Here is a 72,089-nt window from a genome sequence, read left to right as displayed (position 1 = left end):
TTTCAATTCCTTTAGATAAACCAAGAAGGGGATTGCTATATCACATGGTGGTTCTAATTTTTTGAGGAATTTCCATACAGGTTTTCATTATAGTGCTTGTACCTAGCTGCTTAGCAATGTCTGACTCTTTTTTTTTTTTAATTAAAAAGTTTTTTTTTCTTTCTTGTTTATTTTTTAAAAATTTATTTATTATTATTTTTTTTAACTGAAGGATAATTGCACTGCAGAATTTTGTTGTTTCTGTCAAACATTATGACCCTTTGGACTGTAATCTGCCAGGCTCCTCAATCCATGGAATTCTTCAGATGAGAATACTAGAGTGGGTTGCCATGCCCACTCTTCCCAACCCAGGAGTTGGACCTGAGACTCCTATGTCTCTTGCATTGCAGGCAGATTCTTTACCCACTTACTTTTCTTCCAACAGTGTACAAGGGTTTCCTTTTTTTCTTCTTCTTCTTCTTTTTTTTTTTTTAAAGTGATAACCATTCTAAGAGGTGTGTGATGATAACTTATCATGGTTTTGATTTTCATTTCCCTAATAGTGATGCTGGTCATCTTTTCATGTACCTCTTGGACATTTGTATGTCTTCTTTGGAGAAAAAGTCTATTCAGTTGTGCTTTGCCCAATTTTTAATTGAGTTACTTATTTTTCTGCAAAGTTGTATGAGTTCTTTATATATTTTGGATATTAACCCCTTCATCAGATGTATGGTTTGTAAATATTTTTCATGTTATGTAGCTTGCCTTTTCATTTTGTTGATGGTTTCCTTTGCTGTGTAAAAACCTTTTAGTTTTGAGACACAGTCCTGCTTAATTATTTTTGCTTTTGTTGTCTACACTTTTGATGTCATACTAAAAAAAATTATTGTTAAGACCAATGTCAAGGAATTTTCTCTGTGTTTTCTTCTAGAAGTTTTACAGTTCCAGGATTTACAGTTAAGTTTTTATGCCATTCTGAGTTGATTTTTGTACATAAGATTAGGGTACAAATTCATTCTTTTGCATGTGGCTCTTCATGAGGAGTCCAAAGTGAAGAATTCATTCAATTCCAGCTCTGCCCAGAACTGTAAGGAACATTTTCATTCATTCATTCAGTAAATATTTCCTGAAGGTCTGCTATGTACCAGGGACTTTAGTAAGTTCTAGAAATACAGCAGTAAATAAAATAAAGCACATGTACTCACAGAGTTTGAATTTTAGTGAGGAAAGACAGATATTAAACAAATAAAAATATAATACACCCCAAAGTCACATGGGGCATTGTAAAAAAAAGTACAACAAGTGAACATAGTGTGACAGGGGAGGTAGTCTTTCAGAAAAGCACAGTCAGGGAGGAGCTCTCTGAAAGAGGAATATTTGAGCAGAGATCCGAATGAAGTGAAAGAGCAGAGTCTCTCAAGCTCACACAATCAGAACATCTGTTTTAATGGAATAACACAAATAACTACAATAAATATATGCACATTTTTATTGTTTTATGTAGGTATATTTTTGTGATGTTACTTAATATGTATAAATTTAAAACAAGCTTTACTCTTAATTCTTATATTGCTTATAAACTCCAGCTCTCCAAACAACAGAAAATAGATTTTTACAAATTAAATGTCATGTAAACTATACTAACAATTTAAACTGAAAATAAAGTAATTGATGAATAATGTTACATTGATGAGATGAATTACCTTTATTGGTATTATACAATGTGAATCCAGTTCTTTATTTAATCTTTTTTCATATTGGAATTTCAACCATGCTAATGAAGATCAGGTCTATTTACATAAGGAGATAGTAAAAATGCTGTTAATAAAATTAAGAATTTAGTTTTTGGTGCAGAAAAATTAAAACATTATACTAAATCAAAACTCTGCTAGTTAACAATTCATAAATGCCAATTTTAATGAGTTGTTTCTAGACAGCTTCATATATCTGTTTTGTTTCTTTGAAGATATTATTAGCATGGTAAAGAATCTGCCTGCCAATGCAGGAGGAATGCAAGAGATGGGGGTTCAACCCCTGGGTTGGGAAGATCCCTTGGAGTAGGAAATGGCAACCCACTCCAGTGTTCTTGCCTGGAAGATTCCATGAACAGAGCAACTTAGTGGTCTATAGTCTATGGGGCCAAAAAGACTCAGACTGATCACACTTGGATTAGCATTGGGATCTGGAAAAGACCCTGACACTGGGAAAAATTGTAGGCAGGAGGAGAAGGGGTGACAGAGGATGAGGTGATTGGATGGCAGCATTGACTCAATGGGCATGAGTCTGAGCAAACTCAGGGAGATAGTGAAGGACAGGGAAGCCTGGCATGCTGCAATTCCATGAGGTCACAAAGAGTCAGACACAACTTCAGAATTGATCAACAGCATGTTGAAATATGCAGTAGAGTGTAGCCAGATAGGTAAATAAATCTAGCCACTAATATAACAATAATAGCTATTAACATTTTTGAGTGCTCTATACCAGAGAGAGTCATGAGAATATGACAAATATTTATTATTCTTATCTTAATATCCTACAACTTCTGTATGACCTTTGCCAATGGTTATGATGATGTCTTGGAGGAAGACATGATGTCATTTACAACATAAAAAAGCATGCAATGTGACCACCTGGCCATCACCATGAACTTTTAGGAAGGAAGTCTGTGTCAGTGTCCAAATCTGCATGAAAGATATCTTTTTTTTCCATTTAATTTATTAGTTGGAGGCTAATTAATTTATAATATTGTAGTGGTTTTTGCCATACATTGACATGAATCAGCCATGGATTTACATATATTCCCCATCCCGATCCCCCCTCCCACCTCCCTCTCTACCTGATCCCTCTGGGTCTTCCCAGTGCACCAGGCCTGAGCACTTGTCTCATGCATCCAGCCTGGGCTGGTGATCTGTTTCACCCTAGATAATATACATGTTTCAATGCTGATCTCTTGAAACATCCCACTCTCACCTTCTCCCACAGAGTCCAAAAGTCTGTTCTGCACATCTGTGTCTCTTTTTCTATTTTGCATATAGGGTTATTATTATCATCTTTCTAATTCCATATATATATGTTAGTATACTGTGCTGGTCTTTATCTATGAAAGATATCTCATGGAAGAAAAATCTGGGCATGATGATCTGGTCTGAAATCAGTCACATATAAAAAGCCTAAGTGGCTAAGTAGCTATTTAAAACTTTAAAAAATATATGTATTAAAAATATGTATGAATAAAAATTCAAATAGTGGTGAAGACTAAAGAGTGATAACCAAATTTTTCTCTTGTTCTGGAACCTCCAGAGGCAGGTGACCAAATAGCAATTTCTAGGGTGAGCATCCAGAGAATAGACAGTCTGTGCACTACAATCATTCACATCTACTCAACCATGTATCTAAAAATGCATACAGTTCTGTTCCTTAAGTTTTTTCAATTCACAATATATATATTGAACATCGTTGTATATCAGTAAATGGAAAACTTAAACTTTATATTGGAGCATCACTCCATGATGAGATTCTGTGTTCACTGTTGTATCCTAGCACCTAGAACACTGCTTGAACATAGTAAGCACCTACAATTATTTCTTGGATGAATGAATATAGGTTCACTCATTTTAACAGCTTCTTTTCTTTTTATAGCATTCAACTGTATGTTTATATAATAAGAAACAAGTAGATAGACATTTAGCTATTATTGTTTGGCTTCCACAAGTACAATTGTAGGCTAAAATTTTAGATGGCATTTCCAGTCAAAGGGTGTACTTTATATATATTGACAAATTTCATTTCGAAGACCTTGTGTCAATTTTTCATCATAAACAATGTATGTATTCATTAATTTCCCTACCTCAGTATAGTTCAAAATACTATTAAGCTATCACATACTTTGATGTTTTCCTATATAATAATCTAAAGAGTCAGACATGACTTAGCAACAAAACAACAGCAATGATGGATATCACTGGGTTCAATGTAGGAAATGTCAGGGGAAACATTATATTCAGTTAATATTTTCCCATCATTCATGAAGCACCTTTACTAATATTTCTCAGTTGATCACAAACACCAAGAACTTGCAATCAGGCAATAGTGAATCTGCAGAATTGCCTAAGACTTAGCATAAAACCCATGTCATTGTGACTTTATCCTATCTATCAGTTTCCCAAAGCCCTGTTTCAAATCTTTGTTTCTCAGACTGTAGATGAAAGGGTTCAACATGGAAGTTAACATAGTGTAGATGACTGTTGCTATCCGATCCTTGATGGTGTAGCTGTTCAGCGGTTGGAGATAGACATAGCTGATGCTCCCATAAAACAGGCTCACCACGGTGAGGTGGGAGCCACAGGTAGAGAAGGCCTTATACTTCCCAGCAGTTGAAGGGATCTTCAGAACAGTGGTGAGAATCCTCAGATAAGAGATAATGATGCACATAAAGGGGGCCATCACCACAGACAGTCCTTCTGTCTTTATCACTATCTCATTGACATATGTAGATGAGCAGGACAACTTCAGCATTGCCTTGAGTTCACAGAAGAAATGATGGATAATGTTGGAAGCACAGAAGGTGAGTTGATTCAGCAAGTGGACATGGAGGAGTGAGTGAAGAAATGGGATGGTGAGGGAGATTATCAGTAGAAGGACACAACATTTATAGCTCATGATGGTGATGTAATGAAAGGGTTTGCATATGGCCACATAGCGGTCAATGGCCATGGCCCCTAGGACATAACTATCTACATTACCAAAGGAGAGGCAGAAGTATGTTTGGGTCATGCACTCACTATAGAGGATGGTCTTTGCCTCTGATAAGAAGTTTATCAGCATTTTTGGAATAATAACTGTTGTGTAGCAAATATCAACAAAGGACAGGCTTTTCAGAAAGAAGTACATGGGGGTCTGTAAGTGAATATTTGAATAGATGGCCAGGATAATGATAAGGTTTCCCATCAGAGTGACCAGGTAGATAGTAACAAAGAGGACAAATAGAGGCTTCTGGTCCTCAGGCCTAGAGGAGAGCCCCAGTAGGATAAATTCAGAAGGACTTGATATGTTGTCCCATCTCATGGTTTTGATTTTGCTAAAGAGAAGTAAAATACAAATTAATAGACTCTCCTTTCATCTGAAGCATGCATTTTCCTAGTACATTTAAGCTTTATTCTCACTGAGATATGGTAAGTACAATATTTATCTGTGATGTTTCTTTCCTCCAATAATGTGGAGAATTCAGGGTGAGATATATTTTTCTACCTCCTTTTTAGTTTCTGAGCTACTTAGAGATGTTGGGAAAATACGTTATAAGAGGGGTAGTAAGACCAGAGAGAAATGGACGGAGATAGAGAATTCCTTTTTTAACATCTGCGTTCTTCATTAATCATATTTTTTAGAGCAGTTTTAGGTTTATAACAAAATTGAGAGGGAGATACAGAGATTTCCCATATATTCCCTACTCCAACACATCCATTGCCTTGTGTGTTATCAACATCACTCACTAGAGTGAAACATTTTTTAACAAGGATGAATCTACATGGACATACCATTATCATCCAAAGCCCATAGTTTACCTTAGAGTTCACTCTTTTTAAAAAAAGTTATTTTTTAATGGAAGAATAATTGCTTTTCAGAATTTTGTTGGTTTCTGCCAAACATGGTTCACTGTAGTAGGGCTTGGACAGAGTTTGGGGCACAGGAAAAAGTCTTTGTTTAGAAGTTTTAGTGAATAAATTTGTCTGGGTAATTACTTGTCCATTTTTGAATCATCTGTACTTTGCATTTGTGTGATTCCCCCATCACTCATCCTGGACTTTGGACGCTGAATTCTGATATTATCATACAAGCTTTTTGTTCCCGTTACTGTTGTAAATATATCCTTCCTGTCTTAGTAAGTTATTATTTGAGAAGAGAAGATGGAAACAAAGACAGATCCAGCATGACATGGACGGAGAACTTCCTTATTTTATATATTTTACTGTATGCTAGGCCTGCACCTTGTGGATTCTAACATTGTTGTCTGTATATGTGCAAATGTATTTATTTTTAAGTGTGAATTTGTCCCCATAACTATATCAACCATAGACGCAGATGCCCAGGACTTACCTGATCATTAAGAAACACTTCTTGAATCTGAGTGATTCCTTTCCGGGTAACTGCAGGGCTCTTCCCATCTGATGAACTATAGTGACATGCTCTGTGCCTTTGTCCTGTGCCCTGTCCTCAAGTCCCTAGAGTTCAATTTGGAAAACAAGTAAAAGGCAGTCAATTTTCTCAATTACATTTGAGAAAGTAAGGTATTCCTCTAAGGAACCAAGCAAATATCTCATGCCTTCTTCTCCAAGTAGCCCTGTCTATCCCCATGTTTCTGAAAATCCTTGGCATGCCTGTACTTTTCTGGAAAAGGAAACAATCAACAACATGCAAGGCAATTTATGGAATGAGAGAAAGCATTTTCAGCCATATCTAATAAGGAATTAGTATCCAAAAAATATAAGAAACTCACAGAACCTAGTAGTAAAATTCCCAAATAACCCAGTTTTTAAATTGGCAAGAGATTTGAATAGATATTTCTCCAAAGAAGACATCCAAATAGACAACAAGTAGAAGTGCACCACTTCAATAATCATCAATGAAATGCAGGTAACAAGCACAATGAAATATCATCTCACACTTATTAGAATGGCTACTATCAAAATGACCAAATGACAGCAAGTATTGGTGAGGATGTGGAGAGAAAGGAACACTAGAACACTTCTGGTAGGAATGTAAATTGATATAGTCTTTATGAAAAACAGTATGCAAGTCCCTTAAAAATTTTTAAATAGAACTATCATTCCAAGCATCTTTTCTGACCACAATGCAGTATGATTAGATGTCAATTACAGGAGAAAAACTATTAAAAATCCCAACATATGGAGGCTGAACAACACACTCCTGAATAACCAACAAATCATAGAAGAAATAAAAAAAGAAATCAAAATGTGCATAGAAACAAATGAAAATGAAACACAACAACCCCAAACCTATGGGACACGGTAAAAGCAGTAGTAAGGGGAAGGTTCATAGCAATACAGGCTTACCTCAAGAAATAAGAAAAAAGTCAAATAAATAACCTAACTCTACACCTAAAGCAACTTGAAAAGGAAGAAATTATGAACCCCAGGGTTAGTAGAAGGAAAGAAATCTCAAAATTAGGGCAAAAATAAATGCAAAAGAAACAAAAGAGACCATAGCAAAAATCAACAAAACCAGAAACTGGTTCTTTGAGAAGATAAATAAAATTGACAAACCATTAGCCAGACTCATCAAGAAACAAAGGGAGAAAAATCAACAAAATTAGAAACGAAAATGGAGAGATCACAACAGACAACACAGAAATACAAAAGATCATAAGAGACTATTATCAGCAACTATATGCAAATAAAATGGACAACTTGAAAGAAATGGACAAATTCTTAGAAAAGTACAACTTTCCAAAACTGAACCAGGAAGAAATAGAAAATCTTAACAGACCCATCACAAGCACAGAAATTGAAACTAATCAGAAATCTTCCAACAAACAAAAGCCCAGTACCAGACGGCTTCACAGCTGAATTCTACCAAAAATGTAGAGAAGAACTAACCTATTCTACCCAAACTCTTACAGAAAATTGCACAGGAAGGTAAACTTCCAAACTCATTCTATGAGGCCACCATCACCCTAATTCCAAAACCTGACAAAGTTGCCACAAAAAAAGAAAACTACAGGCCAATATCACTGATGAACATAGATGCAAAAATCCTTAGCAAAATTCTAGCAAACAGAATCCAACAACATATTAAAAAGATCATACACCATGACCAAATGGGCTTTATCCCAGGGATGCAAGGATTCTTCAATATCCGCAAATCAATCAATGTAATACACCACATTAACAGATTGAAAGATAAAAACCATATGATTATCTCAATAGATTCAGAGAAAGCCTTTGACAAAATTCAACATCCATTTATGATAAAAACCCTCCAGAAAGCAGGAATAGCAAGAACATACCTCAACATAATAAAAGCTATATATGACAAACCCTCAGCAAATATTATCCTCGATGGTGAAAAATTGAAAGCATTTCCATTAAAGTCAGGAACAAGACAAGGGTGCCCACTCTCACAGCTACTATTCAACATAGTTTGGGAAGTGTTGGCCACAGCTATCAGAGCATAAAAAGAAATAAATGGAATCCAGCTTGGAAAAAAAGAAGTAAAACTCTCACTGTTTGCAGATGACATAATTCTGTACATAGCAAACCCTAAAGACTCTACCAGAAAATTACTAGAGCTAATCAATGAATACAGTAATGTTGCAGGATATAAAATTAACACACAGAAATCCCTTGCATTCCTATATGCTAACAATGAGAAAACAGAAAGAGAAATTAAGGAAACAATACCATTCACCATTGCAACAAAAAGAATAAAATACTTAGGAGTATATCTACCTAAAGAAACGAAAGACCTATATATAGAAAACTATAAAACACTGATGAAAGAAATCAAAGAGGACACAAGTAGATGGAGAAATATACCGTGTTCATGGGTCAAAAGAATGAATATAGTTAAAATGAGTATACTACCCAAAGCAATCTATAGATTCAATGCAATCCCTATCAAGCTACCAACGGTATTTTTCACAGAACTAGAACAAATAATTTCACAATTTGCATGGAAATACAAAAAATCTCGAGTAGCCAAAGCAATCTTGAGAAAGAAGAATGGAACTGGAGGAATCAACCTGCCTGACTTCAGACTCTACTACAAAGCCACAGTCATCAAGACAGTATGGTACTGGCACAAAGACAGAAATATAGATCAATGGAATAGAATAGAAAGCCCAGAGATAAACCCACACATATGGACACCTTATCTTTGACAAAGGAGCAAGAATATACAATGGAGAAAAGACAATCTCTTTAACAAGTGGGGCTGGGAAAACTGGTCAACCACTTGTAAAAGAATGAAACTAGAACACTTTCTAGCATCATACACAAAAATAAACTCAAAATGGATTAAAGATCTAAATGTAAGACCAGAAACTATTAAACTCCTAGAGGAAAATATAGGCAAAACACTCTCCGACGTAAACCACAGCAGGATTCTCTATGACCTACCTCCCAGAATATTGGAAATAAAAGCAAAAATAAAAAAATGGGACCTAATTAAAATTAAAAGCTTTTGCACAACAAAGGAAACTATAAGCAAGGTGAAAAAACAGCCTTCAGAATGGGAGAAAATAATAGCAAATGAAGCAATTGACAAAGAATTAATCTCAAAAATATACAAGCAACTCTTGCAGCTTAATTTCAGAAAAATAAATGACCCAAACAAAAAGTGGGCCAAAGAATTGAACAGACATTTCTCCAAAGAAGACATACAGATGGTTAACAAACACATGAAAAGATGCTCAATATCACTCATCATCAGAGAAATGCAAATCAATACCATAGTGTGGTACCATTTCACGCCAGTCAGAATGGCTGCTGACTGGCAGCCAAAAGTCTACAAGCAATAAATGCTGGAGAGGGTGTGGAGAAAAGGGGAACCCTCTTACACTGTTGGTGGGAATGCAAACTAGTACAGCCAGTATGGAGAACAGTGTGGAGATTCCTAAAAAACTGGAAATAGAACTGCCATATGACCCAGCAATTCTACTGCTGGGCATACACACTGAGGAAACCAGAATTGAAAGAGACACATGTACCCCAATGTTCATCACAGCACTGTCTATCATAGCCAGGACATGGAAGCAACCTAGATGTCAATCAGCAGATGAATGGAAAAGAAAACTGTGGCACATATACACAATGGAATATTACTCAGCCATTAAAAATACATTTGAATCAGTTCTAATGAGGTGGATGAAACTGGAGCCCATTATACAGAGTGAAGTAAGCCAAAAAAACAAAACAAAACAACAAAACAAAACAAAACAACACAGTGCAGTATACCAATGCATATCTATGGAATTTAGAAAGAAGGTAACAATAACCCTGTATGCGAGACAGCAAAAGAGATGCAGATGTATTGAACAATCTTTTGGACTCTGTGGGAGAGGGCAAGGGCTGGATGAAATGGGTGGATGGCACTGAAACATGTAAAACATCATATGTGAAAAGAATCCCCAGTCCAGGTTTGATGCAAGATACAGGGTGCTTGGGGCTGTTGCACTGGGATGACCCAGAGGGATGGAATGGGGAGGGATGTGGGAGGGGGGTCCAGGATGGGGAATACATGTACACTCCCGGCGGATTCATGTCAATGTATGGCAAATCCACTACAATATTGTAAAGTAATTAGCCTCCAACTAATAAAAATAAATAACCACCAACCCAGGTTGGATGCATGAGAGAAGTGCTCAGGACTGGTGCACTGGGAAGACTCAGATGGATGGGATGGGGTGGTAGGTGGGATCGGCATGGGGAACACATGTAAATCCATGGCTGATTCATGTCAATGTATGGCAAAAACCACTACAATATTGTAAAGTAATTAACCTCCAACTAATAAAAATGAAAAAAAAATAAAAAAAACATAAGAAACAAATCAATGCATGGCAAAACCGACACAATATTGTAAAGTTAAATAAATAAATTAATTAAAAAAGAATAGATAAACATGTATGTGTAACTGAATCACTGCTGTACACCTGAAACTGACACAACATTGTCAATCAGCGATACCCAATATAAAATAAAAATTAAAAAAAAAAAGAACTATCATAAGATTGAACAATCTTATTTCTGAGTAGGAAAGAAAGAAAAGAAATAAAAATCTCTGAGATGACTCATCACAAATGAACATTCTCATGTTCATATCAGATTTATTTACGATAGCCAAAATGTGAAAACAAACTAAATGTCCATTGATGGATGAATAGAAAAAGAAAATGCAATATCTATCTAGCTATCTCACACTTATGTATGTAAGTTAAAGTTGAAAGTGAAAATGTTAGTTGCTCAGTCATATTAGACTCTTTGTGACCCGATGGACTGTTGCCCACCAGGCTCCTCTGTGCTTGAGACTTCCCAGTCAAGAATACTGGAGTGGGTTGCCATTTCCTTCTCCAGGGGATATTCCTGACCCTGGAATTAAACCTGAGTCTCCCACATTGCCAGTAGATTCTTTACAGTCTGAGCCCTTGGAAGCCCAAGTTACAGTTAGATGTCCCTTCCTGATCTCCCATTGTACTTTATATATACAAAGAACTGAAAAATTTCTTTAGTGTTTTCAAAAAATTGGCCTAGGAGATAAACGTGAATAGCAGTGGAGGACTTGGAAAGATGGAGAGATTTTATGGAAGATGAGAGGGAGTGGTACCTTCTCTGAGAATGTATTTCCAGGAGGGATATAGTTATAAGATATAATAGGAGATTTGATGGAATTTCAGAACAAAAACATTGTCCGAACCCCAAGAAATTGACCCTGCATGGTTACAGCAGAGAAAAAAGGAACATTCTTGAACTAGCAGGACACTGAGTTCCCATGTGGAAGACAATAATCTATTTAGTGGAGAAGCTGGATTCAGACTGACGTTTTGAGCTAGTATCAGCATATTGTCTCCAAATTGTGGGGGCAGGAATGAACCTCTTCCTTTTTATAGTTTCATTCATCCATATGTAGAATAATGCTAATGAAACTTCCCTCATTTGTAACTGTACTTCTCTTTTATTTACATGACACTTGACATTATGTTTACTCTTTCATCCTCACTATAATGGAGGATCTATTAGGGGTACAATCAATTATTTTTCACTGGTATATCCTTAATGCTCATCAGAATGCCTTACACATAAGTGAAAGTGAAAGTCACTCAGTCATGTCCAACTCTTTGTGACCCCATAGTTTATACAGTTCAGGGAATTGTCCAGGCCAGAATCCTGGAGTGGTAGCTGTTCCCTTTTCCAGGGGATCTTCCCAACCCAGGGATCCAACCCAGGTCTCTTGCATTGTAGGCAGATTCTTTACCAGCTGAGCCACCAGGGGAGCCCATCTCTACACATAATAGGTTATCATTTTTTAAAAAAATACAAGAATAAACAATAAGGTCCTACTGTATAACACAGGAAACTATATTCAATATCCTGTGATAAACCATAATGGAAAAGAATATGAAAAATATATATGTATGACTGAGTCAATTTGCTGTACAGCAGAAATTAACACAACATTGTAAATTGACTATACTTCAATAAAATTGAAAACAAAATGTCAGGATGAGAGAATTATTAGTCCATAGTCAAAGTTAGTAGGTTTTCAGATAAATGAGAACTGCTTTTTCACTAATTTCCAAGAGTATCTTGAGCATGAGTGGATTGAATAATGTCCTTATGACAAAGTCTTTATATTTAACAAGAATAGATTCCTTTAAAAATTAGTAAGAGAAAGATTGGGAAGTTGGAGAAATATGTTCTTACAACTTCACTTAGCACAGTCGTAGGAAAGAGCTAAAGTTGGTGGTTAAGAACATAGGTCTGGTTTCAGACACACTAAGAACTGAATCATTGTTAAAATTTAACAAAGACATTTATTCATATAGCAAAGAGTAAAGAAATAATTAATAGTAAGTTCATTAGTAAATTTACTAGCATATTATTTTAACTCTACAATAATGGAGCTACAGATTAAATTCAAGCCAAGTGTTGTAGACACATTTCAAGTAAGAACACTAATTAAAAGACATATGGTACTGTTTAAATGAAATCAAATAAAAATGATGACACTAATAGTGGAGATTTTAAATTCAGGTCCAGTTCTGAATCTCTGTTAAACTAAGAATGTGGAGAACCTCAATTATCTACTTTTGAAGTATTTCAACAGGAATAAGAATTCTCGGGTACTGTTTCCTGTGATTAAGGCCTTGTTTTAAGCACTTCATGTAATCTCATTGATTACTGATTAATGACTTCATGAGGTATGAACTGTTATTATCCTCATTCACTGATGAGAAAACTGAGGTCCATATGGGTTAGGACATTTGCCCAAGATCTCATAGTTGGTAAGGGATAGAGGTGGGGTTACAACTTCTCAGTCTATTAGCCTAAACACTAAGCTACCTTTCATAGTACTAACCCCAAAGTGCTATTGTGAGTAAAAAATGAACAAAATATGTAATAGTTTAGCATGGTGTCTGTCACATAATCAATACTCAACATATTAACCAGTATTTTGTTATTATTCTGCTGGTTTATTTGCTAAGTCATATCCAACTTTTTGTGACCCCATAGGCTACAGCACAACAGGCTCCTCTGTCCTCCATTATCTCCTCGAGTTTGCTGAAATTCATGTCCATTGAGTTGGTGATACTATGTAACCGTCTCGTTCTCTGCCATTCCCTTTTCCTTTTGCCTTCAGTCTTTACCAGGATCTTTTCCAATGAGTCAGCTCTTCACATCAAGTGGCCAAAGTATTGGAGCTTCAGCTTCAATGTTATTATTATCCTCTCACAGAGCCTTTTCTGTCCTTGAGAGATATGTTCCTTTTTCACCTTGGTCAACTTACAACGTGTCATCAACCAACTCTTCCCCAGCACCCATCCTTCACAGACCTGATGATCAGTCTCCTTTAGCTGGCCTGAGTCCTGAGTTTCTTTTGGGCTGTTTTGACCACGGGAATGCTGGACTCTAAGTGAGTCCCAGTTTGTGGGAATTACAGCCTAGTGTAATGGACACCGAGTGTAACTTTTGCTTGGAGCAGGTTTTTAACTTCTGCATGGTGATCACAAGCTATATTGCATATTCTAAAACTTGAGGAAAGAAGAGATGTGAATTAGCCCCTGATATCCTTCCAGTCCCCAGGGATTTAAGCAATATACATTAATATACTGATCATCACTTTTGCATCACTTTTTGGTAAATAATCTAAAACAGTAGTCATCAAACTTATGCAATATACAAACTCATTTCAAATGAAAAAATTCTCTTGGAATCCCTGGGTTAACATGTTTTGTTGTATCAGTATCATATGAATGAACAGAAAACTATAAGCCTTACTAAATATACTAATATACAGTTTTAACTTTAAAACTTCAATACAGATACAAACTAAATTTAAGTCAAGTATTGTAGATACATTTAAAATAAAAAGACTAATTAAAAGACATATAATGTGTTGTTTAAGTGAAACTAAATCAATAATGGTGGCATTATCAGTGGGATCTTAAGTTCAAGTACAGTTCTGAACTTAAATCTTTCTGGTTTTTAATTTTGCCAATACTGTAAATGCAGATACAGATTTTTATATGACAAATGATTTAATAATTTCAAATCTTTATTTACTAGTTTCAGATAAAACTAGATGTTTAATTAAACTTTCTAGTAATCAATCATATAAAATCAATTTTAATGAAGGTCAATAGACATCCTTTAGTGGAAGGTAGGTATGGGTTGCACTATTACATAAATCTACATTAAATAGTATCCAATCTAGTTATTTCTGAAATCACAGAAAATAGCATCTGAATTTATTTTTATTTATGGAAGATACTGAAAAACACTTTCAATTTCAACATAGAATTTGCTAGTTGATTCTCAAATGAAATAAATAAATATTAGAAATGGTAACAAAAATTAACTCATAACAAATCAAAATTCTTATAATTATTTCCATTTTTCTTTAAATTGAAATGTGTAAACTAGGAAATACCTTTTTAACTAATAAGTTCAGAAGAGTAAAAGTTGTGAATTAATTTCTGTCACTCTAAATTTCTTTCTTAATGCTAAGTCAAAGTTTGAATGACTTAAAAAAAGTTGACACTAAGGACTTATTTTATAAAATGTGTATCAATTCCCAAAGTTGAGTCTTTAAACTTTTAAATTGTTCAACAGCCATATTATTAAAGATGTTGGGCAATTATTTCATGCTTACATTGGGACAAGCCATTTTAATCATATGTAGAATTACTTAACATCAAAATTGGGTGACCTCATTTTTATTTAATTTTGTTGTAATTGCCATTGGAAATAAATATATGAATACACTCTCTGGAATTTCATTAGCAAGGCTTCTAAAAAGGGGCTTCCATAGTCCAGACATTGCTTGCTGCCGGAGATCAAAGCCCGGTCCTGAGTCCCTGACCCTAATGATCTAATCAAGTGAGCATTATGTCTGTTCTGTCTCACTTACATGAAAAGGATTAAAGCACCATAAAAGTGTGTGACTGTGTATTTTATTATTATAAAATCTTCAATAACACACTGATCCCTCTTTCTTATGGATTATGGATGTTCAAGTAACTTATTAATGAGATTGGAGAATGAGTTAACTAATTCTTTGTGAAGGCAGAGGAAGTAATGAGAAAAAAATTCCTTAATCCCATCAATATTTAATCTTGGTAAATACTCTGTTGGAGAATGACAGGCAAGATAGGGCATTTTTGGGGGGGAGGCTGTAGGGAACCAAGGCGAATGAGAGAAAGATTATCACTGGCTGGTCATTTATCCAGCCACTCTTTCTTGAGCACTTGTTTTGTGCCGGATACCATGCTAGACACGATACAGAGGTGAATTAACCACAGCCCTGTCCCTCCAGGAGCACTAAGTCAAATGGAGGAATTGAAGTTTTCAAAGTGCATCCTACCAGCCTGAAAAACCTGAATTCACTTTGGTTGTGTAACACACACAGTGATTGTAGCAGGAGTGGTGGTGCCAACAACAAGAAAAATTATTATTTGAGCCTTTTACTACATGACAGTCTCTATAATCAGAACTTTTTATATAATATTCTAATCTTTAAAGCAATCACTTACTTAAAAATTAGGTGTTATTAGCACTTTCTACATAAATAGACTAGAGTCAGTGAAGTGAAGTGAAAGTTGCTCAGTCATGTCTGACTCTTTGCGACCCCATAGGCTGTAGTCCATGGAATTCTCCAGGCCAGAATACTGGAGTGGGTAGCCTTCCCCTTCTCCAGGGGATCTTCCCAACCCAGGGATCAAGCCCAGGTCTCCCTCATTGCAGGCAGATTCTTTACCAGCTGAGCTATAAGGGAAGCCCATTCTTTGGAGAAATGCCTATTCAAATCTCTTGCCAATTTAAAAATTGGATTATTTGGGGGTTTTACTACTAGGTTTTGTGAATTTCCTTTATTTTTTGGATTCTTTACCAGCTGAACCACAAGGGAAGCCGAAGAATACTGGAGTGGGTAGCCTATCCCTTCTTCAGTGGATCTTCCTTACTTGGGAATCAAACTGAGAGCTCCTGCATTGCAGGCAGATTCTTTACCAACTGAGCTATCAGGAAAGCCTAGACTAGAGTTAAGAAGTGTTAAATAATTGCAAATGCACAAAATTTGTAAGTGGTATATCTCAGAAATATAGTTACTTCTATTTATCTCCAGAGCTATAATTTAGGCCCTTACATCATGCTTATTAAATCACAGGAAGAAAATACAGTGATGACTGAGTGAGTGATTTGGGTAATGAGACACAAGAATCTGCTATTTGTGTTGCCTGAACATTGATGAAGTTGTCTCCCATCCCATCAGGATCAGTGGCATGAATTTGTTGCCAGGGACTTGAAGTGCATTTAGCCTTCCCTTGAGAGTATGTCCATACTTTTTTGCTCTCTGCAATGGCAGGCAATATCCTCACTTCCCCCAGGTGGCTCTAGAGGAGAGGTCTCTAGGGCCCCACAATCTCTAAATCCCACCTCGCCTCCCTAGTCCTGGTTTCCTGTCCCATGCACAGATCTGTTATTCAGCACCATGGCCAGATCCCTGATCTCTGACTGAAGGCTGAAGCCACGAAGTCTAGGGTAAAAGTCCTTTCTTGCCAGGTGACTGTGTGAGCAGGAAAACTAGCCTTCATTCTATGGCGTTTTCTCCTGACCAATTATTATCTATAATAATAACCTGTCTCTCACTCTGGACACATCCTGTTTAACATCATCCTTTCTCCTTTATGTTCTAACAGCCATTCTCTTCTCGCCTCACCATGACAATCTCGCTCACTAGCCCTCCTTTCTGTTCATTCCCACTTAATGTTCTATTTCTCACATCTGCCTACTCCTCTCTTTCATTTGCACCATTTCATGACCCCCCTCCATTCTGTTCTCCTATTCTTTTCACATTCCCACCCTTCTCCTAGTGGTATCCACATGCCTTCCTCCTTTCTCCCCCAAATCTTTATTTCTGCTCCTTATTTCTGTCCCAATCATTAAAAAGTTTCCCCTCCTTAATTATGTTTCTCTCTCTTCTCATTTCAAAAGTTCTTCCTCTTATTTCCTTAATTTTTTCCATTTGCCCATTCACTCTCTACACTCTTTCCATCCTATGTTTTCATCCTCCCTTTCCCACTGCTTTTCATTCTTACTTTGTTTTCCATTCCCATTAATTATTTTCTCTATTGTGTCTTCATTTCTATGTCTCTGACACTCAGCATTCCTTTTGATTATCTCTTCATGTAAACCATACAATTATTTTTAGAAATATGGAATGTCAAGAAACAAAAGTTTAGAAGAAACTCCAATTTGAGAATAAATTCTGCTTTTCAATAATTATTTTCTGACTTTTTGTCATATACATGAAGCTCATATACAACATGCACATATGTACCCACACAGGCACACACATAGTTAGTTATATCACATTCACTTTATTCATACAGAATGCCAGCTGTTCATTGAGTAAAATGGAGGACAGTTTGGGTATCAACTAGAAGAGGCTTCCCAGGTGGTGCTAGTGGTAAAGAGCCTGCCTGCCAGTGCAGGAGACATAAGAGACACAGGTTTGATCCCTGGGTTGGGAAGATCTCTCAGAGGAGGGCATGACAACCCACTCCAGAATTCTTGCCTGGGGAGCCTGACAGGCACAGTCCATAGGGTCACACAGAGTCAGCCATGACTGAAGTGACTCAGCATGCATAAGAGTTTTTATGTTACACCCTGCTATGATTTTGCTAACTCTTAGGAATCTCTTCTTTCACCTCAGCCCACCCCTGACCTCACCTAAGGCTGAGACTGGACCTGCTCCAAGTAAGTACCACAGGCCCCTTTGCTTATATTTGTCACTTTTCACACTGCTTTTCATCCAGTATTGGTCTTACTTCTTTCCATGCTGTGGTTTCTTCATGATAGAGTCTGTGTAGCTTGTCTAGCTTGTCTTAATGTCCCATCACAGAAAAGAAATATTTGTATAATAGACAAATTAATAAGTAAGTGGATGATAAGTAAATGATCTTCTGGATCATGTGATTACCTTCTTCCTTGATCTAGCCAAAATTATTTCCTGGGAATTATGGGAGAATTCAGGTATTCAGATGAATCTTTTAAAACCCAGCCCTTCTGTTCTCTCTCTTCTCAGACATCTCCAAAGACACAAATTACAGTTGCCCATCATTATTTAAAGTAACAACTGTGTTTTGTGAGAAAAATAGTCTTGGCAATTGCTCTTATAAATTATAAAAAGTCTCCAATGTGGATGATTTGTAGTAATTAAACTTATGTTTTGTTCCCTGTTCCATATACCACCTCCTTTTGTGCTTTTTTTTGGGATGGTTCTTGTGTCTCATGTTCTCTTCCAGTCCTCACTATTCTCTCTAGTTCCCTCATCTATATTCTTACTCCTCCCTATATACTCTGCTTCATTATGAACTTTATTTTTTATCAGAACTATAGCATGGCTCATCTAGCTCTTTACTGTAGCAGTGAGGTCAGCTAGGTTTGGAGATATGGATTTATGAATAGTATTAAGTTGGTCAATAAGGCTCTAGGACTAGACATGGTTTTTCAGGTTTTCTCTTGGGGACCCTTTGTGGTGAAACGAATGGGAAAAGAGAAAACAGTAGATAGCAAAGAACCAACCATTGAGAGAAGCAAGATGAAATTCATAGTTTTGCAGCAGTAAGGAGATTAGAAGAGAACAAATGTCAAGAATGTGGGGGATGGACAGTGGTTAATAATGCCATAAGTAGAGAAGGAAAATGAAGAAGAGTTGAGAGAAGCAATAGTCAGGATGTCCAATTCTCTGTGTTAAAATTTCAGCTCTGCCATTGACTAGCTGTGCAGTATTAAAGTTAGTTTGCCTAATTTCTCTGCCTCAATTTCCTCATCTGTAAAGTGAGGAATAAAATAGTGTCTAATGCAGTACAGATTTAATAAAATCACATATGTAGAGTGCATTGTGCTGTGTTTGGCATATAGCAAGGACTCCAGAAATGTTACTTATTATTACCACTATTACTGCTAACACTAACATTGTTAAATATCATTGCATATGGTGAAGATTGTTCACTGATAACCTTGTCAGCAAAACTTTGAATAAATTATTTTGTAAGTAGACTATAATTATACTACATGTATGAAATGGAGCAAATAGTTGATAGAGCATAAGATATGGATTACAATTTTAAAACACTAATTGGCATTTTATTGTATTCTAACAACTTTGCAAACAAAGTTTCTATGTCCATTTTATGGTAAAGGAAGCTGAGACTTGGACAAGACTTGGACAAGTCAAGACACTTGGTCATGTAAGAGTTAGTAACTTGGAGCACAGAAATATAAACTTATGTCAGCCTAGGCCCATACTCTGTATAGCAGAAACAAGTACACAGCACAAATATACATCACAGTGAATGGTTAAATACATTGTGGTGTATCCACACAAAAGGCTGTTACATAGCAATGAAAGATAATCAATAATGTCAGTGAATCTAAGTAATGTAATATTGAGGCATAAAATCAGATAACCACAAATTACTTAAAGGTTTTTACTCTTACAAATTTCAGATCATCTAAAACTTAATAATATTCTTCTTGGAATATCTATAGCAGATATATAACAAATATAAGCATATGTTAACAAAAGAAAGAGGCAGGAGGAGAAGGGAGTGACAGAGGATGAGATGGATGGCACCCCCGACTCAATGGACATGAGTTTAAGCAAGCTCTGGGAGATGGTGAAGGATAGGGAAGCCTGGTGTTTTGCAGTCCACAGGATCACAACGAGTCAGACATGACTGAGTGACTGAAAAACAACAACAACAAAGAGCCATGTTGGTTAGATGAGGAAAGAAGTGGCAAGATTTGAGCAGGCTGCTTTGGAGTTGAGATTCAGGAGGTTGGTTATCTTAGGTGAAGAGTGACAAGAAGAGGTGATGGATAATGTTCATAGAAGTTGGGATAAATTATCATCAATATTCTAGTTTCTGTGTTGAATAGTAAGTTAATGCTCGTTTAATCAAACTCAAAGCCAAAGGAGCAAGCAGGAAGGTGACACTCAGACCAATGAAGAGGCTGTAGCATCAACCAAGTGTTATGATTAACCCAGTTCTGAGTTCCTGATGCCAGAGGAACATAGGCAGTGATGATTCCTCTACCTGTGTTTCTTATAATTTGGCTAAAGATTTCTCCCCGCTATTACAAATCCTGCCTAAAAATTTTCTCTGGCTCTAGATCTCTAGAATCAAACTCTAAACAAAGAGCTTCCATCAGAAAATCACTGTAGAACTTATTAGAGTGAGAAGAGAAATAGGAATGGTACTTGGAAACATGGAATATACCTTAGATTGGGGAAAAACAATTTAGGGAAATTTTGTGGCTCATTGGTTTATTGTAGGTCTGACAGTTACAGTGCACATGTATTGTGACATCTTTTCTTTTTTCCATAAGGTTTTGGAAAATTATTTTGAAGCTAAACCCAAATCTCCCAGTTCTAAAATGAATATTACCTAATTTTGGATTCTCCATGATATACTGTCTTGAATGTCCTGATGCTGAGTGTGTGATTGGACTATGGTGGATGTTACTTTGAGTTAGAATGGTGTGCTTAGTCTTATGATGGAATGAATAAAGAAAATACAGGAAAATACTCTCATATCTCAGTTGCTATCCTTGCTTTTACTGTTTATATTTCTAACTGGAAAAGTTTCACAATATAGAAAATTATAGTGAGACAAAGGCAATGAAGTACATACACTTAGTATCTAACTTAAACAAAGCTTAACATTTTCCCTTTTTGGTTTCAATTCTTATTTTGAAAATATAAACTGTTACAGATACAATTAAAACCCATACTACTTGTTTATGTTATCCTCTACCCTTCCTCCTTCCCCAAATAAGGCACCCACTATCCTAAATAAAGTAGTCATAATATATATTATATCTGTTTTACAAAAATGACACAGTATTTTCACATCTTAAAAATTCATATCTGCTGTACTTTTCTAACAACCAGAACTGGCAGTTTTCAGTTAATACGTGTTGAAGACTCAAGCTTATTGATGCACAGGGTTCTGGTTTCAAGTGCTGTGTAACATAAGTAGATCACAATTAAAATAAATATATGCAGAGTACATCATGAGAAACGCTGGACTGGAGGAAGCACAGGCTGGAATCAAGATTGCCAGGAGAAATATCAATAACCTCAGATATGCAGATGACACCATCCTTATGGCAGAACGTGAAGAAGAACTAAAGAGCCTCTTGATGAAAGTGAAAAAGGAGAGTGAAAAAGTTGTCTTAAAGCTCAACATACAGAAAACTAAGATCATGGCATCCAGTCCCATCACTTTATGGGAAATAGATGGGGAAACAGTGGAAACAGTGGCTGACTTTATTTTTCTGGGGGCTCCAAAATCACTGCAGATGGTGGTTGCAGCCATGAAATTAAAAGACACTTGCTCCTTGGAAGGAAAGTTATGACCAACCTAGACAGCATATTGAAAAGCAGAGACATTACTCGGTCAACAAAGGTCTGTCTAGTCAAGGCTATGGTTTTCCCAGTGGTCATATATAGATGTGAGAGTTGGACATTAAAGAAAGCTGAGCATTGAAGAATTGATGCTTTTGAACTGTGGTGTTGGAGAAGACTCTTGAGAGTCCCTTGGACTGCAAGGAGATCCAGCCAGTCCATCCTAAAAGAAATCAGTCCTGAATATTCATTGGAAGGACTGATGCTGAAGCTGAAACTCCAATACTTTGGCCACCTGATGGGAAGAGCTGACTCATTTGTAAAGACCCTGATGTTGGGAAAGATTGAAGGCAGGAGAAGGGGACAACAGAGAATGAGATGGCTGGATGGCATCTCCAACTCAATGGACATGGGTTTGGGTGAACTCTGGGAGTTGGTGATGGACAGGGAGGCCTGGCATGCTGCAGTTCATGGGGTCGCAAGGAGTAGGACATGACTGAGTGACTGAACTGAACTGAAAATACATATACATATAGTACAGTATTTATCTGAATAATCCATCATTCACTGAGAATGCCTTGTCAATTCTAAAAATTATGAGTTTGTTTTGGGGCCACTTTCTGTATTCCATAGGTCCATTTAGCCACATTTTATTTCACAAAGTGAGTCTCAAAATGCTTCTAAGAACTAATCTCATAGAGATTTAATTATTTGGTCACAATGCTATTATATAAAAATCTATAATGAAAAGATAGTTTAAGTAAAAAGTTTGGAAACTAAGATACATCCAAAAATATTATTAAGGCCTTAATGAACATTTGGGAAGGGTCCAAGTGCAATTTCCGCCAGTGCATGGAGAACAATTTGAGAAGGCTCTGTTTCCAGAATTTGTTGGAATGAGATTATGAGTTTTTCTTGGGATAACTGGATCCAAGGAGGATGCATGAGCTGTGTCATCTTGAAAGGCTTCTAGTTTGGGTTAGGCAATCCTAGAAGATTACGTCTGGAGGGATACAGTCTGATGTCAGTCCTGAGGGAGGGTTCCAGGGATGAGCAAGGGTTTGATTTAGTCTTTTCTGGGAAGGATGCAGCAATCGTCACCCGTGGGTGCTCTCCAATGGGCTCAAATGATGCTCCAAGAGGAAGATTTTATAGGTAGGTGATTACTATAAGGGAAAAGAAGTCAAGGGGTGATTGGATATGGGGAGATTATGGAGAGAGTCCCCATGTTTTTGGTTTCATCCATCAAATGGATGAAAATGATGATGCTGTTAACCAACCAAATCAAATAAAAAGGAAAAATGAGTTAGTTCATGACCTGAAGCAATTTTGCTACAAAAACCAACTACTTATAAAGATCCATTTCTTTATATGCTACATATTAAATGATAGATTATGTTCCTTACAGGTTCATACAGAAGAAATCATGAAGATGGCCAGGTGATGATGCATGACTAGAAGATGAGGAGCTAGAGACAGTGAGTATAGAATTTTTTTGTGAAGTTTGTCACTGGAAGAAGATAAATTAGATTGAAAAGATAATATTGAATGAAGGGTTTTTATAGTACAAGGGACTTTATCAGGGTATATGCATTACATTGAACTGTGGTGTTGGAGAAGACTCTTCAGAGTCCCTTGGACTGCAAGGAGATCCAACCATTCCATCCTAAAGGAGATCAGTCCTGGGTGTTCATTGGAAGGACTGATGCTGAAGCTGAAACTCCAGTACTTTGGCCACCTCATGCAAAGAATTGACTCATTGGAAAAGACCCTGATGCTGGGAAAGATTGAGGGCAGGATGAGAAGGGGATGACAGAGGATGAGATGGCTGGATGGCATCACTGACTCGATGGGCATGAGTTTGACTAAACTGCGTGAGTTGGTGATGGACAGGGAGGCCTGGCGTGCTGTGATTCATGGGGTTGCAGAGTAACACGACTGAGTGACTGAATTGAACTGAACTGAACTGATGGATTACATAGAAGAACCCATTAGAGTGGAGGGAAAGGAAGAAGTAAAGGAAAAAATGCTATAACAAATTCAGTCAAAGACTTGGGAAGGGCTATAGTGCTCAGTTGAATTCAAGTCTTTAAGAAGCTTGAAGAATATACATAAATTAACTAGAATTGTTATGAGCTGTAACCTATGACCCACGCTTTGCCTTTTGATTCAAACTCTTTCAGGAGGGCTCTTTGTCACTCATCATGGGCTGCGCCCCTAATGCTTCACATTCCCCAGTTTTCTTGCTTCTCGTGTTCTCAGGAGCTAAAGTCCCCCCCGTTGTCCTCTTTGTCCTGTTCCTGGCTATTTACCTGACCACGGTGATGGGGAATGTGACTTTAGTGCTGCTCATCTCCCGGGACTCCAGGCTCCAATCACCTATGTACTATCTGCTCCGAGGCCTCTCGGTGATAGACATGGGGCTGTCCACAGCCATTCTGCCCCAGTTGCTGGCCCATCTCGTCACTCATGACCCAGTCATTCCTGCTGCCCGTTGCCTGGCCCAGTTCTTCTTCTTCTATGTGTTTGGCGTTACAGACACACTTGTTATTTCTGTCATGGCTCTGGATCGACACATGGCCATCTGTGACCCTCTGCACTACCATTCAGTGATGAATCGCCAGTGCTGTGCCCGCTTACTGGCCTTGTGTTGGGTGGTGTCTGTGGTGCACACCATGCTGCATGTGGGACTCCTCTTGCCTCTCTCCTGGGCTGCGGATGCCGAAGGCAACGTCCGCCTTCTCCACTTCTTTTGTGACCACCGACCACTCTTGCGAGCCTCTTGCTCTGACATCCGTCCCAATGAGCTGGCCATATTCTTGGAGGGAGGCTTCCTCATGATGGGCCCTTGTGCCCTCATTGTACTCTCCTATGTCCGCATTGGGGCCACCATCCTACGTTTGCCCTCAGCAGCCGGTCGCCGCCGTGCAGTCTCCACCTGCGGGTCCCATCTCACCATGGTTGGCTTTTTCTATGGCACCATCATCTGGGTCTACTTCCAGCCTCCTTCCCAGAACTCTCAGGACCAGGACATGGTGGCTTCTGTGATGTACACATCCATTACGCCTTTGGCCAACCCTTTTGTGTACAGCCTTCGCAACAAGGATGTCAAGAGTGCACTCCATAGGTTGCTTAGAGGAGGGAGGGTGGCCTCCTGATTAGCCTCATGCTTTTGAACTGTGGTGTTGGAGAAGGCTCTGGAGAGTCCCTTGGACTGCAAGAAGATCAAACCAGTCAATCCTAAAGGAAATCAACCCTGAATATTCATTGGAAGGACTGATGCTGAAGCTGAAGCTCCAATACTATGGCCACCTGATGTGAAGAGCGGACTCGTTAGAAAAGACTCTGATGCTGGGAAAGATTGAAGGCAGGAGGAGAAGGGGGTAACAGAGGATAAGATAGTTGGATGGCATCTCTGACTCAATGGACATGCATTTGAGCAAGCTCTGGGAGATGGTAAAGGACAGGGAAGCCTGGCGTGCTGCAGTCCATGGGATCGCAAAGAGTTAGACACAACTGAGTGACTGAGAAACAACAAAGAGCCATGTTGGTTAGATGAGGAAAGAAGTGGGCAGATTTGAGCAGGACTGCTTTTGGAGTTGAAAGGGGGCAATGGCCTGGGAAATTTATGGAACTCCAGTTTTAGTTCTTGTTGATCTGATGCTTTGACAGCTGTGAAAACTCCCACATTCATGCCACATATGTCCAGGGCTTCCTCATCAGCAAGCCTCTAGAATTTTCCCTCTGGCTGTTTATCTTCAGAGGATAGAAATGTGTCACTAAGCCTGGGTTATGTAATTCCAGTTGCAGAAATATGTGAATAATGTTGTGAAATTCTGAGCTAAAGCAAAGACAGTGAAGTTAACTATAGTCACATTGAATTTCGTGAGCTGGTTTGTGGGGAGTGGATTGGTGTATGTGAGAAAGTCAGTGGAAGAGAAGTTTAGGTAAATAGAGATGTCAATTTCTTACCTTTATCATTAAGTGAGCAAATATATGCCCAGAAATGAGTGTGAAACAGGGGCTGTGATTCTATTATTCCACACGTGAGTCCCAGTTTCCATGGGCGTCTCATGGTATGAATGTCTTATTCTGATGCAATTGAATTCTGATTTGTATATTAATATTTTCAGTTAATTTTAATTTACACTTCTTAAAGTAAAATATATGAAGAAAATGCAAGCTAAATACTTTGCTGCATAATACAAGAAACAGTGAACTATTTCAACAATAGATAAAATAAATTGGTTGTAATTAGATTTTTGAGAACTAGACATTGACCTCTATTCTGTGATCTCTTAAATTTACAGTGATAATCAAAACATTTTAAATTGATAAATAATTAACATATGGCATTGTATAAGTTTAAGGTGTACAATGTGTTGATTTGTTACATTTATATACTGTAGTTTGATTACCAGTATAGTTCTATAAATCAACTGAGAAGATAAGTAGGTCTTTTCTAGACTCTCAATTATATTTTATTGGCTTATATGTCTATAATTTTGTATGTACCATAGTCTTTTTTAAATGTATTTTTCACAAAGTGTTTATTTAAAGTTTTAGCTGCACCACATGGCTTGTATGGGATCTTAGTTCCTGGACCAGGGATCAAACCCAGACCATTGGCAGTGAAAGTATGAAGTCCTAACCATTGGACTTCCATATTATTTTCATTGCTGCTTTCAAAATAAATTTTGAAATAGAAATGCATGAGTCCTCTGCCTTCATTCTTTAGTGTTTTTCAAGACTGTTTTGGGTATCCATGGTTCCTTGCAAGTCCGTATGAATATTAGATTTGCTTTTCTCCATTTCTACAGAATAGTCTGTTGAGATTTTGATCACTGATTTTATAAGCCAGTTTGTGAAGACTTGAATAAAATTACATAATTCATTGGACGATGGGTCAAGTTGTGATGAAGGACAAGCACAATAAGCCAGGAGACTTTAAATGCCAACAAAGGCATTTGGAACCAAAAAGAAAAAAGAAAAAAAAATGAAAGAGGATGAATCTCCAGGGGCAGTTCCTCCTTCAAAACTCCAAAAAACTGGCAAATATTGATTTGGCCAAAAAGTTCATTTTGATTTTTCAGTAAGATGTTACAAAAACCCAAATGAGGTTTTTGGAGAACCCAATGCCATCAGAATCAAGCTTTTCAGAACTCTAGTAGGTGAAAAAGATCTTCACGACCCAGATAATCACAATGGTGTGATCACTCACCTAGAGTCAGACATCCTGGAATGTGAAGTTAAGTGGGCCTTAGGAAGCATCAGTACGAACAAAGCCCATGGAGGTGATGGAATTCAAGTTGAACTCTTTCAAATCCTAAAAGATGATGCTGTGAAAGTGCTGCACTCAATATGCCAGCAAATTTGGAAAACCCAGCAGTGGCCACAGGACTGGAAAAGGTCAGTTTTCATTCTAATCCCTAAGAAAGGCAATGCCCAAGAATGCTCAAACTACCGAACAATTGCACTCATCTAACACACTAGAAAAGTAGTGTTCAAAATTCTCCAAGCCAGGCTTCAGCAATACATGAACCACAAACTTCCAGATGTCAAGCTGGATTTAGAAAAGGCAGAGGAACCAGAGATCAAATTGCCAACATCCACTGGGTCATTGAGAAAGAAAGAGAGTTCCAGAAAAACATCTATTTCTGCTTTATTGACTATGCCAAAGCCTTCGACTGTGTGGATCACAATAAATTGTGGAAAATTCTGAAAGAGATGGGAATACCAGACCATCTGACCTGCCTCTTGAGAAATCTATATGCAGGTCAAGAAGCAACAGTTAGAACTGGACATGGAACAACAGACTGGTTCCAAATAGGAAAAGGAGTACATCAAGGCTGTGTATAGTCACCCCACTTATTTAACTTATACAACAAAGGCATTTGTTGTACATCATGACAAATGTACATCATGAGAAATGCTGGGCTGGATGAAGCTCAAGCTGGAACCAAGATTGCCAGGAGAAATATCAATAACCTCAGATATGCAGATGACACCACTCTTCTGGCAGAAAGTGAAGAGGAACTAAAACCCTCTTGATGAAAGTGAAAGAGGAGGGTGAAAATGTTGGCTTAAAGCTCAACATTCAGAAAACAAAGATCATGGCATACGGTCCCATCACTTCATGGCAAACAGATGGGGAAACAGTGGCAGACTTTATTTTTTGGGGCTCCAAAACCACTGCAGATGGTGACTGCAGCCATGAAATTAAAGACCCTTATTCCTTGGAAGGAAAGTTATGACCAACCTAGACAGCATATTAAAAAGCAGAGACATTACTTTGCCAACAAAGGTCCGTCTAGTCAAGGCTATGGTTTTTCCAGTAGCCATGTTTGGATGTGAGAGTTGGACTATAAAGAAAGCTGAATGCTGCTGAATTGATGCTTTCGAACTGTGTTGTTGGAGAAGACTCTTGAGAGTCCCTTGGACTGCAGGGTGATTCAACCAGCCCATCCTAAAGGAGATCAGTCCCGGGTGTTCATTGGAAGGACTGATGTTGAAGCTGAAACTCCAATACTTTGGCCACCTGATGGGAAGAGCTGACTCATTTGTAAAGACCCTGATGCTGGGAAAGATTGAAGGCAGGAGAGGGGACAACAGAGAATGAGATGGTTGGATGGCATCACTGACTCAATAGACATGAATTTGTAAGGGAGTCCTGGTGTGCTGCAGTCCATGGGGTTGCAAAGAGTGGGACACGACTGAGTGACTTTCACTTTCATTTTCACCTATTCAGTCAGTCCAGTTCAGCTCAATTTAGTTGCTCAGCCGTGTCCCACTCTTTGCGACCCCATGGACTATACAGTATATGGAATTATTCAGGCCAGAATACTGGAGTGGGTAGCGGTTCCCTTCTGCAGGGTATCTTCTCAACCCAGGGACTGAACCCAGGTCTCCTGCATTGCAGGCAGATTCTTTACCAGCTGAGTTATCAGGGAAGCCCCTAATAGGTAAAGGTTTACATCAACAAAAACACATCACCAGGAGAAAAATCACTGAAACAAGATAGAAGATCTTTATGGAATTTTATAAATTTCCCAACCCAACCCATGGTTGGTCTTGGGCTCAACAGTCTGCATTCCCAATAATCTCCCCAATATTCACATAATCTGAGACTTTTCATTATGGTGTTCTACATCATTCTGTTTATTTTGTACACACAGATGTTTTTAAATCAAGTGTTCTGAGGTTGAGAGTTCTGAAACAGAGAGCAAAATGACTAAATGAAATCCATCAAAAGAATGCAAACTGGTGAGGGCAGGAACTGAGAAAGTCATTGGTGAGCAGAATGGAACTGTCATAACAATGAAGTTGCCCCACTGCTGTATCATAAAGCCTCGTGTCTTGTAATTAATTCAGCTGAGTTGAAATGTTGGAATTAATAACAATCAATAATTATAGAAAGGCTAGGTTAGGAGAGATGGCTTCTTGAGATGCTGATATGGGAATTGAGTTCCCCTCAAGGTTTTGTGATGCAAGGCTACTGTGTCCCCTAAGTGGTAGACCTTCCCTACAGACACAGTTGTTTTTAGATGCTTTACGGTCTTAGCCTCAGTGAGATTTAGATATAAGGAAGAAGGAGGAACCACCTGTGCTACCATCCTAGTTGATAAAGGAAGATACAAGAACTCAGCCCATTCTAAATAATATTGCATCTGAACAAAATTGGAGTCTCCTGGGGTTGGTAGAATCCCAGAATGAGTGCATGTAAGTGGTGCTGCCTCAATGGGATGAGCTGTTCTATAGAAAAGCTTTTATGAAAAATAACAAAAAAGGGAATCCCTAGTTTTGTGAGAATGTGGAGAAGAAACACAGTTCCACCCAAACTGTCTAACTTGAGTGTACATTAGGTACAGAGAAAAGGTGAGATTAAGGTTACACTGTGCCCTAAGAGTAAACAGAAAGGGAATAGGAAATAAGTAAACACACAACCCTCTTGTAGAAAGCAATGTGATACTGGTACCCAAAACACCCAAGAATAGAGTGAGGTTCAAATGTCACAGTCAAAAAAAAGCAATGGGATGGAGGAATTGACAATGATGACACAGAAAAATATGTTTTTGAGTGAAAATAATAAGGCATAGATGAAGAATATTGTCTTGTAATTGGAGAGGGTATGGACAGACATTTCAGCCCCCAGGTGCAAGAAATGTGGGACAGGGGACCTAATTTATTTTGTGAGAATGTTGAAGATATATTCTTGGGACAGAGAAAAATAGGTTCAGATTTATACATCTCAGATTCAACCTTTGTGATTCATCACCACAGGGGAAAAGACTAGAGAGAGAATTTAGATCAAGAAGGCATTATATAAAACATACATCTGACATTCAGATATTGATAAAACAGGGAAGACTATATGTTCCTTGGTGCTTTCATTAAAGAAGAAAGACAAGAATAGTGCAATTGGAGTTTGACACTCTAGCTTTCTCCTTTCTTCAGGACTCTGTTATGTTCCTAAAGTACAGGTGGAAATTGGGAAATCTGAGATGTTTTTCTCTCTCATTCCAGGAATTCTTCCCTTTGTTTTGTTTCTCTCCCAAATTTCAGTTTAGTTTGGTATTTTGAGTTGCTTAAATCTATATATGTGTATTTCTTCATCTCTCTCCTAAACGAACTACTCCTCTCTGTGTCTTCTAGAATCAGCATCCTAGATCTCTCCTAGTTGTCTTGAACAGGATCCACAGAGCTCAGACTCTGATGAGAATATGTTAAAATATTGGAAAATAGCCAAGATATACAGATAAGTGTTTAAAAAGTCAGCCAACAAGAATACCACCACTGCTTATGATTGTTTTTGCATGTAATTGGTTTTCAAATACAGTTTTGCTTTGCTTGAGAGAAACTGGACTCTATATTATTACATTTTAATCCTCATGATGGATAAATTTATACTCTTTGACACTCTTTCCATCTCAAAGATGATTTTCTCTCACCCTTTCCCCATGAAGGGACTTATTCAATCTTTCTTCCTTCCCATCTTTTTTTTTGTTTGTTTTTCTCTCACCTTCTTTTATACCTCCATGTCTCACACAGATGTCTGTGTGTGATCACTGGCTTGAATGTATAATAGAATCATAAGAGCATATAGTTTGAGCCATATCACTGACATGGGAAAGGATATATGAAGAAATAAAGACAAAAGAACAGACACTGGAAAACATAAGCTTTCTTTATCTTTTAAGCTCCTGTGAGCTCTTCTTTAAAGAAAGCACAAAGAGAGATGCCCGTAAAATGGTTTTGTTCTTTATCTTAATATTAGGAATATTATCTTTTGGTATGTGGAACACTGGACTCAGTAACAAATAAATGCAACCATAACACATGATTTGGCACTGTCATGATAAATATTGACACAGTTATACTAATGTTAATGTTGTCTACTGATTTTTAGCATTTACTTTGAAGACTTAACTATGACTACAATCCATGATTTGTATGTTTTCAATCTTGACAATATGCAAATCAAGATATAGCTTTCTAAAGTTTGGCAGGGGGAGTGGTGCAGACGTGAGGAAGATAAGTGGAGTCTGAAGTTGATGCACTATAGATTGAAGCAAATCATTTAAAAGCAGAAAATTGACTAATTGAAGAGCTAAAATATCATCAAAAAATTGAAGAAAAGAAGGAAGAGTGGTAATAATGTAAATAAAATAAAACTTTATCTTTCAGGATAAAGAGCCAAAAGATAATCTTTAACTGATAAAAACTGGCACATAGGTATATAAGTAAGTATATAGAAGCAGAGAGGTGTGAATCACCAGAAGAGGTCAAACTAAACACAGAGGTATGTAAATGTAGGGTAAGAGACCTCTGCTTTTTAGTATATGTTCTCTTGCACTCTACTATTTTAAAATTATTTTACTCACATTCATGAGAAAATGCTGAAAATATATAAACATATCCTTACCCCCAAAACCTCAAAATGTTACCTCTTTGATGTACTGCATAAATTTATCTATAGGGAAAACCTGAGCTGAAAAGTCACAAGAATCTCATCCACTAGCAGATTACATTATTCCTCGAAAATAAATCACTAATAAAATCAACAATTATATTTATCATTGTTAGTCTCTTCCCAGGTAAATTCATTTGACTTATGAAAAAAAAAAAGAAAAAAGCTGAGTTTCTGGACATGCAAAGCTAGGACCAGATCTTCACTTCAGTGCCCCAGCAAAGACGTAGAGACTCAGACATCTGGCCAGAGCCTGAGGATCTTTCCCTTCTCCTTCCAGCTTTGAGAAATGATGAAGTGTGATGGTTGAGGCTGATAAAACTGCACAGTAAGTTCCCTGCATATGAACCTTCAAGCTGTGAACTTTCAAAGATGCGAATGTGCATTTGGTTCTAGCAAGGAACCGCAACTTGTGCCGTCAACATCAGGTGTGAGTGAAATTGCAGCTTGCCCTCCAGCTCCTGTTGCTGATGATCCTTCAGTTCTTCATCTCCAACCTTGTCTGCCTCCTTAAGCCAGGACCTCTTCTTGCCTGATCAGTTGATGCCAGCCCTTGTATACCAGCTGTTGTACTGTACTACCATACTTTTCAAGGCCCTGTATTGTAAGATTTAATGTTTTCTTTATTTTTTGCATTTTCTTGTTTTTTAATGTATTATTAACATATTGCAGTACAGTGTTATGTAGCCAACTGTGTTAGGTGGGTATCTAGGCTAACTTTGTTGATCTTATGAGTGCATTCTTGGAACAAAACTTGTTTGTATATAAGGGACTTATTGTACAGGGTTAAGTCCAGGTTTTGTTGCTCAGACCACATAAGACTTTCACTAGAGTATTCTTTTTGCTTTAGCTTTCTCACCTGTAGTAAAAGGTTGAAAGCAGTTTCCACCATGAGTGACTATTGTGAGAATCAAATGCCTGATATATAGAATGTACACAGCAAGCAACAAAGGCATTATTTGTTCAGTGATGACTTACTTGTTATACAGTGAAGTTCAAAAAATCCAGGACTGTGTGTGAGTTATCCTGTTGTCACTAGTATTAGTCAAAGTGAGAGATTGTAAGTGGTCAATACATGAACCTGGAATATACTAAAGAATGGGTAGGTGAGTGGATGAGTACAAAAATAATGGCCTGGGAAAGAAATTAAAGGGGAAAAAAATTTCATTTTGGAAAACTAGGGACACCTGTGCAAGAAAAGATGTTTCCTGCAAGCTATCTCTGAGTAAACTTCAGCCTTATTTGATCTTAACACTTGCTCTTCGTGGGTGATGTGGATTGAGTCTTATGGCCACGAGAAACAGGACAGAGGTATCAGAATTTGTTTTATTGGGCCTGTCCAGTTGGCCAGAGATGCAGCCAGTCATTTTCGGGATCATCCTTCCCATGTACCTGGTGGCAGTTATGGGCAATGCTCTGTTAATGATTGCTGCCCTCTCAGACCCCAAGCTTCAGACCCCCATGTACTTCCTGCTCAGCCAGCTTTCCTTCATTGACATCTCTCTGACAACCATCACTGTCCCCCAGATGCTGGTGCACACACTGTCTGTGAACAGAACCATCTCCTTTAACTGCTGCATGCTCCAGCTCTTCCTTTTTATGGCTGTGGGCAGCATGGAAGGCCACTTGTTGGCAGCCATGGCCTATGACCGCTGTGTGGCTATCTGTGACCCCTTAAGATACTCTGCCATCATCAGCCATCGCCTCTGCCTACGCATAACGTTGACCTCGTGGGTGGTCGTCAGCCTCAACAGCCTCCTTTATAGTGTGTTGGTCACCCGCTTAACTTTCTGCGGCAACCAGGTCACCCACTTCTTCTGTGACATCACACCCTTGCTGAAGCTCTCCTGCACCCGGCCAGTGGTCAGTGAGATGTTAATATTTACTGAGGGGGTAGCCGTGGTGGTCAGCCCCTTCTTCTTTATTGTAGGCTCCTATGCCCGCATTGCTGTGGCCATAGCCCACGGGCACTCCGTTGCTGCCCTGCGTAAAGCCCTGTCCACCTGTAGCTCCCACATCCTGGTTGTGCTGCTCCTGTACGGCTCTGTGATCTGCGTGTACCTCCGGCCATCTTCCAGCTACGACTTGGACCAGGAGCGCCAGGTGGCCATCTTCTACACAGTCGTTACCCCCATGCTAAACCCACTGATCTACAGCCTGAGAAACCAGGAGGTGAAGGGTGCCCTGCGAAGGCTTTTCAGGAAGCTCTGTCTCTGAAGCAACTTCCAACCTGGTTCCCAGGCAAACGGGGAATGGCAGCACAGCTCCTGAACCCTTTAGGTAGCATGGATGTTTTAAAAATATTCGTTCTTCCAGTCCATGCACATGAGGTCGTTCCTTTGATTTGTGTCTGCTTTCTTTGATCAATGAATTTATGGTTTTACTGTACAGATTTTTCAGCTACTTGGTTAAGTTTATTCCTAAGTAGCTGGTTCTTTTTATTGTTATTACAAGTGGGATTGTTTTCTTGTTTTTCTTTTCAGTTAGATTGCTGTTGTAAAGATACACATCCCTCTGAGAGATAAAAGAAGTATTATCCATAATTACACTGAAACAATAGAATCAGGGAGTTCTTTTGTGCAAACATAGGATCTCCCAGAAATTATTTTCCTCAAAGAAGTTAGAATGAAATACAGTTCAAAAACCCAAGGGAAAATGCTAGGGCTTGGTCGAAGGTAGTATAGTGTAAGCGGTTAAGGGAATGGATTTTGGAGACAGAGTGGATTTGTGTCCTAGCTCTGTCCTTACTTGCTGTGTGATTGTTCTGTGTCTATGATAACCAGTGAGCTGGTCAGGTGCTTGTGATTCTCACTATGATTGTAAGGCACCCTCAGCAGCTCTTTGGGGAAATTTGGGGGGAGAAAATGTTTATTACTCACAGGTCCTGGAAAGCACAAGCACATCTTGGGCCACCCAATGAGGTTGTCGATAGAGGCACAGTGTGGGCCTGGAGTTCTGCTTTTATTGGGAATGAAGATACGAGATTCATCTTCAAGGTTCACTGTTTGTGGATGGATTTAAAACCCAAGAGTGGGAATTTCAATCACAGGAAGAATAAAATCAAGTGGCCCAAACAAACAGTTAATCTGAATCAACCAAGATCTTTAAACCAAGGAGGTGGGTGTGGCTGGCAATGTGTCAGGTAACCTTTGAAATGCATGCTTCCTCAATCAAAGCTTAAGTCAGGCTTTTGCATCAAAAAAAGAAAAACACAGGGTTTAAATATGTATGATCTTTGGCAATTATTCAATTACTCTCTGCCTCAGCTATCCATTTATAAAGTGAGAAATAATATGTATAATTAAGGTTTAGGGTTCATAAGGATTTGATGAGGGCAATATATGTAAAACACCATAACAATGACTAGTCCACATTAACTTCCACATATGGGTTTTCTATTATTATTACTTATTATTAATAACATACACATGAAGAAATGATGGGAGAAAAGGACAAAGAATGGCTAGATAAGGGTTTGCATATCTGTATGTATCCAAAGACTTGATGAAATGAGAGAAAGGCCAGAAATTAATCTGCCTCATTCTTTTTATCGACTGCATAGCAATTCATAGTATGTATGTTGAATTAGTTTGGATTTCCTTCAAAGTCCTGAATAAGAAACAATCCTAAACCTCAGTGGCTTATAACAATAGGCTTTATTTCCCAGTCAAAAGTCTGGAGGCTGAAAGGGCCAACTGTGCTTTGGACCCCAGGTCAAGTTCAGGTCTGTTCAATTTATTTCTTATTCTGAGATCCAAGCTAAGCTACCCTAACTACACAGGGTGAGCTTTTCTCCTCATGATGAAGACCAGAGCTCAGGAGGGCAAACCAAATCTTCTAAACCCATTCAAAGCTCTTTATCTGAAGCAGCATTTGTTATCCCTATTCATAAACTGTGGGCTAAAACAAGTCCAAAGTCAAAGGGATGGAGATGTGTATTCTGTTTTCAGTGAAGCCATGGCAAGGATATGAAGGGAAGGAAGAACAGATAGATACTATCTAACTACTAAACATGATAGTGTTACTGTTAGTTGCTCAGTCGTGTCTGACTCTTTGCGACCCGATGGGCTTTAGCCCACCAGGTTCCTCTGTCCATGGAATTCTCCAGACAAGAATACTGGAGTGGGTAGCTATTCCCTTCTCCAGGGGTCTTCCCAACCCAGAGATCGAGCCCAGGTCCCTTGCATTACAGGCAGATTCTTTACCATCTGGGTCATGAGGTAAGCCCCAATATTCATTGGAAGAACGGATACTGAAGCTGGAGCTGCATTACTTTGGACACCTGATGTGAAGAGCCAACTCATTGGAAAAGACCCTGATGCTGGGAAAGATTGAGAGCAGGAGGAGAAGCAGGTGACCGATGATGAGATGGTTGGATGGCATCACTGACTCAGTGGAAATGAATTTGAGCAAACTCCGGGAGATAGTGAAGGACAGGGAAGCCTGGTTTGCTACAGTCCATGGGGTCACAAAGAGTCGGACATGACTTATCGACTGAACAACACCGGACATGATGAACCAAAAATTCCATTAGTATGCATGATGATTGTTTCTAATTTTTCACTATCATGGACAATAATACACTGAACCTAAAATATATGTGTGTATTTACACATAAAATATATGTTTATTCATTACATATGCTCATCCTGTGTGGTAAACTCCTAGAAGAGGAAGATATCTAAATACAAAATTTTTGATGGAATTGCCCAATTCTACCCACTTCTTCAAAAATGTTGTTTAATTTACTCTCTTGACCATTTCTTCACCTTAAGAAAATTCTTCCCATGGGAGCAGGGAGGATTCTTGGAAGAAGCTAGAGTGCTAAGAAGTGAGGTTAAAAGAAAAAAAAAAGTGAAGCTAATCCATGGGTAAAGAATGAAGATTAGTAACGAAACTGCCACCTAAAGACAGAGAAGGAGGAAGGTGGGACTGGGAGGCAGGAAATGGAATCCAGAAAAAATTTTTTTGGTATATAAGATACTTACTGGCAAATGTTAGTTGACTAACCACAAGTTGGCTTTATCTTTTCTTATCATTTTATAAGTGCCATGGCTCTCAAAATCACTGCAGATAGTGATTGTAGCCATGAAATGGGGAATACATGTAAATCCATGGCTAATTCATTTCAATGTATAACAAAAACTACTGTAATGATGTAATTAGCCTCCAACTAATAAAAATAAATGGAAAAAAAAATAAAAAAATAAAAGATGCTTGCTCCTTGGAAGAAAAGTTATGGCCAACCTAGACAGCATATTAAACAACAGAAACATTACTTTGCCAACAAAGTCCATATAATCAAAGCTATGGTTTTTCCAGTAGTCATGTATGGATGTGAGGGTTGGACCACAAAGAATTGATGCTTTTGAACTATGGTGTTGGAGAAGACTCTTGAGAGTCCCTCCGACTGCAAGGAGATCCAACCAGTCCATCCTAAAGAAAATCAGTCCTGAATATTCATTGGAAGGACTGATGTTGAACCTGAAGCTCAAAAATTTTGACTGCCTGATGCGAAGGACAGACTCATTGGAAAAGACTCTGATGCTGGGAAAGACTGAAGGCAGGAGAAGGGGATGACAGTGGATGAGATGATTGGATGGCATCTCTGACTTGATGGACATGAGTTTGAGCAACCTCTGGGAGTTGGTGATGGACAGGGAAGCCTGGTGTGCTACAGTCCATGGGGTTGCAAAGAGTTGGGCACAACTGAGTGACTGAACTGAACTGATGGCTTCCATTACCTTAGAAGATTTATTATCCCGGTGCAAAGACTTTGGCAGTATAGCTTCTCAAACCCATTTCAGTGGTGTAAATTTTGACCAAGCGTTATATACATGTATGTTATAAGAAACCCTTCTTCTAGCTCATTACACAAAAATTATTACAATTTCATTTCCTTCTTGACTTTGTGACTATAGCAATCCATATTCTATAAGAGAAAGTTTATGACAGATGGACTAAATTGACTTGTACTTGTGACATCTGCTTCATGTCCTGGGAGGCCACTTTCACTTTCCCTTTTGATCCTATACCCACAAAACTGAAGAATCAACATGACTGTTGACCATACCATGCATCATGTAGGTTCTTAATTCCCCAACCAGGGATTGAACCCTGGCCCCTTGCCTTGGGAGCACGGAGTCTTAACCATTGGACCACCTGAGAAGCCCAATAATCAACATAATGGTAGACATCTTGGATTTTGGACCTGTTGCCCATGTCCAGCACTGATTGGTCAGCAAATACATTGTTGTTGTTCAGTTGCTAAGTCATGTCTGACTCTTTGCAATCCCATGGACTGCAGCACACCAGGCTTCCCTGTCCTTCACTATCTCCCAGAATTTGTTCAAACTCATGTCCATTGAGTCAGTGGTGCCATCCATTCATCTCATCCTCTGTCACCCCCTTCTCCTCCTGCCTACAATCTTTCTCAGCATCAGAGTCTTTTCCAATGAGTTGATCTTCTCATCAGGTAGCCAAAGTGTTGGAACTTCAGCTTCAGCCTCAGTCCTTCCAGTGAATATTCAGGACTGATTTCCTTTAGGATTGACTGATTTGATCTCCTTGTGTTCCAAGGGACTCTCAAGAGTCTTCTCCAACACCACAAGTCAAAAGCATCAGTTTTAAGCACTCAGCCTTCTTTATAGTCCACCTCTCACATCTGTATATGGCTACTGGAAAAAACATAACTTTGACTATATGGACCTGTGTCAGCAAAGTGATGTCTTTGCTTTTTAATATGCTGTCTAGGTTTGTCATAACTTTCCTTCCAAGGAACAAGCATCTTTTAATTTCATGGCTGCAGTCACCGTCTGCCGTGACTTTGGAGCCCAGGAAAATAAAATCTGTCACTGTTTCCACTGTTTCCCCATCTATTTGCCATGAAGTGATGGGATCAGATGCCATGATCTTTGTTTTTTGAATGTTGAGGTTTAAGCCAGGCTCTTCACATTCCATTCATCAAGAGTCTCTTATTTCTTCTTCACTTTCTGCCATTAGAGTGGTATCATAAGCCTTGTGGCAAAGGGCTTTTCATAACTCAGTGAAGCTATTAGTCATGCCATGTAGGGCCACTGAAGATGGACGGGTCATAGTGGAGAATTCTGACAAAATGTGGCCCACTGGAGAAGGGAATGGCAAACCACTCCAATATTCTTGCCTTAAGAACCCCATGATCAGTATGAAACCCCTTCATGGATCACAGCAAATACATAGTAATAGACTAATTCCACATTTCAACTATAGAAAAGATTAGGAGGATCCTGAGACAGAAAGAAGTTAAGTAATCCCAGAATAATGCAGCTCATCAAGGTCAAGGAAGTGCAAGTTGCAGAGCTGTGACAGGTGATCGATTCTGAAGCATCTGTTACTCCAAGCCCCGTAGTGGACATTTGTCATTTTGTCCCTCTTCCTATTCTGGAGGAGTTCCCCCATTTCCTTTGTCTTGGTGGGAGGCAGAACCTCCCTTATTTTTATGGAATATAAAAGTAGCAGTATTGTTCTTCCAGTTCCCTCAGGAATTAGAGCTTGGGTGAGTGACCAAGACTTGGCCAATCAGATTCACCACTTTATTTTAAATCTAGAGGTGTTGATGCAGAGAATAAGAAGTGAGTGCTCTTTCTGGAAGTGATCACATCTGGTTTTCAGGCCCCTAAGGGCTATGCCCAGTGACTATTTCCAGTAGTGCTGGTGGGGATTCAAGTGGCAGTGAACAGACTTTGCTAGCTACAGTGGTGACGTTATCATACCAGTTCTGGGATATGCTTTTGACTATGGTTCTGCCTATATGACCTTTCTTATTCTTGTCCATTTTGCTGAACTTGTTGGCTTAGCCTTCTTGGAAATTCAAGAGTTTCATATATGTTTTCAATAAACTTGTTTCCTTCATGAATAACCAGAATTAGTTTCTGTTGCCTGCATCTAAGAACTCTGAAAGTTACAATCCTGGTGTTAAATATCAGGCTCACAGAACACTTTCAGCTGTAATTAAAATTTTGTCACTGATTTACACTAAATACATAGCTCCATCTACTTCGGGTTTAAGAAATATCTCTGGGCAATATCCAATGAGAAAACTGTGATACATACCTAACTTTTCTGGGAAGTTCTAAAGGAAACAGATATTCGAGGGACAAAAATCTTTCTCCAGAATCATAGATAAAACTTGAAACTGTGTTTTGGGGTTTTATCTAAATGAAGAAGTCCAGATCCTGTTCATCCATTTCCTGAAGGCTCCCTTGACATCCTTGTTCCTTAAGCTATAAGTGAAGGGGTTCAACATGGGGGTCACTACTCTGTACATGACCGTCAGGATACGACCCCTGGCCACCGAATAGCTGGCAAGGGGCTGGAAGTAGACCCATGGGAGGGTCCCATAGAATATAGCCACCACAGTGAGGTGGGAGCCACAGGTAGAAAAGGTTCTCCACTTGCCTTTGGCTGAGGGGCTCCGGAGGACTGCTGAGATGATGCAGGCATAGGAGGCCATGATGATGGCCAGAGCTCCTTTGGTGACAATGACTCCTTCCGTGTGAATCATCAAGGTATTGAGGTGGGTGCTGGAGCAGGAGATCTTCATCAGAGGGTAGAGGTCACGGAAGAAGTGGGGGATCCTGTTATCTGCACAGAAGATCAGTCGGCTCATGAGAAAAGTGTGCAGCAGGGCATGAAGATGGGAGAGGATGTGGCACACGACCACCAAGTGTGAACACAGCTTCCTGTTCAGAATCATACAGGTAGCGGAAAGGGTGGCAGATGGCGATGTGTCTGTCATAGGCCATCACAGCCACGAGGAAGTTCTCCATGGCTGCAAAGCAAATGAAGAAATAAGTCTGGGTTAAGCAACCCATGTAGGAAATGGCCTTGGTAGAGGAGAAAATGTTCTGCAGCATCTTGGGGACTGTGGTGGAGGTGAAGCAGATGTCTGCCAAGGCCAAGGTGCTGAGAAAGATGTACATGGGAGTTTGGAGGTGTGGAGTAGAGATAATCAGGATGATGATGACAGAGTTGCCAGAAATGTTGATGGTGTACATGAGCAGAAAAAGAAGAAAGAGCAGGATCTGCTCTTCCTGGTGGGTAGAAATGCCCAAGAGAACAAAATGGGACACACTGGTCCAGGTGGTATTGTTCATCTATTACCATTAAACAAACAAGATTATCATTATTTTTTATTGAGATGTAATTGACATGTAACTTTATATTAGTTTCAGGTGTACAACATAGTGGTTCAATAAGTGCATGCATTATAAAATGATCACCACAATAAGTCTAGTTATTACCCATCCGCATACATAGTTACAAAATTTGTTTTTTCTTATGATGAGGGCTTTTAAGATTTATTCTCTTAGCAACTCTCAAATATGCAATATGGTGTTATTAACTGTAGTCACCAAGCTGTATATTACATGCCTATTATTTATTTATTTTATTAACTGGAAGTTTGAGCCTTTGAATCCCTTTCACCCATCTTGTCCATCCCCTCACTCCCCCACTTCCAGTCTTTTCTCTATGAGCTTGTTTTTTCTTTAATTCAATGTATAAGTGAGATCATAGAGCATTTGTCTTTCTCTGTCTGACTTGTTTCACTTATCATAATACCCTCAAGCTTCGTTCATGTTGTTGCAAATGGCAGGATTTCTTTCTTTTTTATGGGTGCATAGTATTCCATTGTGTATATGTTTATGCCTTCTTTATCCATTTGCCTAATGATGGACACCAAGTTGTTTCCATGTCTTGGCAACTGCAAATAATGTTGCAATGAACCTGGAGGCTACATATATCTTTTAGAATTAGGGGTTTTTTTCCTTTGGATAAATATCCAGAAGTAGAATTGCTGGATGATATAGGATTTTTAATTTTTAAAGGAGCCTACATACTATTTTCCAAAAAGAATTATTTTTATAGACCTTGATATCTGAGCAGTTTGTTTAGTTACTTTTAGTTTTGTGCTCCAGGGTAAACTACACATGGGATAACTTGGTATTGATAACAGGATCAAGTGCTTAATTATTTTCTAAAATAATGAAATATGGATTTTTCATTATCAGTAGCAACATCACTATCATCATAGATAACATTTATAGAGCACTTACTTTGAATTAAGGACTTTGCTACATTATCATATTTGATTCTTACAATAACCCCATGAGACAAATATTATTATTATTATTATTATCATATTCATTATTATACCAGTTTTACAAACTAGAAAATGGGGGCATAGACTGTTTAAACTCATGAAGGGCAAAATCAGAACTTAAAGTCATATTTGTCTGACTCAGAGTATGCTAGTGATAAAATATAATACAACTTCCCAAAGTAAAACTAAGACATCTAATTCATGGCAATAAAACTTGCTAATGGACTACATAACCTTGTTAAAAGAGATTTCAAAGGGCATTTGGTTAAGTAGTGTCTATTTTGGGTAATGCATACCCTTGGCATACCCACAAACTTCTCAGAGTACACAGACATGGTTTTAGGAGAATCAATTTCTAGATTCTCAACTTATTCTCTTTACTAAAATCATTTTGTATTCAAGATGTCACCTCATGCATTATCCTGTCTCCCATTTACCAAATAAAAGACTTACTTTCATCCATCACAAATCTTATTAGATGTATTGACTCAGGAAATAAAAACTTCAAATAAGTTAAAGAAGCGATAGTCAGCAATATTAAGAAAATGAATGGCTTTTCGGACTCGATAGCAAGTCTATTTTGAGATCAGGGAGCTTCCAGTTCTTTGCTTTCAAAAAAATAAAAAAAGGAGAGATATCAAAGGAGACCTAATCTACTTGTCAGCACACCATTTAAAATAATTTTTGTTAGTATGTGACACTAACTTCTGTCATATTACTTGCACAGCATTTAGTCCTCTGGAATCTCAAAGAACAAGTCAATTATTCTTTGACATAAAAAGTCCTTAAGAAATCTAAACATGAATTAACAGAAGAAGCACTGCATGGTGGGTTTGAAAGCCCAGATACTAGACTAGAACCTGGCTCTTCCATTTAATTGTTCTATGACCTAGAGGAATTTGCTTACCTTCTATGAGTCAACTCTTCTCATTTGTAAAATGGGGGGGGGGGGATGGTAATAGCACATTACTTATAAAGTTGTTCTGAGGATTAAATGATACTTTCTGGTCCTTGGCAAGTGTTCAGTAAATGGTGACAATTATTCTGATCAAGTTTTCAGACTTGTTCTGCGCTGAGTCAATGGATTTTTCTAGGAGGACAGTGTGCTGCCAACCGGGTCCCTCTACTGTGAACCTACTCTACTTTGTCACTGTCTTTTTTTTTTTAACATTTATTTATTTATTTGACTATGCCAGGTCTTGATTGTGGCATGTAGGATATAGTTTCCTGACCAGGGATTGAACCTGGGTCCCCTGCATTGGGAGTGGAGAGTCTAGCCACTGGATCACCAGGGAAGTCTCTGTCACTATCTTTAAAGTGTGGTTTCCAGAACTGAGCAAAATTCTGAGTCTGGACTCTCATCACAGGGTAAACATAATGATTTAATCTGGCCATCATTCATAGCTTTCTGGGTGGAGATCAAAGTTGGCAGTCCACAAGCTAGCTGTGTCCATGGCTAGCCCAAGAATTTTTAAACTTCATAGTTCAGTTGTTGGGAGAAAAAGTGCAAAGAGTTAAGAACTGCCTGGTGGAAGGCACTTTCACATGCTTTATCACACGTGACATATAGTAATCCTGACATACTTCTAGTCACATCAGTCATTTATTATCCTCATCTCACAGATGAGTAAACCAAGGCTTAGAGAGGTAAAACAATTTGCTCAGCATCACTTAGTGTTAAGTGGTTCGACTGGACTTCATACTTGTGTCTGGACACCTTGAGTGCTCATATGTGTAAGGCTATACCACACTGCCCTTTCATTGCCTAAGCTTCTGCCCCATGAAAATGGATTTATTCATCACTCCTGGTCTATCTGCTTTCATATCCCAAATTAAAAGATGTCACCATGGAAGCACTCAAGAGAGTAAACTTTAGATGTTTCAGTGACAAAAATGTGGAAATTTGTAATATGCCATTGAACCATCCTGAATTGATTTCAATAGGATATGATGATGAATGAGAACTGCAAGTTGTAGCCGCATTGACTGAGCACTAACTATAAACCAGGAAGTGTTCTGAGGGCTTTATATGTGTGTTGCTCATTTGGTGATCATAGCAAGTCTATGATCAATGGAAACTCAGAGGGTTTCTGTGAAATGCTCAAAGACATCAGTGGTAGAACTGATATTTGAATTCAGTTCTAGCTGACCTCAATGTCTATGCACTTAACCTTGGGCTGTGCCATCTCTTAAATATCCTCCTCCCATTCCGGTTCCCACTTTCCTCTTTGTTCCTTCCTTTCCCACTGTGCTGTCTTGTGCACTTGGCCAGTGATAAATGTCTACACTTTTTTCCCCTAGTTTAATCCTCACTGAACTTGAGAGTAGATATTATTTTTCCTACTTTCAGATCAGGAAAATAAGGGCTGGGGGATGAATTTGCTTTCCCAGGGACACAGGGCATAGGGCTGGAGTCAGGTTGATTATAGACCTGTTTCACTCAAAAGCAAGGCTCTCTCTACCCCACTTCACTCATTTACACCTATGTTTTTTTTCTCTTCCTGCAGGGTCCCTTTTGTTAGTCTGTCACTGCAATTGAACTCTCCGGATTGAATCAGTGGTCCTGAGTCATGGCTTAGGAAACGTGGGAAGGCCAGAGAAGGGACTGGGCTGTACTTGATAGTCAGCAGGCTGTGGCTGGTACCTGGGGCAATGTCCATATAGCTCCTGTAGTAGATGCTCAGAAGCTAGAGAGAGCCCCAGAGGTGGGGGCGGAGGGGCTTCCTGGAACCTTGGAGTCCTCACTCTTCTCTGGGTGGCAAAAGTCATTCTGTCTGACCCACAGTGCAGCATGTCAGCTCCTGACACGTGGTGTGGGGCATGGGGCTGTGCAGCCAAGACTGGGGAACTGCTAGTGGAAAGTCTTGCTTTTATAGAGAAAGATGTAGATAAAGAAAAAGCAGGGTGGGGTGTGGGAATGGGTCTGGTGTCAGGAATTGAAAGATTTGGGCTTTGGCCCCAGGTCTTCCATGAACACTCTGAGATCTTGGAAAAAAATCACTTCATTCTTGGGGGGGTGGGGCTCAGTTTCTTCATCTGGGAAAAGGGATGATTAACACCTGCTTTTCATGCAGAAGCTTCATAAAATAACAGAGGAGGCTATGGACATAACAAGTCCTTTAACAAGTCTTATGAAACAGTGAGAAGTTTGTTTTACATTTCTACTTGGAACTTGGTTTCTGCCTAGCATAGGTCCCCATAACTTCTGACAGTCTGATCCATGGACTTTGGTGATAATAAAGCATTTCATTCTAAAGAAACCTAAGCATTTGGATAATATTACAGTCTATTCTCTGAGTTTCTCTGTTGGAACATTAGTGCCCAGATGTGGAAAGAAAAATCTGGGTTGGTTGTTTAGCAAGACAAAGTAGACCGCCTCGAACAGGGGCTGATTTTTGGGTCGTTCAAAGCTGATTACCTACAATCCCTCCCTACCTGATTGAGGTCTCTGGAATTCCATTAGATAGTTTCTTTTTTCCACTCAAGAAAATGTTCCTGAAAGGAAACACTTTTGACTGTGTAAATCTTCCATTCATTTTTGTGGCTCTGTTTTAATGAGGGGAGGGGAGAGAGTCCATCAAGACACAGAATACCTGAGGATGGCACAGGGAAGAGGCACCGTGAGGGGAAAGGGAAGGGTGACTCGTGGAGTCAAAGGCGAATGTCGCAATACACGCCACACTGTGTGGAGATCAAATTTGAGAAGGATGGTCCTCCCTCCAGAATTTACAGGGAGCCTGTGTAGGGAGTGTCTGAGGGGCTGTGTGAGCGTGGAGTCCTCAGCAGATGCTCACCTCACTGTGGACCCCCTCTGGGCTGGAACGGGCTGGGCTTGGCACTTCCATCATCCCTCAGGCGGCGTGTGAAATCCTGTTGTGACAGCAGCTCGGATCTGTCCGCTCAGGGAAGACAGTTGCAAGTTGTCAGGAAAGGGCTGACAGGGTTGAGCACCAAGACTCCTGGGGGGTGCTTCTGCTTGGCAGGGGCAAGAAGGCATGTCTGGGAAAGGCGTCGGGAGGTTTTTTTATTACACGCTTCTGCATGAATTCCATGGCTCCCACCACCTCATAGTCCCAAATGTGTCATCACCCAAACTGACTGCCTTCTCAGGGGACTGGGGCCTGTGAGGCAGCGCTTCCAATATTAGTGGGAATATAAGTTTTAGTGGCTGTGGCTTGGCAGTTTGGCTGATCCCAGGAGGGGAGGCCAGAACTTAGGGGATCATCCTGGACATGGAGTTCTCTGATCTGTGCTCCAAAATTTGACCGTGAGGTGGAATCTCAGATAAGCCCAGGTATGGTCAAGGCATAGATGGGTGTCTCCTTGCCCTGAGTCCTTGAAGATGTAGCCTCTTGTTTTACATTTCTTTCAGATAACACACACTTATTTTAAAAAAATATTTAGGGACCTCCCTGGTGGTCCAGTAGGTAAGAATTCACCTTCCAATGCAGGAGACATGGTTTTGATCCTTGGTCAGGGAACTAAGATCCCACAGGCTGTGGAGCAAGTAAGTCATGTGCCACAACTGTTGAACCCTCATGTTACAACTAGAGAGAAGCAACAAAGAGCCTGGACACCACAACTAAGGCCCAACACATCCAAATAAATAAATAAATAGGGAAAAATACTCAGAAAAAACTATTTAGCACTGAAACACGTATCAAATGAAAAGTGAGAATCTGTTTCTCATCTTTCCCATTTCTCTCCAGGGGTAATCACTGTTAGAGTTTTGACCCGTACACATTCAGACACTTTCTTTTTTTTCCATTTATTTTTATTAGTTGGAGGCTAATTACTTTACAATATTGTAGTGGTTTTTGTCATACATTGACATGAATCAGCCATGGATTTACATGTATTCCCCATCCCTATCACCCCTCCCACCTCCCTCTCCACCCGATCCCTCTGGGTCTTCCCAGTGCACCAGGCCCGAGCACTTGTCTCGTGCATCCAACCTGGGCTGGTGATCTGTCACTCTCTATGCATATATATATGTGTGTGTGTGTGTGTGTAGAATTTTGATTTTACAAAAATAGGATCATTTGTTCTGGAGCTTTCTTTGTTTCTCTCAGATATATCATGGACCTCCTATATCACCATGGGATCTACCTCATTATTTTTAAAGTATTTAATAGATTATTAGATGTACCATTAGTAATACACATTTCCCTACTCATGCCACTTACCTATCTCCTTTTTTTGGGAGAAGGGATGGTTATTACAAAAGCAATGCTGCATGGATATTCTTTTACAGACATTTTGTGTACACATTTTTTCAAGAAATGGAAACGCTAGATGGAAGTATTACTGGAGGAATTTAAAAAATATTTTTCAGCCATTTTAGTTTCTTCTTTTTAAAAAAATTTCCAACTATATTGTTGCCCCCTTTTTCCTATGTGGTTGCTGTGCTTTTATTATTGATTTGCAGGAGTTATGCTTTGATTATGAAATATTCTCAGGTTTTCCTTCTTGACCTGACTTACAACCCTAATTATTCTCAATGTCCAGCTCGAATAAACATTTTCTCTTTTACCTACACTCTCTGTTCATTCTGGAAACATAAATCATTAGTTTCCTTAGAACATGAAACAGAACATTTTTTATCATCTCGCATATTTGTCAGCTCTCAAAAATCTGAAACTCACATGGACACAGACATAACTGAATGCATATAGTTAGCAATAATAACAGGTTTTATATGTTGAGTGTTTACTATGTGCCAGGCATTCTGTTTAAAGTGTTCAAATGTTTTTATATCATTCAGTCCTTTCAGTAGCTACATTACTAACACTCATGTTCATTGCACCATTATCCACAATAGTCAAAATATGAAAAAAACTAAATGACTGTCAATAGAGAAAATGTGGTATATATAAGCAGTGGAATATTACTTAGTTATACAAAAGATGAAAATTCTGCCATTTGTGACAATATGGATGGACTTGGAGGGTGTGACGTTAAATTAAATAAGTCAGACAGCAAAAGATAAATACTGTATGATCTCACTTATGTGTGAAATCTAAAAATGCCAAGCTCATAGAAACAAAGAGTAGATATGTGATGTCCAGGGTGTGGGTAAAATGGGGAGAGTTTGGGAAAAAGCTATACATTTCCATTTATAAGACGAGTAAGTTCTGGGTATATAATGAACAGTATGGTGACTGTAGTTAACAATTCTGTGTCATATACTTTAAAGTTGTTACCAGTGTAGATGCTGAATGTTCCTAACACCCACACCCACACACATAGAACATAGCTATGTGAGGTGATGGATGTGTTAACTGACCTTTATCGTAGTCATGATTTCACCACCGATGTTTATCAAATCATTAAGTTCTATACCTTAAACTTCCACAAGCATTATATGTCAATTGTACATCAATAGCACTGGGCAAATTAAAAAAAGTTAAAAATGGGCAAAACCAAACTATAATGTTTAAGCACACATGTGTATGTGGAAAAATTAAACCGAAAGCAAGGAAGGGAAGTAATTGACATAAAAAGTCAAAGAATAATTTTTACCCTTATGGGGAAGAGAGGAGTAGCACTTTGGTAGAGGCACAGATAACTATTTTATGATGTCATTTATACGTGGAATCTAAAAAGTAATACAAATGAATCTTTATACAAAACAGAAACAGACTCACAGACATAGAAAACAAACTTATGGTTATCAATGGGCAAAGTGAGAAGGGGAGGGATAAATTAGGAGTATGGGATTAACATACAAACTACTATGCATAAAATAATTAATAGAAGTTTACTGAATAGCACAGGGAACTATATTCAATATCTTGTAATAACCTATAATGGAAAATAATCAGAACATTATATAAGTAAGACTGAATCACTTTTCTGTACACCTGAAAGCAGAACTCAGAGAAAGAATGTTCCTAAAGTTACACCGTGTGAAGTGGCGGCTTTGGTTCTGACTTGTAACTCCTGACGTTGTCTTGCGTTCTTGTTACTATAACTCTAAATATTATTAGAACTGGGGAACATGTATGCAGGGGCTTCAACTCATATAATGCAATCACTTTATTTTACAAATAGGGAAACTAAGGCTCAGAGATATTAAGTGATTATCCAGCTGTTATACAATATATAATGTCAAAGCCAGAATTGGAACCCAGAATTTACAACCCCATCCTCATTCTTCTATAGATCACTGCTTGTTTAAGATAAAGTGTCAGATTATTTCCTTTGTGTTACATTCTACCAATCACAATCACTCCTGTATTCTTGGACTAGAGATATCTTCCATAGTTCCTTTGTGACTTCAGCGAAATAAGAATTTCACTTTCATTTTCACATTTTATATATATATATATATATATATACATAATATATATATATATAACACACACACACATATATATACACGCACACACACACACAAGCCTCCTACTGGTGGACTTCAGGTAGGCATCTAGTAAAAATAAGCAAGAACCTTTGTGAAAGTGAGTAGCAAACTGCTCAGAGCATGGACACTTCACAGGGATGATTAGTGGTTACTGGTGTCAGTGGTCCCTTCCCTGAAATGTAAATATGAGGAAAAGAGAAGTCTCAGGTTCAGGGACACTATAGTGGTTAGGCTCTTAGACCATTTTTCAACCCTCAACTCCGAATCTTGGAGATTTGGACCTTTCTGTCCCAAGAAAGAGTGTTAAGCATGTTTCTTCTGAGTATTTTCCCCAGTGCTCCCTTTATATCCCTGTTTCTCAGACTGTAGATGAAGGGGTTCAACATAGGGGTCACCACCGTGTACATTACTGAGAAGACTCGGTCCTTTCCACCTGAAGGGGATGATGGAGGACATAAATAGACCTTGATAGCTGTGGTGTAAAACAGAGAGACCACAGAGAGGTGCGAGGTGCAGTTGGAGAAGGCCTTTTGCTTACCCTTTGGGGAATCAATTCTTAGGATAGCCAATACAATGTAAAAGTAAGATGTAAGGATGCAGACGAAGGGTCCAATCAACAATGTTCCTGCCACAAGGATGAGCACCAGGTCATTGACATAAGTGCTGGAGCAGGCGAGCTTTAGGAGTGGGACCAGATCACAGAAGAAGTGGGGGATGATATTGGGGCCACAGAAGGAAAGCCTGGTCACCAGGAGGGTGTGCACTAGGGCATGGAAGGTAGTGACCACCCAAGACCCAGCCACCAACAAGATGCAGCGTTGGGAGTTCATGATAATGGCATAATGGAGAGGTTGGCTGATGGCCACATAGCGATCCAATGCCATCACAGCCAGGAGAAAGTTGTCCAGATCTGCAAAGAGGCCAAAGAAATAGAGTTGTGTCAGGCACCTGCCATAAGAAATCCATTTACTTCCTGAGCCAATATTATTGAGCATCTTGGGAATGACCGTAGAGATAAAACCAATGTCAGAGAAGGACAGGTTGGCCAGGAAGAGGTACATGGGGGTGTGGAGGTGCACGTCAGAGCCAATGGCCAGGATGATAAGTAGGTTCCCCCAGATGGTGATCAGGTACATGCCCAGGAAGAGCCCAAACAGGAGAGGCTGCTGCTCTAGACGCTCAGAGAGGCCCATGAGAAGAAATCCATAGGTGCCCGTCTGGTTCCTTCTGTCTGTATCTGGAATTCTGTATGAAATAAATGTTATTATAAATAGCAAGAAAGTAAAATAATGCTGTGTTGGAAATACTCTGAACCCCTGTATAAAAAAATAAAAGTGGTTTGACAGTTCTGTTTTGGTAAAGCTTCAATTTATAACTGTGCACTTTTAAAAAGACAGTTTGGATCAGACTCTTTATAAAGTTATAGATGGATGTCAACACTTGATCAGATATCTGAGGCTCCTTTGAACTATTTCAACCATCCCCATGAAACATGTCAGGTACCATGTAAAAGTGTGCTTTGAACTGGACTTTGCTTTCGTTTTTTTACATGTTACTTTGTTTTTTTCACTGAGTAATAACAGTCAAGCAAACAATATTTAACTTAGTAAAAAATAAAATAAAATAAAAATAATTAATGTAGTTTATAATACAATATGTAATAATTATAAATAAAATAATTATATAATTAATCACCAATTTTAAAAGGTAAAATTTCAGAACAGCATGTATGTTTACAACTATTTTTGTAAAATCGAAACACACATGTTCATATATGAGCAAGAACAGTGAAAGAGCACGTTAAAGCCCAATAAGCCATCTAATACAACTTGCATTTTATGAATGAGAAAATAATAGAATCTTAAAAAGTTGCTGTAATCTGTTGAACACCCACACTACAACAGGTACCAGAAACAGGTTTCCTGCAACTATTTCCAGCAGATCGCTCTGTTTCCCTCGACTGACCGAGAAGGGGGAAGTATGGCCAATGACTTACTGTCTGTCCTGAGGTGGGCCAGGAAGGGTCATCATTTCTTCACGTTCAGACAGAGGTTTGACTCTAGTGCCCTCAGTTCTCACTTGTTAAAAGTAGATAAGCCATATTTGATGGCCAGATGAAAAGACAGCCTCCTGTCCTCTGTTTAAGGAAGGGACAGGGAACCCTCATCTGCTCCGATGAAGGAGAAAGGAGGGCAGGCCATTCCAGATCCTTAGTCAACCAGACTGCAGAGAAGCCCAGGAAAAGAGAACTTATCTACGTGTCGTGTCTGTCACAATCCCCAGAGCTGCCTGTTGGAAGCAGCAGAGACATCCGGGAATACCGGTCTCTAAAGTAACCACTGTGGGAAAAACCTTGGTTCCTTGCCCGGTCCCAGTCCTCAAACTCTAAATGAACTCACTCTGTGGCTCGAAATTCTGTCTTCCCTGAACTTTGGTTTTCAGGTAAATAAGTCAAAAATATTCTCCCGAAAAAAAATATTCTCCCATAATAGAAGTACGTTTTTGCCGTTCTATAATAAAAGTACATGAAGTGGTACCTCATTTTGGTTTAACTTCTCATCTTTCCAATTCTTAATAATGTTGAACACATTTTCATATGCCTATTAGTCATTCTTATATCTTCTTTTTAGAAGAGTCTGCCCATTTTTATTGGGTTGATTATCTTTTGATAATGATGTATAAAAATTTTAATACTATTTATAAGGGATATACTTTAGAATTTTTCTTTTAGCTTAACCCTTTTAGAAGAGCCTAAATTTTAAAGAAATATTTGATCTTTTTTTGCCATCAAGAGGATATTTTTTATTTTTTGAGTGTTTTTATTTTAATTTTTATTGAAGTAGAGTTGATTTATAGTATTGAATTAGTTTCAGGTGTAGAGCAAAGTGATTCAGTTATACATATACATATATTGACTCATTTTTTAAAAGATTCTTTTCTCATATAAGTTATTACAGGAAATTGCATAGGGTTCACTATGCTATACAGTAGATCCTTGTTGGTTATCTATCTTATATACAGTATGTAAGTATGTGTGTATATATATATATATAAGGTTATATATATATATATATATATATATATATATATATATATAAAGTATCACATGCATATTCATACCCTGATTTATCTCCCCCCACACCTCCAGTGTTTCCCCTTTGGTAGCCATAAGTTTGTTTTCCATATCTGTAGGTCTGTTTCTGTTTTGTAAATAAATTCATTTGTATCTTTTAAAAATTAGATTCCACATATGAGTGATATCATATGGTAAGCGTTTTTCTCTGCCTGACTTACTTCACTCAGTATGATAATCTCTAGGTGCTTCCACGTTGCTGCAAATGGCATCTTTGTTTCAAATGACAGTACTGTTCCAATGTATATATGTACCACATCTTCTTTACCCTTTCTTCTGTCAATAGACATTTAAGTTGCTTCCACATCTGCATTTCCACACATCTTCCAGAATTTCCTAAAAATTTTCTTTCTTTTTATTTGAGTATTTCCTTCACAAATTTCTTTGTGTGGCAAAACTTTTGAGGCTTTATACATCTAAAAATAATTGAAACCATCTCTACATTTAAATAGCAACTTTACTGGATATAAAATTTTTGGATCAAAGCTGTATTTCCCTTTGCATTAAAAACATGTCATTGTCTTTTTACATACATGGTAGCTATTAAGAAGTCTGTTGTGACTATGATTACTGTTCCTTTGTAAGAAAACTTCCTTTTCTCTCAGAATTTTCTCTTTGATTTTAAAATTCTTAAAATGTATTAAGCCTATGGAGGTTTTTATTTTCTCTCCTTTTTGTTACTTTATAGACTCTTGAAATATGAAGTTGTTAATATTTAACTCTGAATAGATTTGTCTCCATTATTTTTCTAAATCATTTTCTTCCAATTTTATTTTTTGTTCTTCTAGGATTTATATTACATTTTTTATTAATCTTTATTTTGCTTATGGAATAAATTATACTTAAAAAAACTGGAATGCAATTGCTTTACAATATTGTGTTAGTTCCTGCTGTACAATGAAGTGAATCAGACATATGCATACATATATCCCTTCCTCCTGGACCTCCTTCACATCACCCCCATCCCACCCCTCTGCGTCATCACAGAACACAAAGTCGAGCTTCCTGTGCTTTATAGTAGTTCCCACTAGCTATCTATTTTACACATGGTAGTGTGTACATGTCAATCCCAATCTCCCAGTTTGTCCCACTCTCCCCTGCCCCTCTTGGATCCACATGTTTATTCTCTGCATCTCTATTGCTGCCTTGGAAATAGGTCTACCTGTACCATTTTTCTAGATTCCACATATATGTGTTAACATATAATATTTGTTTTTCTCTTTCTGACTTATTTCATTCTGTATGACAGACTGTAGGTCCATCCATGTCTCTACAAATGACCCTAATTTGTTCCTTTTGATGGCTGAATAATATTCCATTGTATATATATACTTATAATTTTTTACAATGGTAAAAAGTGCATATCATAAAATTTACCATTTTAACCAATTTAAGTGCACAATTCAGTGGCATTAAGTATAGTCACAGTGTTGTACAGCCATTGACTCTATCTAGGCTTTCTTCTGTAAGTTCAGGAACAATAGTGCTTCTATTCAATATTTATTGAAGGTTCTAGCCAGTGAAATTAGGCAAGAAAGTAAAAGGTATCAAGATTGAAAAGAAGAGAGAAAAATTTTATTTCCAGGTGATTTTATATATATAAGATTCTAAAGAATACCAAAACAAGCTATGAGAACTAATAAATGAGTTCAAAAGATTGCAAAGTGCAATATACAAAACTCAGTGGTATTTCTACACATTAGCAAGGAAAAATGAAACTAACAAAACAATTTTACTTACAATAACACCAAAAGAATAACATGTTTGTGAATAAATTTATCAAAATCAATGCAAAATTCATTCTTTGAAAACAGCAAAGTATTGTAGGAATAAATTAGAGGTATAAATATACCTATGTTCATAGCTTAAGAAACTTAATATTGTTAAGGTAGCAAGACTCCCCAAACTGATCTATATATCTATTCAATATAATTTCTGTCAAAATCTCAGCTGGCTTCTTTGCAGAAAATGACAAGCTGATCTTAATCTACATATGCAAATTTAAGGATATCCAAACTAACAAAAAATATCTTGAAAGAGTAGAACAGTGGCAGGATTCATATGCTCTGTTTTCAGATTTTGAAACTTAACATAAAACTGTGGTTATCAAGATAGTATGATACAGGCATGAGGATAGATGTGTAGATCATTGGAATGGAGCTGAGAACCCAGAAGTAATCCCTTATATTTATATACATTTGAATTTTGATAAGGTGTCAAGACAGTTCAGTGTGGGAAAGAAACACCTTCTTAACAAATGGCACTAGGAAAACTGAACATATACAAAAGAATAAATTTGAGCTCCTTTTCCTCTATATACACAAAATTAACTCAAAGTGGACTATATTCTTAAAAGTAAGAGCTAAAACATAAAACTATTACAAAAAACACAGGGCTAAATTTCCATGACCTTGAGTTTGACAAAACCTTTTTAGACCTGACACAAGTACCATAAGAAAAAAAAATTAGATTTCATGAAAATTAAAGCCTTCATGCTTAAAGTAGTATTATAAAGAAAATGAAAAGTCAACTCACGTTTCATGGGAGTGAGAAATGGGAAAATATTTGCAAGTTCAGTTCAGTTCAGTTCAGTTCAGTTCAGTTGCTCAGTTGTGTCCGACTCTTTGCAACCCCATGAATCACAGCATGCCAGGCCTCCCTGTCCATCACCAACTCCTGGAGTTTACTCAAACTCATGCCCATCGAGTCGGTGATGCCATCCGGCCATCTCATCCTCTGTCGTCCCCTTCTCCTCCGGCCCCAATCCCTTCCAGCATCAGGGTCTTTTCCAATGAGTCAACTCTTCACACGAGGTGGCCAACATATCGGAGTTTCAGCTTCAACATCAGTCCTTCCAATGAACACCCAGGACTGATTTCCTTTAGGATGGACTGGTTGGATCTCCTTGCAGTCCAAGGGACTCTCAAGAGTCTTCTCCAACACCATAGTTCAAAAGCATCAATTTTTTGGTACTCATCTTTCTTCATAGTCCAACTCTCACATCTATACATGACCACTGGAAAAACCATAGCCTTGACCAGACGGATCTTTGTTGGCAAAGTAATGTCTCTGCTTTTTAATATGCTGTCTAGGTTGGTCATAACTTCCCTTCCAAGGAGTAGGCGTCTTTTAATTTCATGGCTGCAGTCACCATCTGCAGTGATTTTGGAGCCCCCCAAAATAAAGTCAGCCACTGTTTCCCCATCTATTTCCCATTAAGTGATGGAACCAGATGCCATGATCTTAGTTTTCTGAATGTTGAACTTTAAGCCAACTTTTTCACTCTCCTCTTTCACTTTCATCAAGAGGCTTTTCAGTTCCTCTTCACTCTCTGCCATAAGGGTGGTGTCATCAAAGGACTTGCTTCTAAAGTATATATGTATAACTTTTACAACTTGCTAGAAAAAATCCAGTTTAAAAGTGGACAAGGGATTTGAATAGACATTTCCCTGAAAAAGGCCAATAAGCACTTGAAAAAGTGCTCAGCATCTTTAGAGAACTAAAAATCCGATCCCGGGATGGGGAATACATGTAAATCCATGGCTAATTCATTTCAATGTATGACAAAAACCACTGCAATGATGTAAAGTAATTAGCCTCCAACTAATAAAAATAAATGGGAAAAAAAACAGAGAACTAAAAATCAAAACTATAATGAGATACCACTTCAATCCCACTAGGATAATGAAAACCAAAAAGGAAAATAATTTCAAGTCCTGGTGAGGATGTGGAGAAGTTGAAACCTTCTTATATTCCTTGTGGGAATGTAAAATGGTGTGGCTACTTTGGAAAACAGCCTGGTAGTTCTTCAAAAGTTAAATTTAGACTTACCATATGATCCTTCAAAATCCAATCTTACGTATATATCCAATGGAAATGAACACAGGCCCACAAAAATTTGTATACAAATATTTTGAGCAGCATTATTCAGAATAGCCAAAAAAACTGTAAAGGAATTCAGTGTCTAGCAGCCGAAGGCTGCATAAATAAAACATGGTCTGTCCATACAATGAAATATTATTTGTTGACGAAAAAGAATGTAACTGATTGCATGCTACAGTTTTCTCACTTTAAAGATGGCAGTTCTCCCCAAGCTGTTTTATATGTTCAATGACCTCCCAAATAAAATAACAATAGTTTGGATTTGGTTTTTGTCAAGCAGAATCTAAAATTTAAATGAAAGGAAGAAATAGTCAAGACAACATATTCAGTCATTTTATTTATGATAAAAGTGATAAAATGATCTTGTAGCTTTAGTGGAGAAAGGATATAATTTTTAGTAAATTCTTGTGTATCTATTGGATATTCATATGGAAAAAAATTAATCTGAATCCATATCCGAAACATACATAAGAAGTGAACCCAGATGGATTTTAAATACAAATATCAAAGCATATTAAAGATAAAACAAGCAATTTAAAAGGAAAAATCTTAGAGTAATATCTTTATGAATTTTAGATAGACAAAGATTTCTTCAACAGGACACAAACAGAATTAACCAGATTGGAAAAATATATATTACATTAATCTTAGAGTAATATCTTTATGAATTTTAGATAGACAAAGATTTCTTCAACAGGACACAAACAGAATTAACCAGATTGGAAAAATATATATTACATTAAGATTAGAACTTCTGTTTGGCAAAAGAATCATTAATACAGTGAACAAGCAAGCCACATAATGACAGAAAAAGCTCTCTCTCTCTCTCTCTCTATATATATATATATATCTCTATATATGACTATATATAGATAGTCATATATCCAAAAAAGGAGTCATAACTAGCATATTTAAAGAATTCCTGGAAAGTAATTTATAAAAGCAGACTACCCAATAAAACAGCGCTAAAGTACTGGGAACAGGTTCTTTGTAAGAGAAGATACCCAAATGATTAACAAGTAGAGGCAAAGGGACAAACTATAGGAGTTGTCAGACAAATGTAAATTAAAATCATAACACAGTTCCGCAAACCCATAAAAATGTATACAGTGGAAAAGACAGATGGTATAAATGTGGTGAGGAAGTGGACCACACTGTTTCATATGTTACAAGGATGATAGGTACAAACACTTTAACTTTCTGATGAAAACTATTAAGGCTGAAAATATGCATTCATTGTGAACCCCGAACTCCATTCTTAGGTATATATACAAGTCCCAAACTTGAAACAATCCAAATGTCAATCAGAACTAGAATGGATGAATACATGAAGGCATATAGACATGTTAGAAAACTATAAAGCCTTGAGACTGAGTTAGCCATAGTGATACTGAACCAAAAAAGTGGACCACAAAAGAGTACTTATTGTATACTTTACATAAGGACAAAAACATCCAAACTGGTAAACAGCATTAGAGATCAAGATAATGGCAATAAAATAATCTGATTAAACACATGGTTTTAAAGTCATGTCTGAGACATGTAAGTAAGGGCAGCTACTTACTTGATTTCGCTGGACTTCGTCTGTGTGTGTGTGATAAGTCACTTCAGTTGTGTCTGACTCTTTGCAACCTTATGGACTATAGCCTGCCAGTCTGCTCTGTCCATGGGATTCTCCAGGCAAGAATAGTAGAGTTGGTTGCCATGTTCTCCTCAAGGGGATCATCCTCACCCAGTGATAGAACCTTTGTTGTGTATGTCTCCTGCATTGGCAGGCATGTTCTTTACCACTAGTGCCACCTGGAGAGCCTGGACTTTTCTTTGCTTCTCTGTAAATTTGGAAAATCTTAGCATCCTTATAAGAGGTTGATGTTGAGGATTAAATAAACTGCATGCTAAAATTGTATATGAATTAATGCCAACTGTAATTGATACCATTCCATAGATAAACCAGTTTGGTAACTTCTTCTGAATTCCTCACACATGAAATAAATGAGATTTGGTGGTATTAAGAAAATTCATATGACTATGTGTTGATATCAGTACCAGACAGAGAAGGTTACTGAAGAAAAATACGGAGACAAGAAAACTAAAGTCTCAGGGAAGTGGATTCAAAGTCTCACAGCTTGCAGTGACCATCATAGGAGGGCTTGGAATTTCAGTAAAGAAATATTAATACATAGAATTCAGAGAGCAGATAGGGGGAAAAAATCAGGTGAAGAAAAAGAAGAGAGAAAATATAAAATGAGGCTGAGAGAAAAATGGTGTCAGTGATAAGATTTTTCCAAGTTACAACTTCTAAAGGAAACATATTTTGCAGCCTTATGAGTGCCCATGACATAGGGAAGGAACTAACGATAGCCAGGGGTGCCCATGGTCCTGAAAAAGTTCTGAAGAGCATGTTTCATATCCTTATTCCTCAGGCTGTAGATGAAGGGGTTCAGCATAGGAGTGACTACCATGTACATCAATGAAGCAACTATGTCCTTGACTTTGGAGTTGCCTGATGAGGGGAAATAGTACACACCTGCAATAGTCCCATAATATAAAAACACTACAAAGAGGTGAGAACCACAGGTAGACAAGGCTTTGAAGATTCTTGTGAAGGAGGGGACCTTCAGGATGATGGTTGCCATACGGATATAGGAGCCCAAGATACCACCCAAAGGCAAGGTGAAGATCAGTCCTCCTTCAGTGAGGATGAGCAGCTCATTGAGGGAGGTGTCGGAGCAGGAGGACTTGAGCACAACAGCGAGATCACAGAAGAAGTGAGGGATGACAGTCCCCGCACAGAAAGTCAACTGGTCCACAAGGAGGGTGTGCAACAGAGCTTGGGCACAAGCGGCGAGCCAGCACCCAGCCGCTAGGATGACACAAAACTCATCCCTCATGACGGCAGTGTAGCGGAGAGGGTGACACACAGCCACATACCTGTCATAGGCCATCACGGCAAGAAGGAAACTGTCAAGGCAACCGAAGAATATAAAGAAATACACCTGTGAAATGCACCCTGCGTATGTGATAGCCTGGCATCGAGTCTGCATGTTCATGAGCATCTTAGGGAGGGTGACAGATGAGAAGGAGACGTCAGTGAGGGCCAAGTGGCTGAGGAAGAAGTACATGGGGGTGTGGAGGCGAGGGTCCAGCCTGATGAGCAGAAGGATGAGCAGGTTGCCCAGCACTGTGGTCAGGTACATGCCCAGGAACAGGGCGAAGACCACATCCTGCTGCTCTGGCCAAATAGGGAGCCCCAGGAGCAGGAACTCGGACACGCTGCTTTGGTTCTCAGGTCTCATTCTGTGCTGGGGATAAAGGGGGTTTAGGAACATCAGGAAGAATGGTAGGGATGTATTCTGAACTGCATTTTCTGAGAAAACAATGAATTTTAAACTATCTTTCTATTCATTTCTAGCCCCTGTGGATGCATGCATCCTTGCTGTATCCCAATCTGGATCCAGGAAAACATCACACCCAGAAGTAGCCAACAAGACCTCAGTGCACAAAGGCCAGAGAATGATTGCTGTTTCATTCAACCATTATTTATTGAACATTGAGTCTGAAACCTGCCCTCTACTCAGGACTGAAAATGCAGCAATGGATAAGAGAGGCAAGGTCCCTTTCTTCTGGGAGATTATTTTCTGTAAACTTGCTGGGATAGTTTATGACAATGAGATGGCGCCAAACCATAATACTTCACTGTGGCAGAAACAGTAGATGAGTCTCTGTAAATTGCTCTCAGGTGTTTCTGGGCTGAGGTGGTGGTGTTGGAGCCTTGTGACACACCTTCTGGGACCCTGGTCAGTGCCATTGACCTAGAGCTATAAACTCATTGGTCCTCTAGAAATGGCTTAACACCACTTGATGTCAGGATAGCTCCCCAAACAAAATAGTCCACAGACTATCTTTCATAATGATGGTGAACACTTATTATACTACGTTACCAGCACGTTGCTAAGGGTTTTTCATACATTATTGGGCTTCCCTGGTGGCTCAGATGGTAAAGAATCTGCCTGCAATGCAGGAGACCCGGGTTTGATCCCTGGGTAGGGAAAATCCTCTGGAGAAGGAAATGGTAACCCACTTCAGTATTCTTGCCTGGAGAATTCCACGGACAGAGGAGCCTGGTGTGCTACAGTCCATGGGGTCGCAAAGAGTTGGACACCACTGAGCGACTAACACCTTACATACATTTACTAATTAAATACACATGTCAGCCTTACAACAAAATCTTTATGGTACTAAGAATTAGTGTTCTTTCTGCTTTTAAACTTTTAGGAAATGACAGCATAAATGATATAAATTTCACAGGCATGTAGCTGATGTAGCTGTCAGAGATGGGATGCATATATATTCAAATATATATGGTGATATGTGTGTATATATACAAACATAGATGGACTGTATAAAAAGATATATGGAACCTGGGGCATATACATATGTGTATATATCCCATACAGATATAGATTGAACTATATTCATATACATACATACACATGAATATACTGCACATATGTATAGGAATATACAAATAAGAATATATAAGAATATATATGTATTACACATATAAAATTGCCATTTTCTGTAGGTTAAAAATGATCAACTATTCGTTACTTCATGTAGTTCAGTCTAATACTATTCGTGTGATCAGATTCTGTGCCTTTAATGTGGAAGCATCCCCTTTCATTGTTATGGTCACCAGACACTGTGTTATTTGAGGGCTGCAAGGAAACTGAAGTTGTCCTGAATTCTCTTAGTGCTCTGTCTAGATGATTCCTTTCATTCATATTTGTATACTTTCCAGCTGCCAAAAGGCTCTCATATACATTAGCTTATGTTTAAGCCATGGATAATTATTGAGGGTTTGTGAGCTTCCATTTTATAGACATGTAAACTGAAATAAAAGAATTAAGTGGCCTTCCAAGGTCTTGCACCCATTTTTTTGGGGGGGGAAGGGGCTCCTGCACTCTAACTTCACTCAGCAGGGTGCCTAGTGTTTCTTTGCTGGGACATTAAATGAAACAAAGAGATACAAAACTTTGAGACACTCAGTCCCTCTCAGGTGTCTGAAAATGAGGGCGGATCCTCTACAGGAAACAGTCACTTGGAGCATTGGTTATATCAGTTGATGTTACCTTAGAAGAATGTCACATAAGGAGGTAATTGAGGTCATAGATGCACGTCAGGAACCCTCAAACACACATGCAAATCTCTCTCTCTCATGCACACACACATACCCTGCTGATCTGAGGATTTCTGTCACCTGTGTCTGAGACTCATTCTGGGGGAAGGATAACCAGTCTGGTTCAGTTCATAAACACTCATATATGTACAAGTCATAAATAACACACAAGGCAAGACATATACAATACACAATCACATGTCACCCAACAATACACTCACAACACACCACTGGCACGGCATGACAGACCTGGTAAAATACATAAGCATACCGCATACACATAGCTCATCACTATACATACACACCATCAGAAACATACAAGGCCAACTACAGATCAAAACCTCACAAGACACACACCAACAACACACAGGCACACCCAGTCTTACACTCACTACAAGCAGCGCACACACTCCCTTAACGGAGGTTTGCTTGTGCCCCAAATCGTTGCGAGGTGAAGGCAGTTAGCATGGGTAGGGTAAGCCCATTCACCACCACCCCCCAACCTGTGCCCATGGTGACACACACAGAGACAGAAGCAAACAACACACATTCCGGCTCTCACTCACGAGGGTGTCACCCACAAACACAGGTCAGACACACACTGAACCCCTGTCTGACCTTGGTTCCTTGGAGAGGTCGGGCATCCGCTCCAGCAGCCCTGATGCCGAGCACTCACCTGAGCTGTAATGCCTGCCTGGTGGGGGACATGCCCCATCATGACAGCAGGAGGCAGATATTTAAGATCATGGCCCCTGCTCAGGAGCTGCTAATTGCATGTTATGAGGCTGATAATTAGGTCTCTGTGTGCTAAAACAGGACTGAATTGGATCTAACTCAGGAAGAGAATCAGGCTCTGAGTCAGGTACAGAAGACACGCCATGCATGACTATCAAACATGTACACAATCATACACAGCCCACACACACAAACTACCAAGCAATAAATACACAAGCATACACGATACACACATGACTATCAGACAACTTGTACACAAGCACTCACACATGAGTACACACACTCATGAACACAGACATACTCACACTCAAACCCAGATAGATCCTCCAGCAGGTGCGGATTTCCAGCTCCTTCTGACCTGTGCTTGTCATGAGTCCGGACGCCTCTTTCAGACTGTTGCTTAAATCCTCAGCTTCCTGGCTTACTTCACTCTGTATAATGGGCTCCAGTTTCATCCATCTCATTAGAACTGATTCAAATGAATTCTTTTTAATGGCTGAGTAATATTCCATGGTGTATATGTACCACAGCTTCCTTATCCATTTGTCTGCTGATGGGCATCTAGGTTGCTTCCATGTCCTGCCTATTATAAACAGTGCTGTGATGAACATTGGGGTGCACGTGTCTCTTTCAGATCTGGTTTCCTCAGTGTGTATGCCCAGAAGTGGTATTGCTGGGTCATATGGCAGTTCTAATTCCAGTTTTTAAAGAAATCGCCACACTGTTCTCCATAGCGGCTGTACTAGTTTGCATTCCCACCAACAGTATAAGAGGGTTCCCTTTTCTCCACACCCTCTCCAGCATTTATTGCTTGTAGACTTTTGGGTAGCAGCCATCCTGACTGCTGTGTAATGGTACCTCATTGTGGTTTTGATTTGCATTTCTCTGATAATGAGTGATGTTGAGCATCTTTTCATGTTGTAAAGTAATTAGCCTCCAACTAATAAAAGTAAATGGAAAAAAAATCTAAGTGAAAAAAAAAAAATCCTCAGCTTCTCTTCATAGTAAAGGAGGAGCCCCTGTGGATTAATAGGCCAATTTCTTGCTACCGTTTTGAGAGTAGCATGTCCAGGAGCCAGAGGGGACTGGAGGAGTCACAGGGGAGAGTGTCTCTAATGCAAGGGCTGACTCGCATTCCTTCCTTCTCAGGCATGGTTCCAAGTTCAAACTTACCTTGGGTAGAGTTCCAGCTGGGACTCAGAATTTTTTAATTTAATTTTTAAATGATTTCAGACTTAGAAAAATGTTGTAAAGATGATAAAATGAATTCCTGTATGCCCTTCACTCACATTCCAGAAAGGCTAATACTTTACCATGTTTTGCTTTATTATTAATATGTGTGTGTGTATCGAATATTCACACTTTAAACCTTTGATAGGTATACACAGCACATATATCAGAAGGCATATGATTTCGTTCAGATGTCAGAGACATCTGAATAACTCAAGACAGGAAGATAATTTAAAAGAAAGTTTACTACTCACACTAAAGGACTCCTGGGGAGACCTGGGTGTGAGCAAGCAGTTGGCTTTGACAAAGGAGAGAAAGTATTTGGGAACTCTCTGTGGTTAAGGAGTGGGACTGGGGAAAATGTTCTGCTGGAGAGGAGACCAGGTGCTATGCTCTCTGATTAACTCTGTGTTGCGTATTCACATATTGCAACATGTATCCTTCAGGCGACAAATGCCCGCTTGGCTGACGGCAGATAATCTAACGGACTGTCAGCAACTGCAGTGACCAGGGAGCATTGCCTTTCAGTCAGGGCTTCAAGGGTGGTGGCAGGAAAACAGTATATTAAGATATTATTTTGGATATTTCTTTTTTTTTTTATCATTCATTTTATTTTTATTTTTTTTCCTTTTATTTTTATTAGTTGGAGGCTAATTACTTTACATCATTACAGTAGTTTTTGTCATACATTGAAATGAATTAGCCATGGATTTACATGTATTCCCCATCCCAGTCCCCCTTCCCACCTCCCTCTCCACCCGATCCCTCTGGGTCTTGATTGGTACTGATTATTTCATTTTGTTGTACAATGTTGTGACTCCCATGTGGTCAGCGGAATAAAGCAATTGGCAAGAATATAACATGCTTTGTGGTGAGAAGGTGGTTGGTGAGCTTTGTTTATGGGCAGGAACCCAAAATGCAGATAGTACAAGTTAAATTACGAGGAGAAGCCTGAGTAAGAGGCCTAAATCAGTGCAGGAATGAGGGGTACTTAGGGGAATAAAAGAATAATCTTCATGAGCTAAAAATCTTAGACTTAGAATTCAGTATGAGCAACCAAGGACTGGTATGTTTCTGGTAAGCATTTTGATCAGGGGATGATATGGGGCTACTCTGGATAACTGCAGTTAGTATTTTATTTTTTATTAGAGTATAATTGATTCACAATGATGTGTTAATTTCTGCTGCACAGAAAATGATCCAGTTATATATACATTACATATATTTTTCATATTCTTTTCATATTCATATTCATATTTTCATATTCTTTTTCATATTCTTTTCCATTGTGGTTTATTGCAGGCTATTGAATATAGTTCCCTGTGCTATATAGTAGAACCTTATTTTTTATCCATTCTACATATAATAGTTTGCATCTGTTAACAGTGAGGAGTTAGTATTTTTAAGGGAAGACCAGGAGAACAGCCAAGGTCAAGGTTCAGAGATGTGGTCTATCAAGTAGCTGAAGAGGCAGTGGGGTTGTGTTACTGTGAAGCTTTCTTTAAGATCCATCGGATACGGTACAAAAAGGCCAGGCAGTAGAGAGGGTGCCTTTTGGCTAACCCGACAATTCATATGCTTTAAAAACATGGTTGTTCACTTAGTGACACTTCCATAAAAATTATTTTGTGATGCATCTTCAGGTGACAGTGGTCTATCAGAGTGAAGCTAGAAGTGCAGAGATCTGGGGCAGGAGCAAGAAGTGCAAGGATGGAAGGAGAAGCTTGTATGGCGGGGGTTGGCCTGGGGAAGAAGGGATAGGAAGAGCAGGAGGGGTATAGAGGGTGAAGGGACCACGGGGTAGGAGACAGAGAGAGGATTCAAAATTGTGGAAATGTCCACCTGGATGAGTCGGATGGGTGGAGAAAAGTCACCATCCAGATGAGCCCAGCATGAGTCTGGAGTCATCACCAGGGAAGGGTCCAGCTGTGAGTCTGGGATCGTCTGGTGACCCATCAAGCCAGCAAGGTGTCGGCTGAGCATGAGGTCATGAACCCAACTGGGTTTATAACAATCTTGGTCTGATTTTAGGACTTTGAAGCACAAAACTTTGTTGGCCAGGGAGTCTCAGAAATGTAAAAATGTAGCTAGAAAATGAGGAACTCAGTGATTCAAAAAGATGCTGCTTTACTGGTGTCACACTGGACATAAAATAACTCCAAAAGTGCTCACTGCATGCACCTTCAGGTTAGGCTCCTGCTGGCCTTTCAGTAATGGTCTTTGAGAGGTGGGAAGTGGGCGTGAATTCAAGAATCTTAACGGGTGTGGGGGGGGGCACGCAGCAAGCATATGTGCTACTTCCTGCGTGATGTGACTCCTTTTTGAGTTTAAGAGGGTCTACAGGGACTGATTTAAACACTAAAGAGAAATTTGCCAACAAAGTGAGACTGCAATTAGGACATCATCTAATGACTGGCTGTGGCAGTGGTGTGGAAGAACCCACATCAGTATGAGTGAGGGCATTGCTGAAACAGAGCCTAGAGCTATCACGTTGCCAGGTGGGTCCACCTATCAGCCTGCAGTGTGCTGGGCCAAAGTTTTTGTCCACAGTAGTCATACCCAGGCCATGAAAATCTGGAAGGTTGAGCAATAGCCTTTGCACCATGTAGGTGCTTTGACCTGAGGCATTGGTAGGACTAATTAATTTGGGTATAGTGTGGTCCAGTTGATACCCCCTTTCCAGATATATTTGTCTGATGGAAGGACCTGCATAATTTGATGGAAGATGCTCCTGAATTTGACCAGTTTTAATCTTTCCTGACCTGTCTCTGCTATCCACACTGTTGCAGGTAGGATTTGAAGCCGTGACCCCTGCTTCCTGAGTGAGATCATGGTTAGCATTATTTTAATTAAATTACCCTTTAGAGGCAGAAAATTTTGGTAGAATTTGGCACTTTGGCAGATCACCAGGGTGCCAGAGCAGTTCTGGTGTACCGCTGGGAGTGGGGCGTTAAATAGTGAGTGGTTGATAACTGACAACCTGCCCTCAGTCTGGCTTCTATCCCAGTTGTAATGGGGGCAAAACTGAAAAGGAAGAATGGAAAGGAAGAGTGGCAAGGAAGAGATGAACTCGTGTCTAGTTCAAAATGATCCTCCTAAGCCCTGGCATGTGAGATGTCACCACAGAAGGTAAGGAAAGGCAGTTGGAGTGTTTTCTGTTCATTTTGGTATCAAGAAAAGCGCTCCAAGAATTAGAGTTTAGCATAATGAGGGCCACTGGTAGGAGGGATACCCATTAAGAAGACTATGTTCTGTACATCTGTGTCTCTTTTTCTGTTTTGCATATAGGGTTATTGTTACCATCTTTTTAAATTCCGTATATATGTGTTAGTATACTGTATTGGTCTTTATCTTTCTGGCTTACTTCACTCTGTATAATGGGCTCCAGTTTCATCCATTGGGAGAAGGCGAGGGTGGGATGTTCAGAGAGAACAGCATTGAAACAAGTATACTATCAAGGGTGAAACAGATCACCAGCCCAGGTTGGATGCATGAGACGGGTGCTCAGGGCTGGTGCATTGGGAAGACCCAGAGGGATGGGAAAGAGAGGGAGGCGGGAGGGGGGATTGGGACGGGGAACACATGTAAATCCATGGCTGACTCATGTCAATGTATGGCAAAACCACTACAATATTGTAAAGTAGTTAGCCTCCAATGAATAAAAATAAATGGAAAAAAAAGGAAGATGATGTTATTTTGTAATTTCTGGAAGATTAGTTTAAGCAGGTCATCATGGTGTTCTATAAAACCACAGAAAAGATTTGAAAAAGGAGTCTCATAAATATCATGTGATAACACTTACACACAGACTCTTTAAAAAATGATACAGATGAATATATTTAAAAAACAGAAACAGGCTCACAGAGAGCAAACTTACCACTGGGGAAAGGTTGAGGAGAGAGATAGATAGGGAATTTGGGATTGACATGTATGTACTGCTATATTTAAAATAGATAACCTACTAAATAGCACAGGAAACTGCTCAACACTCTGTAATAACCTAAATGGGAAAATAATTTGAAAAAGAAATAAAAAAATACATGCTTCTGAGTGGGTGGTAATTCCCAGTTAAAATAACCTTTGGTCTACAATATACTTTGAGCCAAACTATAAAAAAAGGAAAAAAAGAGACAGTCTACCCATAGTAGCACCTCAACTTTAGGTATTTGGTAGGAAGAATTGAAGACTGAATGGCTTAGACTAGTGACTATCCTCCACTATTTCATTATCCAGAAGCTCTCTTGTGTAGATGTCTAAGCCTTGGTTGTCCATTTTCTCAGCAGAGGGAGGCTGTGATTTTTCTAGGAAGAGCCAGGGAGAGGCAAGCGCAGACTTGAGTTAACTTTTTCCCAACATCCTCTCACATTACCTCCTTCCTCTGCCCAGTCTTGACCCATGCTTCTGCCCCCACATCCCATTTCACCCAAAACTGACTTCATTTTCTCCGTGCGTTCCCATGTTTTGATACTGTTACTATGGTTTCCTGGATTTTTTATTTACTTCAGTTTCTCAAGGATTATTTCCATGAGTGGGAGCCAGCAGTCTAAGCTAATCACCCTCTTAGCAAGAACAGGAAACCCAAGGGCTCATAAAAGTCAAACATCTCCCCTGCCACTGCCCCCCACCCCCACACCTAAGGTGGAGGACCAGGGTATTTGGGGACCAGGTTTGGGGAATCCAGAAGAGGTCCCCCCCCCCCCCCCGCCACCTCCTGTTCTGACTCCTTTCTGCCACAGTTTCCAGCTTTCCCAGGAGACATCCTAGAACAAACACCACACCAAGAGCAGAGATACACACACACCCCTGGGGAAAAAACTTATCAAATGCAAAACCACCAATGCACTCGGCACTCCCTCTTGCCTGCTCCTTGGTGAGAACTGGTCTAGGAGCTAGAGCAGGAAGTAGAGCAATTACTCCATATTTGTCCCCGAGGAGCAGCAGGAAACCCAGCCCCCAGAGGCCCCGAACCTAGAAACACGCCTGTGGCGAGTGCACAAAGTGTCTCTCACATCCTTCACTGCAGTCTGGGCGCTGCTCCCCTGCTGACCTGATGCAACCAGAGGTCTGGGTCCTCACTGTCACTGGTTAAGATGAGCCCTGCGTACTTGAGGCATAACCCTCTGAGACTAAAAGGAGACCTGTAGGAGCAGGGTGGGTTCCTTGGTAGAGATGTTTTGGGGCAGGAGAAATGTGGTGAGGGCTATGAGAAAAGGGAGGGTTATGTTTCCCTCTGAGACCCACAAAGACCCCAGTCCTGCCTCCTGCTTTGCCTACTGTCCTGAGATGAGAGCTGGTAACAACTCCCTTATGTCTGCTTTCTGTAGTGGATGAGGTTAGTTCAGAGGTGGTTGTGATGTATAGTATTCAAGGATATGAGAAGTGGCTTCAAGGTCCCAGTGATATGATATGATGATATGATGCAAGCAACTTCATTCCACTGAATTTGGAAAACTCATTTGTGAAAAGTATATGATGAAATTCATGAGAAGTCAATTAAATGCTGCTCTACAGCATGCTTACAGTGAAAGGTGGGCATTCTTACTGCTTGTGAATTAGATGAGCCAAGGACTTGGAAGCCAAGGATCATGGATCTTAGTGAATATTTTGTAGGGATGATCATAACCTGGACTTAGCTTTTCAACTAGTTCATATACCCTGCTTTTGAATCAAATCCGTCTCTGGCTGTTCCTTCCCTGGTGGGATGAATGGAGAGCAATAGGCACCATGTGGGAAGATCTAGGACTTGGGATGTGCACATATATGAACTGGATGGGGCGGTTTCTATCAAAGAGAGTTAGAAATATCACCTTTTGTACAGTCTCTGACATGTCTGTCTTCTCTCCCTTCAGAAAGGGTGGCAGCATGGACCAGAAAAACCAGTCCAGTGTCACTGAATTCCTCCTCTTGGGGCTTTCTGAGAGGCCAGAGCAGCAGCCCCTTCTATTTGGCATCTTCCTGGCCTTGTATCTGGTCACCATGCTAGGAAATCTGCTCATCATCCTGGCCATCGGCTCTGACCCCCACCTCCACACCCCCATGTACTTCTTCCTGGCCAACCTCTCTTTGGCTGATGCCAGTTTTTCTTCCACCACGGTTCCCAAGATGCTGGTGAACATCCAGACTCACAGTCAGACCATATCCTATGGGGGGTGTTTGGCCCAGATGCACTTGTTCATGACATTAGGGGCACTGGATGACTTCCTCTTGGGGGTGATGGCCTATGACCGCTACGTGGCCATCTGCCGGCCCCTTCACTACTCCACACTCATGAGTCCTCTTGTGTGCATGCTCCTTCTGGCAGCATGCTGGGTTCTCACCAACCTCGCTGCCCTCTTGCACACCCTGCTCACGGCCAGGCTTTCTTTCTGTGCAGACAACACCATCCATCACTTCTTCTGTGACGTGGTTCCTCTGCTGCAACTCTCCTGCTCAGATACCAGCATCAACCAGGTAGCCCTGTTCGCTGTGGGCTCCACGATACTGACTGGTCCTCTCTCCCTGATCATCCTGTCATACGCACGTATCATCTCCAGCATCCTCAGGGTCCCATCTGCCTCTGGCAGGCAAAAGGCCTTTTCCACCTGTGGGTCCCACCTCACGGTGGTCTTCTTGTTCTACGGCACGGCAATCGGGGTCTACCTGTGTCCTCCTTCATCACATTCTAGGGGTGAGGACAGGCTTGCGGCTGTGTTTTACACTGTGGTGACACCGATGCTGAACCCCTTCATTTACAGCCTCAGGAACAAGGATATGAAGGTGGCACTGAGCAGGCTTTTGGGAATTCACACACTCTCTTCTCAGGGACTTTAATCCTCAAGCCATATTTTGCAATTTCACTCTGTAGAACTCATGTGTTAGTAAAGCAATACCATCCCCTACCATATTTGTTTACATTTTGAGAAAAGTGACCTCAAAATCATTCACTGAAGCCCCCGAATCCTACAATGTGAATCATCAGTGTGTTTCATGAATGACAAGTACTGTCTTATAAACACTGGGCACAGAGAGAAATTTTAACAGACTTGGTTAGGTTCCTCTCTGTCTGCCACCTCTAGTTCATACTGTAGTGATCTATGGTGATGGCTTCCTTCCTGGGACAAGTCCTCTGTCTACCTTCTTTTAGGGAGTTCTGGGAAAGGTTGAGGTTCTTCCTGAGTCTTTTAGGCCTTAATTGTTGTCAGCTAGAACTAATCAACAAGTTAAAGAAACACTTTGGGGTGGCAAATACTACTCCACGAGTCTAGTCTTTCCCATCAGAACCCTGGATTCAGGACAGGAGTGGGTGTGATTTTCCAGTACATGCTGTGCTTTGGCTAGTTTCTTTAAATACTTATGTGGAGTCATTTGGCTTTCATATCATGCCTTTAGTGGCTAGCTGTCCATGGTGTCAATTCTTGTCCTTCACTAATATGTCTAGAAAAGGGAGCAAAGTGAACCAAATTCACAAGTGTCAGTTTTACCTTTGGCATTTATTTTTTTTTAATTATTGAAGTATAGTTGGTTTACAATGTTGTGCTTGATTTCTACTGTATAGCAAGTGACTCAACTATTCTTTTCCAAAGAATTTGTCTATTTCATCCAGTTGGACAAATTTATCCATACAACGTTTGCCACTGCTGATCATTGAGAATTCTTTCTTTCCATGATATATTTAATTTTTTTCTCTCATTTTTCCTATCTAGTAGCTGTTTGTCAGTTTTTTTGGTTTCTCAAAGAATCAACTAGTTTCTTTTAAATGACTCTATCTCTTATCAATATTTGTTCCATATTGATGTATGGATGTGAGAGTTGGACTATAAAGAAAGCTGAGTGTCGAAGAATTGATGTTTAATTGATTTTGAACTGTGGTATTGGAGAAGACTCTTGAGAGCCCTTGGACTGCAAGGAGATCCAACCAGTCCATCCTAAAGGAAATCAATCCTGAATATTCATTGGAAGGACTGATGCTGAAGCTGAAACTCCAATACTTTGGCCACCTGCTGCGAAGAACTGACTCATTTGAAAAGACCCTGTTTCTGGGAAGTTGAAGGTGGGAGGAGAAGGGGATGACAGAGGTGGAGATGGTTGGATGGCATCACTGACTCAATGGACAAGAGTTTGAGTAGGCTCTGGGAGTTGGTAATGGACAGGGAAGCTTGGTGTGCTGCAAGTCCATGGGATCTCAGAGTCGGACATGACTGAGCGACTGAACTGAACTGAAATTATCAATACTGTATTTCACTACTTTTGTATTTATTTTTATTGTGTCTTCCTTCTACTTACTTTGGGTATCTCTTATTGTGCCTTTTATAGCTTTCTAAGGTAGAACATTTTGTTATTTTTGTTGATGTTTTTTATTCTCTGTCAGTTTAAGTATTTAGAGTGATAAATTTCCCTTTAAGTATCGCTTTATCTGAAGTGCATCAATGTTGATATGTTGTCTTTTCTATGTCTTGTAACTTAAAATATTGTTTTATTTCCTTTGTGATTTATTTTTTGTCTCTTGAGTTTTCTATATGTCTTATGCTTAATTTATGGAGTCCTACATATTTTATTATTTATTAATTTTTAAAAGTTTTTTTGTTTTTAATTATTTTATACTTAATTATGAAATAATTTTAGTCTCTCAGAATACTGCAAAAATACTGAACAGTATTCTTATATACCTGATAACCAGTTTTCTCAATTATTGTAGTGTACTTATCGAAATCAAGATATTATTAATATTGATAAACTTTTATTAAATAATCAGTAGACTTTATTCAAATTTTGTTACTTGTCCCAGTAATGTCCTTTTTTATTTAGGAGCCAACCCAAGATCACACATTAAATTTCACTGTCAAAATTTCCTTT

The 72,089-nt window shown here is 39.1% G+C and overlaps 7 protein-coding genes across 7 annotated transcripts; 3 read left to right on the top strand and 4 right to left on the bottom strand.

Annotated features, from left to right (window-relative positions):
• Window positions 1-4,110: 4,110 nt before the first annotated feature.
• LOC110146649 (olfactory receptor 1L1-like) lies at window positions 4,111-5,043 on the bottom strand. Its single transcript, XM_020907576.2, has one exon. The coding sequence runs from the start codon at window positions 5,041-5,043 to the stop codon at window positions 4,111-4,113; it is 933 nt and encodes a 310-aa protein (XP_020763235.2).
• Window positions 5,044-23,831: 18,788 nt separating this feature from the next.
• On the top strand, window positions 23,832-24,785 carry OR1B1 (olfactory receptor family 1 subfamily B member 1). The gene has a single exon (XM_020907589.2). It carries the CDS (start codon window positions 23,832-23,834, stop codon window positions 24,783-24,785), a length of 954 nt encoding a protein of 317 aa, XP_020763248.2.
• An 8,096-nt stretch (window positions 24,786-32,881) lies between these two features.
• LOC110146663 (olfactory receptor 1L1-like) lies at window positions 32,882-33,811 on the top strand. The gene has a single exon (XM_020907588.2). The coding sequence runs from the start codon at window positions 32,882-32,884 to the stop codon at window positions 33,809-33,811; it is 930 nt and encodes a 309-aa protein (XP_020763247.2).
• A 5,971-nt stretch (window positions 33,812-39,782) lies between these two features.
• LOC110146662 (olfactory receptor 1Q1-like) lies at window positions 39,783-40,728 on the bottom strand. The gene is given in 2 exon segments (XM_020907587.2): window positions 39,783-40,331; window positions 40,333-40,728. Coding segments are annotated over 2 exon segments (945 nt in total).
• Window positions 40,729-49,352: 8,624 nt separating this feature from the next.
• Window positions 49,353-51,326, bottom strand: LOC110146661 (olfactory receptor 1f45-like). The gene is made up of 2 exons (XM_020907586.2): window positions 51,095-51,326; window positions 49,353-50,343 (listed from the first exon to the last, which is right to left on the bottom strand). The coding sequence occupies exons 1-2, from the start codon at window positions 51,127-51,129 to the stop codon at window positions 49,353-49,355; spliced, it is 1,026 nt and encodes a 341-aa protein (XP_020763245.2). The 5' UTR covers window positions 51,130-51,326.
• Window positions 51,327-57,047: 5,721 nt separating this feature from the next.
• On the bottom strand, window positions 57,048-59,409 carry LOC110146660 (olfactory receptor 1J4-like). Its single transcript, XM_020907584.2, has 2 exons — window positions 58,503-59,409; window positions 57,048-57,115 (listed from the first exon to the last, which is right to left on the bottom strand). Exons 1-2 carry the CDS (start codon window positions 59,407-59,409, stop codon window positions 57,048-57,050), a joined length of 975 nt encoding a protein of 324 aa, XP_020763243.2.
• Window positions 59,410-69,119: 9,710 nt separating this feature from the next.
• LOC110146648 (olfactory receptor 1N2-like) lies at window positions 69,120-70,067 on the top strand. The gene has a single exon (XM_020907575.2). The coding sequence runs from the start codon at window positions 69,120-69,122 to the stop codon at window positions 70,065-70,067; it is 948 nt and encodes a 315-aa protein (XP_020763234.2).
• Window positions 70,068-72,089: the final 2,022 nt, after the last annotated feature.

Source organism: Odocoileus virginianus, chromosome 2 (genome assembly GCF_023699985.2).
Source record: "Odocoileus virginianus isolate 20LAN1187 ecotype Illinois chromosome 2, Ovbor_1.2, whole genome shotgun sequence".
Lineage (NCBI taxonomy): Eukaryota > Metazoa > Chordata > Mammalia > Artiodactyla > Cervidae > Odocoileus > Odocoileus virginianus.
This window is presented reverse-complemented; position numbering and strand designations above follow the sequence as displayed.

Coding starts and splice junctions, on each gene's coding strand:
- LOC110146663 (XM_020907588.2), top strand. CDS start 32,882: ATGGCCACGAGAAACAGGACAGAGGTATCAGAATTTGTTTTATTGGGC.
- LOC110146661 (XM_020907586.2), bottom strand. CDS start 51,129: ATGATGACCCTTCCTGGCCCACCTCAGGACAGACA. Junction 50,344..51,094: donor GGCCCACCTCAGGACAGACA/GTAAGTCATTGG, acceptor TATTTCATACAG/AATTCCAGATACAGACAGAA.
- LOC110146660 (XM_020907584.2), bottom strand. CDS start 59,409: ATGAGACCTGAGAACCAAAGCAGCGTGTCCGAGTTCCTGCTCCTGGGG. Junction 57,116..58,502: donor TATGAAACATGCTCTTCAGA/ACTTTTTCAGGA, acceptor AATCATTTGGGT/ATCTTCTCTTACAAAGAACC.
- LOC110146649 (XM_020907576.2), bottom strand. CDS start 5,043: ATGAGATGGGACAACATATCAAGTCCTTCTGAATTTATCCTACTGGGG.
- LOC110146648 (XM_020907575.2), top strand. CDS start 69,120: ATGGACCAGAAAAACCAGTCCAGTGTCACTGAATTCCTCCTCTTGGGG.
- OR1B1 (XM_020907589.2), top strand. CDS start 23,832: ATGGGCTGCGCCCCTAATGCTTCACATTCCCCAGTTTTCTTGCTTCTC.